At 45.6% G+C, this 72,089-nt stretch overlaps 4 protein-coding genes across 4 annotated transcripts; 3 read left to right on the top strand and 1 right to left on the bottom strand.

The window, feature by feature from the left end:
• Nucleotides 1–645: 645 nt before the first annotated feature.
• SLC1A5 (solute carrier family 1 member 5) lies at nucleotides 646–15,049 on the top strand. The gene is made up of 8 exons (XM_075608839.1): nucleotides 646–1,813; nucleotides 8,613–8,655; nucleotides 10,536–10,640; nucleotides 10,836–11,002; nucleotides 11,211–11,444; nucleotides 11,925–12,119; nucleotides 12,329–12,463; nucleotides 12,569–15,049. Exons 1-8 carry the CDS (start codon nucleotides 1,281–1,283, stop codon nucleotides 12,774–12,776), a joined length of 1,620 nt encoding a protein of 539 aa, XP_075464954.1. The 5' UTR covers nucleotides 646–1,280; the 3' UTR covers nucleotides 12,777–15,049.
• A 1,757-nt stretch (nucleotides 15,050–16,806) lies between these two features.
• Nucleotides 16,807–28,731, bottom strand: FKRP (fukutin related protein). The gene is made up of 2 exons (XM_075608840.1): nucleotides 28,666–28,731; nucleotides 16,807–20,748 (listed from the first exon to the last, which is right to left on the bottom strand). Exon 2 carries the CDS (start codon nucleotides 20,712–20,714, stop codon nucleotides 19,245–19,247), a length of 1,470 nt encoding a protein of 489 aa, XP_075464955.1. The 5' UTR covers nucleotides 20,715–20,748; nucleotides 28,666–28,731; the 3' UTR covers nucleotides 16,807–19,244.
• A 2,512-nt stretch (nucleotides 28,732–31,243) lies between these two features.
• DACT3 (dishevelled binding antagonist of beta catenin 3) lies at nucleotides 31,244–44,066 on the top strand. The gene is made up of 4 exons (XM_075608836.1): nucleotides 31,244–31,687; nucleotides 40,155–40,233; nucleotides 40,727–40,840; nucleotides 40,971–44,066. The coding sequence occupies exons 1-4, from the start codon at nucleotides 31,538–31,540 to the stop codon at nucleotides 41,720–41,722; spliced, it is 1,095 nt and encodes a 364-aa protein (XP_075464951.1). The 5' UTR covers nucleotides 31,244–31,537; the 3' UTR covers nucleotides 41,723–44,066.
• Nucleotides 44,067–57,884: 13,818 nt separating this feature from the next.
• GNG8 (G protein subunit gamma 8) lies at nucleotides 57,885–71,321 on the top strand. The gene is made up of 4 exons (XM_075608837.1): nucleotides 57,885–58,053; nucleotides 59,106–59,190; nucleotides 61,408–64,614; nucleotides 68,891–71,321. Exons 2-3 carry the CDS (start codon nucleotides 59,107–59,109, stop codon nucleotides 61,534–61,536), a joined length of 213 nt encoding a protein of 70 aa, XP_075464952.1. The 5' UTR covers nucleotides 57,885–58,053; nucleotide 59,106; the 3' UTR covers nucleotides 61,537–64,614; nucleotides 68,891–71,321.
• Nucleotides 71,322–72,089: the final 768 nt, after the last annotated feature.

The following is a 72,089-nucleotide window of genomic DNA, read 5'->3' as shown; positions in this document are numbered from 1 at the left end:
CACTCTCGTGTGTAAGTGTGGAGTCATTGCACAGAGAGGAGCACCACAGAGGAGTTCCTCACCAGGACCATCCACAAGCTCAAGCTGGGATCCTGATGAGGTGGAGGCGCTGCACTGGATATAGGTAGGACTCAGCACACTACCTCAGCTGCCTGTCTGGGTTGGCAATCCCCACACAACATCATGCGGGAGACTCAAGAGTCCAGTTGCCAACAGGTGCACCACCAGACACTACACTGTAATGGGGGCTGGTTAGACCACAGGGGCCAATGTGAGATTGGGTGGGTCAGGCCAGGCAACCCGTTACATATGTATATGGTCCTCAAGATAATAGGTGTATATGGGCAGAGGGCACCCCGCAGGCGCGACCCTGCGATTGAAGTTACAGGTAGTCCTCACTATCCAACGTTTCACTTTACAATGTCCCCAGGACATACTTGAAAACGAGAGGTAACTCTCAATGTATTACTTCCTGGTAAAATATTTTATAAATAAATAAATAAACAATGAATGGCATATCCAACGCTTTACAATGGAGCCGTAAGGGCCATTTTTCGACGCCGGAATGCGTTGTCCGACGCTCACCGCCACTGATTAACATGGGACTCGCTTTCCAGACCGGATTCCGTTGGATAACAGAGGACCGCCTGTACCTGTGTAGGGACATCTCTTCAGCAGCTCAGGGTCTGTGTGTCTGCTCTTCAAAGCTGTTCTATCTCCTGTCTCTGTCCCATTAACCACTTCCCTGCATGACACAAGCCGACCACCCCGCACTGTTGCGGCCCCTTGATGACCAGCGCTATGTAACATCACAGTGTGATAATGATTAGGTCACCCAACCACAACATGACTTGTCAGACCCCAGCAGAGCGCCCCGTCCTGTGTGTGACGCACATGCGTTGAGCCTATACAAGTGCAGTTAGAATTTTCCCACCAATCAGCGCCCGACAATGGATCCCCACCCTCTCCCAAGGAACCTCCCTGTCGCTCTGGTCTAGTGCTCCCAGCTCGCGCAGTACAGCATTGTGAGCAGTCTCGAGACTATACGGAGAGCCCGCCACCAAGTGACAGGGAAGCACGTGTCAACCAGTCCTGAGAGACAGCAAGCGAGACTGTGTGCAACCTATCTCACACAGCCCGCCTTACAGAGGCGCTTCAAGGGATCCCATTTTTGCAGGGAACCCCTCTACGCGACCTCATCATCACGCGACCCCCCCACGTGTGATTTCAGTCATCACCGCGCACCCCCCGCAAGGAGCCCCCCACGTGTGTTTATCACTATGAGCGCCGGTCCGGTCATGAAGAGTGCGGAATCCAACGGCTTCATCACCGCCGTGGACCCCCCGGTCCCTCCTGGGCTTCGCCTCCCCAAGACCCCCACCCCTTCCCCAGGCTGCTGTGCCCGGACAAGCCGCTGCCTCCGCGGGAACATGCTGGTGCTGCTCACCGTGCTCGGGGTGGTGCTTGGGGCCGTGCTCGGGATGGCAGTGCGACCGCTGTCACTCGGGAAGGCTCAGATCGCCTCGTTCTCGTTCCCCGGAGAGCTGCTGATCCGCCTGCTCAAGATGATCATCCTGCCGCTGGTGGTCTGCAGCTTGGTGTCTGGAGCCGCCTCCTTGCAGCCTTCTGCTCTCGGGAAGCTGGGCGGGTGGGCGATGCTCTTCTTCCTGGTGACCACCTTGATGGCCTCCGGCCTCGGAGTCTGTATGGCGCTGATGATCCAGCCGGGAGTCGGGGCTCAGGGAAGCACTGGCGATGGTGCAGGGATCCCGGAGGCTAAAGAGGTGGTAGACTCCTTCCTGGACCTGATCCGGTGAGTGTGTGTGTGTGTGTGTGTGTGTGTGTGTGTGTGTGTATGTATGTATATATATATATATATATGTATGTGTGTATATATATATATATATATATATATATATATATATATATATATATATATATATATGTATATGTGTGTGTGTGTATATATGTATATTCGCTTAGATTGATTTAAGCACTTTCAGTATATTGTAAGCTCTGTGGGGCATGAACTCCTTAAAATGTACTTGTAGGTTCGAATTGCTTGTTCACATTATGTATTACACATCATGTTATTTTGTTGTCTATTCCTGCTGCATGGGTCTCTAAATACCAGCACTTCATAGTGGAGGTGACGATGTTCCTAGAGGCTGATGCAATGCCGGGTACAGGTTGGGTTTGCTCTCTGTGTGTGTGTATGACACGTGGAGACAGAGGGACTGTCTCCTCCCACCTTTGTGTGCGACATAAGCTGTCATAGTGACACAAGCAACCATCCCCACCAAGCGCTTTGTGTAACAAGCGCTCTCACGGTGACGCTGCATACACCGAGTCTTGAACGACTCATAACCATATGGTGGGCTTTCTCTCAACTCCCCTTGTTACTCTCCAGTCTGGATTCCGTCCAAACCATTCCACTTAACAAGAGACAATAATAACCTACCGTACTTAAGGCCACATCTCAAGAGCAGTTCTCCCTACTTCTTCAAGACCTTTCTGCTGCCTTTGATACCATTCATCACACGCTGCATGTATGACCTGTGTGACACTGCCCTCTCCTTGTTTACATCTTGTCTAACTGCACTTGGTACATACTCCTCTTCACTGCCACATGGGGGTGTACCACAGGGCTCTGTTCCAGACTCTGTACTCTTCATTTACACCTTTTGCCCTTGGTAAAATAAGTCATTTGGTTTTCACTCACTTTTATGCTGAGGATACCCAAATCTACCTCTTCTCCCAATCCTGTTTTACTAACTTCCTGTTTCACTAACTCTCTGCTATCTCTTCATGGATGTCCAATCCCTATCTTAAATTTAACATGTCAAAAACTGAATTTATAATTTTCCCTCCTTTATAACTCTGCACCTATACCAGATGTCATGCTTGCAGTAAATGATTCATCCATAATCCCCGATACCCCAAGCTTGATTGTCATTCCTGACTCCCCCCCCCCCCCCCCCTCATTTATCCCGCCCATTCAGTACCTCCCCAAATTCATGTCGTTTCCGCCTTTGCAATATTGGCCAAATATGTCCTTTCCTCACACAACAATCCACCAAATTCTTACTACACCAACTTGCTTCTAGTTGATCTCCCCTCTGCTGTTTTGCCTCCAGGCCTCTCTAAATGCTGCTGCCAGGCTCATTTACCTCACTAACTGCTCTTCTGCTGCCCCATTATGCAAGACTGACTGACTAGTCATCCCCTACAGAGACAAATTCAAGGCACATGCTCACATAGAAAGCTGTGCATAACACTGCTCCTCTGTACATCTCTGCCCTAAGTATGCTTCCACACTGTTGATCTGTGTCTCTCCACCTCCCCATATTACTTCCTCTCACTCCTGCCTTTATTAATAAAGGGTAAATAAACCGCTCATCCGTGTGTGTTATATTTGTGCTTATATGCGATATGTAACAGGTGCTCTAAGGGAAAAAGGAATGTATTTCAGAGTAGATCCCAAAAGGATCAAAAAAAGGCTCCCTCATATATCGAGCACTCAAAGTTAGGGTACAATAGTAAGACTTACAATAGTCTATCGGTATCAATACCTTTTTAGTGGGACAAAATATGGCCCTTCTCAACCGGATAAGCTCAGAAACTGTTACACATATGCTAACACCTGATAACAAAGTTATACAGACTACACCTCTGATACCCCTCCCTCCATCATATAAGTTTGAAGGATAATACTTACCTGCTTGTCCACTAACAGTTATATTCGCTAATTAGACGTCTGTGGTGAGCAACTACACTAATATACCAAATTGATTTATCGCCAGCTCACCTAACCACTTCAGTATGGGGTTTTTTAATGTTTGAATGCTTTATATGTGTTTTTAATCCTGATCAATTGTAATTACCTCTAAAAAATTTATTATTTTTTCTGAGCTTATCCGGTTGAGAAGGGCCATATTTTGTCCCACTAAAAGGTATTGATACCGATAGACTATTGTAAGTCTTACTATTGTACCCTAACTTTGAGTGCTCGATATATGAGGGAGCCTTTTTTTGATCCTTTTGGGATCTACTCTCACTCCTGCCTCCAGGACTTTCCCCGTGCTGCACCCCAACTCTGCAATTCTCTGCCATGCACAGTCTCCCCTACCATACATTCATTTTAAAAGTTCCTTAAAAACAAATTTTCATTTCCATACGCTTATCACTCATCTTAACTGTTACCAGATGCTGTAGCTTGGGAGACAGCCCCTGCTCCTACAGATCAGGAAGAAGGTTTGGCATATTATACGTACAGAGAAATTGACCTACCCAAATTTAATAGAACATGGGACCTCTGGATGAACAAGATGTTATCAGGGAAATTGGATAGACCCTTGCTGATTATCTACAAGTAGGCTCATGTTCAACCCCACCTCCCAGGCCCTCACATGGGACTGTGTTCACCCCACTGCTTCAAGCCAGCATGACAGATTCTAGCTCAAATAACAACCCAATTTCATGCCGCGGCACAGGGGTAGATAGGTAGGACCTTGTTTTACTACGTGAAATGTTTGATTAGTTGGCCTGTAAATTGACTGACCGCATGGTTGGTCAGTACGCACAACTTTGATCTGACAACCTACAATGGCTACATTTTTGGTTTGCACCATAACCCCTTTTTGCTTCTGTACGCTGTGACTTTTTTCTCTGTACCATTATGCCAACAGCTGCTATACCAATAATACACATGGTGTCGAAACCCCCTTCCCTTCTCTGCATCCCTTTTCCCATCATGCTGTAAAAAAACACCTAAATAAACACCCCATTCCTTGTGTCTCCGCTCCTTGGGGCAGGGACCTCCTTCCTATTGTCTGTTTGTCTTAACGTTGTATGAGAAGAGTACGTATATGTTATTGTCCTCCCTCCCACATTGTACTGCGCTGCGGAATACAAACACGCTCACTGCAGTGTCACTGTGATGACAACTCATGCCACACACAGCTGGAAGGGGACGGTTACTTGTGTCACTATGACACAGCTTATGTCGCACACAAAAGTGGGAGGGGACAGTCCCTTTGGCTCCACGTGTCACAGACACGGCAAACCCAACCTGCATATGCATTGCATCAGCCTCTAAGGGACATCGTCACCTCAACTATGAAGTGCTGTCATTTACAGACACATGTACATATGCACATGTATGTATACAGTACGTGCCTGTGCATATAATACATCGCCTCCCCCTGGAAGTACATATTTCCTTCCTTTTTATTTGTGTAGCCCAATCTATGTACATAGCGTTTCACAGCAGTAATAGTAACATGCCGTGTAATATCTAATGTGAATAAGTGCTTCAAACCTGCAAATAAACAAAGCAGCAATCCCGGCGATATATTATATTTTTTAATAGGTGGGAAGTAGGGGTCTCCGTAGCTGAACAGTTGATTTCATCTCTGGGGACTCACTGCTTCCTGAGATACTTATGTCTGTTGGTGCTGCCAGTAGGAGCCCCGGCTGGTGGTCTACTTAAGTTTTGCGACGGGTTTTGATAGTGCCACACAAGGTTAGTGTACAAAATAAAGCAAATTGAACCCGGTAAAAATATTTACATCTGGATTGAAAACTGTTTGAAAGATGGACAACATAAATGGAACATTTTCAGGTTGGGCTAAAGTAGTAAGTGAAGTACCTCAAGGATCTGTACTGGGACCCCTGCTTTTTAACTTGCTTATTAATGGCCTTGAGGTTGACAGAACAACGTCTCCATCTTTGCTGAAGACACTAAATTATGTAAAGTAGTAGAATCAGAGCAGGATGCAATTTCTCTCCAGAACGACATGGAAAGACTGGAAAATTGGGCAGGCAAATGGCAGATGAGGTTTGATGAAGATAAATGTAAGGTTATGCATTTGGGAAATAAGAATGCTACTTACAAATGAAATGGGGCACAATTAGGTCAATCCTTGATGGAGGATTTAGGATTGCAGATTTAGCGATAGTGCCCAATGTCAGGCAGTAGCTGCAAAGGCAAATAAGATTTTATCTTGCATTAAATGGGTGTGTATGAAAGGGAAGTAAGCAAAATTATGCCACTGTATAAAGCATTGGTAAGATCACACATTTGATTATGGAGTACAGTTTTGGACATCACTCCATACAAAAGACATTATGGAATTAGGAAGTGCAGAGAAGAGCCACCAGATTAATTAAGGGGATGGAAGGTCTGATTTATGAGGAAAGGCTAGCTAAATTACATTTGTTTACATTATAAAAGAGGTCTCTAAGGCTGGGGCCATGGTACCACAGAGCGTGCTGAAGTGCCCGTACGCTGAGCGATTGCCTTAAGGCAGTGATCGCGTCCATCCGACGTGCGCGCAGAAGCAGGAGGGGGCCTGCGTTGAGCAAGAAGTCAGTTGAAACAGATTTCTTGGCGCGATAGGCTGGTCACGTGAGCGGTTCGCCCAATAAGGGGGAATCAGCTCTGTGACGCCCCTAGGCCCGTCCACCATGGCCAGGGAAAGCACCTGCTTCACGCGGGTCACTTCCCAGTCTACGCGCGGGCGAAAGCACCATGGCCCCAGCCTAAGAGGCGATATGATAACTATGTACAAATATATTCGGGGTCAATACAAGGAGCTTTCAAACTAACATCACCCCGAGGGCCGTACAAATGATACAAGGTCATCCCTTAAGGTTAGAGGACAGGAGATTTCACCAGCAGCAAAGGCAAAGGTCCTTTACAGTAAGGGCAGTTAAAACATTTATTTATAAATAAAATATTTATTTTATCAGGAAGTAATACATTTAGTTACCTCTCGTTTTAAAGTATGTACTGGGCACAAAGTTATGATGGCAGATACATGGCCACAACTACATAGTTACATTAAGTGAGTAAGATTTAAAATGTGAGACAGCTTTAGTTTTGAAAGAATTTCGACTAGTGGCGGCTGTGAGTCTCCGGTAGATTGATCCAGTTTTGGGGTGCATGGTAAGAGGAGGGGCGGCCGGATACTTTGCTGAACCTTGGGAATATGAACAGGCTTTTGGAGTCAGATCTCAGATAAGTGCTGCATGTGGTAGGGGTGAGGAGCTTGTTCAGATAGCTGGGTAGCTTGCCCAGAAAGTATTTGAAGGCAAGACAGGAGAGATGGACTTTGTACCTATACTCAAGTGATGACCAATCTAGTTCTTTGAGCATTTTGCAGTGATGTGTGTTGCATTGGAGAACAAAACGGCATATTGAATAGTAGAGGGTATCAAATTTGCTACGGTGGGTTTGGGGTGCCGTACCATACAGTATACTATGTCCCATGGATACTGTGATGGCAGATAAAATATTTTTTAAAAACAGATTGTATGCATTTCCTTTCTATAAAGATGTTCAGTGATATTCCAAATAAGTAAACATGTGAAGGATGTCCAGGGAGAAATCTGATTATTATTTGGAGTCGGGAAGGAATTTCTTTTTTTCCTTATGTGACTGCATTGGATAATGTTTCACTGGGGTGTTTTTTGCCTTTCTCTGGATCAATATACTGTAAATACAAATCTAGAATCTGCCGTCTAAATTTAGCATAGGTTGAACTTGATGGCCATGTGTTTTTTTTTCAACCTTCTCTACTAAAGCGTCGCCAGGTGTCCTGGTTTCAGGAGTCCATGCCCCGCAGAGTTTAGTGTGTTTATTCATTTCTATATCTATATACTGTATCTCACTCCCCCTCTCTCACTTATACTAAGCAGCAATTGAAACCACTTCAAATCTATATATTAAAAAATCATAAATATAGGCACTGAAATTTCAGGAAAAATGTTTACTTATTTATGAAACAAAAATGTCGCGCTCGCTCGCGCCTGGTGGCGTATGCACAGCATAAAACCGCGGTCTGTAGGGAGCAAATGGAGGCGCGGCCATGACATCAGGCACAACACAAAGCGCAGCTCAAAAAGCACTGCGCCAAATGTGAATGTAGCAGCCATGTGCTCATAGTTTCCTGGCTGTTTGAAATCTTGAGTGGTTTTGTATCTGAATTTTCTTTTGCTTTATGTAGTACTCCTGACCTGGGTGAACAGCTCCAGCGTATGATGGGCCACCCGCATCCAGGACATAGGCTAGGTCACTCACACATACAACCGTCCTCACTCAGCCAATCACTTCAGTCTGTGGCTGAGCTGCAGGAGATTACGACGGGGGGCGTGGCCATGACGTCACATGGCTGGTTCGCCCTCATTGGCTGAACCGCCGGGGGCGTGGCCAGCGCTCCGTCGCCAGTTCTGAAGACGATTTTCTTGTCTACAGAAAATCTGGTTGTGCATCACGGCCGCAAATTGTGCGCCAAGGCAGCTGGTGGGCCTGGCCCAATTGAGGGGCGGTTCTTGTTCCTGCAGTGCACGCCATAGCGCGTGCTGCAGCATGTACTGGGGACCTAGCCTAATGCCCTCTCCTATTGCTCTGGGTCACCTTCACACATCAGAAAGAACTAAAAATACTTCTGGGAAGGTGACCCCGGTAGAGGGAGAGGAAGTGAAGGTGACTTGGAGGAAGCGGCACACATCCCGGGTGGATGTGAGCGTGTGTCTGGGTGCTGTCTGAGTACTATACCTATCGGTCTCCGGATCTGTTTCTCTCACTAATGTTTCTCCTCTCTTCACAGAAACATTTTCCCATCCAACCTGGTGTCTGCGGCTTTTCAATCGGTGAGACATGGATATTATACATATGTGTATTATTCTATATATACTCTTACACAGTGTGTGTGTGTATATATCTATCTCACACACACACACACACACACACACACACACACACACACACACACACACACACACACATGCACAGGGGTACAGGCACTCCACTATAAAATAAGTTTGTTTATTGATCCAATGTTTCTGTTCCCCAAACAACCTCTCAAAAATGTAAAAACACATACCAACCTAAATACACCCAACCGGCGCAAAGTACTCGGTATATGTCATTTTGTAATTGTGGGCGTGTATAGTGGGCTCCTGGCAACTGTTTTTTTGGTGCCATTTATTACACTGCTCCTCAATTTCTGAGGGTTTTCTGGGTATTCTTGGTGGGTATTTAAACAAAGAGAAAGGGGTACCCCCCTTGTGATGCTTGCCAGGAGAAGACTATGCCTTGGTATACATCATCATTATCTTCATTTCAATAGACAGTTTATAAGACACAGGATTCGAAATGTCCAATTGTAATAATCCTTAAACACAACCCATGCACACACCACTAGCCTATAATAGGTATATCTTGTGTGGTGATCTGGGTGGTAAGTGGTGGACTGATCACATAAATGAAGTAACAAATTGTAAGTTACTCACTGCTGACCTTGTGGGATTTCCTGGTCCTGTCGGCGTGCTCCTACCCAGGAGTATCTGCAAACAAACTAGAAAGGACGGCGGTGCATCTGCTGCTGAAGAAAAACTTTAGACCAAGTACTGCCGAGAACTAGGTGCAAAAATGTATTGTAGGCACATTAAAAACAGGAAAAAGGTCACTCTGACACGTTTCACGTGGCAACCCACGCTTTATCAAAAAGAAAGTACAAACAACCGATCGCGCATTTAAATACCCATGATTCCCTCCCTTCACCTGTGACGCTACATTGCAGTAACCAATAGGAAGCGTCACACCCCTTCACTGGGGTAGAGCATATAAGCTCAAGATATCTCCAGCTGAGCTGCACCGTGTACATGTATAGGAGGTAAGGTAACCTCCCAGCTATGACGTAACGGCCCGTCTGACCAATCAGATACTATCTCGGACGGGTTATCGTAAAAAAGTAAATAAAACAGCTTTGTAGGGTATATTATATAATCGGAGGGGAAAGAGCATGGGTATATTACTCAGACAAATAGCGTACTGGGTCAATGCTACATATTCATAGTTAATTGATATAAACCATTATAATTCAAGAGACATTGACCCACATAATAAGTTTTAGAAAGTTAAAACACTATCAACACTAGTGAAGGCAAATAAAAAACACACACAATTGCTGTAAAAAATACCCTCACAATACAAAAAGAACTACAAGATATACATCTAAAGTACCTAAGGTATAAACCACACTAATATTTACAAGATCATAATAACAGGTATAACAGGATCATAATCACGTGAAACGCGTCAGAGTGACCTTTTGCTGTGTTTAATGTGCCTACAATAAATTTTTGCACCTAGTTCTCCTTTCTACTTTGGTGGGTATTTAAAAATCTCACAGCTTTGTGCATCTTAGACGTGTTGGTCCTATCTTTTAATTAAATATTTATATTCATGAAGATAGTTCTGCATTTGTTCCTCCATCAGTATATAACCTGGTAATTTTCCAGGCCCTGTTAGAACCCATGGCAGCATAGGCTTTTTTTTGGGGGGGGGGGGGGAGAGAGAGAATGGGGAGTTTGTGTGTGTTAGTGCTCTGTCCTTTCCTTTTATAGTGTGTGTGTGTGTGTGTGTGTGTGTGTGTGTGTGTGTGTAAACACACACACACACACACGCACGCCTGGTCATTATATAGCAGTGTATATAATTTATATATGTACATACCATGTCTCTGCAGTATTCCACCAGTTACAGACTGGAAACCACAGAATACAATGTGACTAACGAGCTGGAAGAAGTTAATCAGACACTGCTGGCAGAAGTTAACAAGACATTGGAGAAGGTAAGAGCAGTTGCACCCCTCTGAATGAGTTGCGTCTCCCCTCACCTCTCGGGGCATCTTTCATGATGTCTGTCTCATGACGTCTCCTGTTTCTCGAGTCTCCTACGGACAGGAGGTCAGAGGGGATGAACATTTTGGTCGCTCCTCTTGTGATGCTTCACTGTTTGTCTCTAACCCATGATGTCTTTGCCACAGGTCCCCTACGGGCAAGAGGTTGAAGGGATGAACATTTTAGGACTGGTCGTCTTTGCCATTGTTTTTGGGATCGCTCTCAGGAAGCTGGGAGCTGAAGGAGAGATTCTGATCCGATTCTTTAACTCCTTCAACGAGGCCACAATGGTTCTGGTGTCCTGGATCATGTGGTGAGTCCCACACATGACCCTGACAAGGGGACGTACCCCGTATTCGCCCTGCTCGGTATCGTGTTCCTGTATTAATGTCCCACTGGGTATCATGTTCCAGTGATAACCCCCTCTTGACCCACTAGCTATCATGTTCCTGCATTAATTCCCCCACCTCTCTGGCCCAGCTGGGTATTAATGTCCCCCTCTCTTCCCCTTCTTACCCCAGGTACGCCCCGCTGGGTATCATGTTTTTGGTGGCTGGGAAGATTGTGGAGATGGAGAATGTGGCTCTGCTGTTCAGCAGCCTGGGAAAGTACATCTGTTGTTGCATTGTGGGTCACCTCATCCACGGGCTGATCGTCCTGCCACTCATCTACCTCGTGTTCACCCGCAAGAACCCATACCGCTTCCTGTGGGGTATTGTCAGTGCGCTAGCCACCGCATTCGGGACATCCTCTAGGTGTGTGTGTACGTAGAGATGGCTATCTATCTTCTTGTGTGTTCCACATTTGGGGATTGAGGCCTTACTTGCTATGCCAGCCTTATTTGCATTTTGGCAAGTACCTTTTACCACTTTAGCCGGGTATATTGTTCAATCTTTCATCGAACTGCTTACTGTTCAGCCTACCATTACAAGTGCCACTATACATCTTCTTCTTTAACACCTGTTGCCACCTTACTGCCAATTTGAGGGAAGCCCTGCTTTCGACAAGGTATCCTCACTTTGCTGGCCACCGCATTCAGGACATACTCTAGTTTTTTTGTTTATAAAAATAGTATAAATCAAGTATCTTGCCCACTCTCTTGCTGATTAATGCAGTGTGTGTATATACCTCCTGTAGCTCGGCCACTCTCTTGCTGATAATGCAGTGTGTGTATATACCTTCTGTAGCTCGGCCACTCTCTTGCTGATAATGCAGTGTGTATATACCTCCTGTAGCTCGGCCACGCTCCCGCTGATGATGAAGTGTGTGGAGGAGAAGAACGGGGTTTCTAAACAGATCAGCCGCTTCATCCTCCCGATCGGAGCCACGGTGAACATGGACGGAGCGGCTCTATTCCAGTGCGTGGCTGCAGTGTTCATCGCTCAACTCAACAACATGCCACTCAACTTCATCCAGATCATCACCATCCTGTGAGTCTGGCCTATGATCCCCAGATCATTAGTATCCAGTGAGACTGACCTGTGACACTAGACCATTGTCAGACCGGAGTTTGAGACCCCAGTCTGCCATCAGGAAGCCACCTGTGACCTTAGAAAACTGCACTTCATGTGAATGACTGTGACCTCTAACAACCCCTACAGTGTGAGCGCTGCTGAATCTCTCTCTCCATCTCTATCAGTGTTACAGCCACAGCCTCCAGTGTTGGAGCCGCTGGAATCCCGGCTGGGGGTGTTCTGACTCTCGCTATTATCCTGGAAGCGGTGGGGCTGCCAACGAACGACATCTCGCTCATCTTGGCTGTGGACTGGCTGGTGTAAGTAACCGCGCTCGCTCACTTGCTCCCTCTCTGATGCAACACCCCCCTTCTCGCTCCCGCTCTGACACCCCCCCCCCCCCCTCTCTTTCTCCTCCCATGTAGTGATCGCACCTGCACTGTGCTGAATGTGGAGGGTGATGCCTTTGGTGCAGGATTACTGCAGGTGTACAGTGACCGCACAGCGAAGAGCATGGAAGGGGCAGACTTGACAGAGGTGCGAGCAGAGCATCCTGAGGGGGCCCCCCTCATGAAGGATATGCAGGTGATGCTGGACGGGACGAGCGCCAAAGAGAAAGAGTCCGTTATGTGAGGGATGGACTTGGATTTACAAACACCATCACATGGGGGGGGGGGGGGGGAGGGGCGGCGGTGGAGCCTGTGGGAGGGGAGGGGGCTTTCTCCCAGGTCAAAGGGCTTTTATTTTTTTATGTTAATAATTTTTTTTTACTTGGACTATAACATATTGGCTGTCAAATCAGGTCAATAAGGTACTTGCTCTATTGCCCCCCCCGCCCCCCTCCCCCATATAGTTGGTATTTTTACAACTCAGTCTTATACCTACCCAAACAATACAACTAGTTCTAACTGCACATGGGTGCCCACAATGCTTCTGTTTGCACAAATTCTCTGGGATTATGTATCTGGTTGTATACATGGACATAGAGCTGGCGGAGGGGAAAGAAGAAGAAGAGGAGGAGAACACACGTACTGTGGATGGAGGTTGTGTTACTTAGTCGGGGGCGCCCGGCAGGCTGTGTCTATGTAATTTAATAATGTGATTGTTCCCCCTCGTGCTTGATAAGTGAGAGTTGTGTGGCTGTTTTGAGTAGAGGTACAATTAGCGGACCAAATGGGAGCACCAGGGAAGGGCCAGGGCACAGGTGTCAGTGTGTACCTAAACGGTTACACATTACTGAGCTGTGTACATAAACACTACTATACAACATAACTGACCTGTGTCTGCATCAATACATTCTGCTATGTTACACGAAGGAGAGGCATATATTATCTATATATCCTTTATATACACCGGCAAGTGCAATGTTACAGAGCTCTGCGTGTATACATACATATATGGGCAGTGTTAAAGTCTTCTGCAATCAGGACTTGACCGGCAAAGCGTGGGGGCCGCCCCTCGCTGTATGCCTGTCGTCAGACAGGATCCTCTGGTACTGCAGAACATTTTACCTCCAGACATGCAGCAGACTGGGGGTTGCATTGCGTCTTTGAGAAGATGATATAATGAACTCCTGAGCCTCTATATGCATATTGTTTGTAGAGTATCATCCCTTGCGTGTGTGTGCGCGCGCAGAGAAGTCAAAGATACCTCTGTGTTTACATTGGGGAGGTAAGAACAGACTGCTACTTCCACCTGTGAAGGGACAGATTTACAGGCTGGACAGTATCCCAGGTCCCCTATCACTGTAGGGGGAGGGACAGACTTGCAGGTCCCATATGGCTGTGTCACTCTGCAGTGGGGAGGGATGGACTTCAGGTCCCCTCTGGCTGCTGGTGGCAGAGTTGCAGTGTCCCATTATCTTGCAGTGATGCTTACAAATGGTCTCCTTGTAATATCTCGGAATGTGCCACACTAGTTCACCAAGACCAAAATTCATCAAACTCACTGGTTTGGGGTCTATCATACCAGAGGGGAGAGCTGGAGCCAGGTTCCTATTATGTCAACAAGAGACATTCAATTTCTGAATTGGACACTCCTGAAGGTCTCGATGAGAAAATAGATTGATTGAAAGCAGTACATCTCTGGTGTCCTCCATTTTGTACGAATTGTTTTAATCATCTGAGACCTTCCTTTCCACTCCACACAGTTTTTTCTTTTCAGATACAACTGTGTCTAAACATAGGTACTTAGCTGATGTATTAATTATTGTTTATTACATGTAATCATGATGGTTTACTTTGATTATACAGTTTTAGATATAGATCTATATCTCTTCAGTTGTTTTTTTTTTTTTAGATTATAATGTAACTTTTGTTAAATATTTTATTTATGCATTTATTTACATATAATCAAGTTTTATATGGTTTTATGGCCTTTGTTCATTTAGGATATAAAAAAAAAATATTTATTTGAAGGGGGGAAAAAAAACAACTTTTTTATTGGGTGGCCATAATTTAGTATTGTTTTTTAAATTAGTCCATTTAATAACACATAATATCATAAATTGTTTTGCCAGCAGACACAATTCATTGCGGTTACTACAAATGTTTCAATCATTGGTGGTCCATAATTGAGGTTTGTGATTTAGCAGACAGCTCTTCAAATAATGATAATTTGCACCTGCAAGTGTGCCGAGAGCTGTGAAACGCATTGGGTGTGCTCTTGGTGGATGTTCTTCCTCTGTCTTGAGAAAACACCATGCATTACGACAGAACGGTGGCTAGTGGAACCACAACACTTGTTTTTCACTGGACTTGTGTATTAATCTCGCCCCAGTCTGAACAGTGTTGCATTTGATGCCTGTTTTCTTATCCCCCTCAACCTTGCCTGCTATTTTTAAGAGATACTTTTAAGGAAATAAAGCATTGAAGAATGTTTAAACGCATACAAGTGCACCAGTGCCTTTTCTTTCTCTATGTGAAGTTGTTCAACATCCTGCACTGGAATGATACACCTATACAGAAGATTTATATGCCACAATTAAAATGTGAAAGGATCAGAATTGCTGGTTTGGCAAACACATGAATTTCTCCTCCAATAGGATATGTCTCTAAAAAGCAGTAGTAATTGGACAGTGAGTGCAGAGCTACAGCATCATTGGTAAAATTTGACATCTTTCAGTTACGACAGCATCCACGTCTCACGTGGCGAGATGAAGTCTGCTCGCAACATCGCTTTCTGTTTAGGCATTTCTACACTGTTTATTTCCCTTCTGGTTTTGTATTTTTACTGAATCAAGGCCATTCACATGAATCATTAACGTGAGTAACCCATGACTGCCATAGGGGCCTAAAAAAGCAATAAGAACACAGAGCGTTTGAACACAACAATATAACAAAGTGCAGAGCATTATAACAGAGAAACAGGTTATAATACATAGTAATATAATAACATTTAGAGCAATGTAATATGCAGTGTGCTATACCATCATCTAATAACATGGAGAGCAATGTGATTATACAGAGCCATAACACCCAGAGTGATGGAACATGGAGAGCAGTGTAATAACACTGATGTTGATAGCCATCCCTGGCTAAGAAACGCACACACGTTTGTCCTTGTGTCCCCCTCCTTCAAGATTGTAAGCTCTTTAAGGCAGGGACTGCCTTGTCGCAGTTTGTCTTAACATATGTACTCTTGTAATACAATGTCCTAGTCCAGAGGTGCTCAACTCCAGTCCTCAAGCCCCCAACAGGTCAGGTTTTGAGGATATCCCAGCTTCAGCACAGGTGGCCACCTGTGCTGAAGCAGGGATATTTTGATCTGTTGGGGTGTGGGGGCTTGAGGACTGGAGGTGAGCACCCCTGTTCTAGTCCTGCATTGTGCAGCGCTGCGGGATATGTTGGCACCACACCAATAATCGGTTATAATAATTTTAACAAGTAGAGCAATTAAATAATAGACTGATGAAATGCAGGCCCCTGGGACGAGAGTCAGAAATACGCAGACTGCACTCAGTATATAAGCCGTGAACATAGACTGCCACCTAATGGTGAAAATGTAGAAATGCAGCTCGTGTCAGAGGATATGGGGCAGTGAAACACATTTTATATAGCACTTTTCTTCCAATGGGATTCAAATCATTTCACAGTTATTAAAAGAAAACATTTAGCTATTATCATTTATTTGTAAAGTGCTAACAGTCTGCAGCGCGGTACAGGTGTGTGTGTGTGTGTGTGTGTGTGTGTGTGTATATATATATATGTAACAAACAGGATGACATTCTAAATAAGAACAAACCAGCGCAAACAGATACAAAAGGTAATGTGGGCCCTGCACGTGAGCGCTTACAACTTAGAACAGGGGTGGCCAACTCCAGTCCTCAAGGGCCACCAACAGGGCAGGTCTTCTGGTGATCCCTGCTTTAGGACATGTGGCTCAGTCATAACGACTGAGCTAAATGTGCTGCAGCAGCGATATCCTGAATATCTGCCCTGTTGGTGGCACTTGAGGAGTGGAGTCGGCCACCCCTGATGAAGGACTGCTAGACATACACATATGTAAATGTTTATTCAAATAGCACAAACACTACGAAAGAATCCAGAGAACACAATTGCTACAGACATATCAGACAATGGGAAAGGATGCTCCTACCACAGAGCTTGCAATCTATTTGGTATGTTAGTTTGACATGAAAAAATGAAGTCAAACACACCAAAAATAAGAAGTCAAAAGATAACAAAAGTCATTTAATGACGGTCATGGTAGGATCCAACGTTCCCTTTGAGAAAGTTACCCGAGAGTGACGAAACGCGTAAGGGAGCGTCATTACGTCAGACGCATTGACACTGACGTCATCACCGAGCGCTGGAACGGACTGATCCATGCGCAACTGCTGCAGAAGCCCTACTACACGGAGCCATCTTCCAGGACTCTAATACAATTGTATTGAATACCATCTGCCCTGGACATCTGTTGGGACTACGATCCTGACCTGCAAGACTGGGACTGCCCCAAGACGCTGCAGATACTTACCAGATGGTGGTGATTATATCACGCAATGCTAGATTTTATTGTACCCTTGTGAGTCCATTTTTTACCCCCCTTTCCCCCTCCCCTCATTAAAATACAATTTTACGCTATGGGCGTGCGCTCTCTCTTCCTTTTTTCCCATATGTAAATGTTTATTCAAATAGCACAAACACTACGAAAGAATCCAGAGAACACATAATTGCTACAGACATATCAGACAATGGGAAAGGATGCTCCTACCACAGAGCTTGCAATCTATTTGGTATGTTAGTTTGACATGAAAAAATGAAGTCAAACACACCAAAAATAAGAAGTCAAAAGATAACAAAAGTCATTTAATGACGGTCATGGTAGGATCCAACGTTTCCGTGCAAACAAGCACCTTCAACAGGGTTGCCAGACCTTTTGGTTTGTCCTTATTTGTGGTGTGCATGACTTCATTTTTTCATGATCTCTACATCTGAGCCAATTTATTTTTTATTTTTGTCTTGGCACCCATTCTTTACGTAAGGCAGGGAGACCTGGTGGTAGAAGGTTACAATAACCCACACAGGGGAAGATAAGGGCATGCATTAACGTTTAAGCAGTAGGGTAACGGTTGGCAATGTTGCGGAGGAAGAAGCGACAAGTTGTAGCCAGAGCATGAATGTGAAAAGATGAGGGGTCAAATGTCACACCTAGGCAATGTGCTTTGGTGACAGGATAGAGGATTCCGTACGAGGGAAAAGTGTATAGTGGGTCAGGTTTAAGAGAAAATACGTTTTAGAAATATTAAGTTTAGACGATAGCGCACAAGGATATGGCCAAGAGGCAATCAGACTCGGGAGTGGATTGTAGGTGGGAAGTTAGCGGTGGATAGATATATCTGCGCAAAAGTCCTACTTAAAGGCAAAGGAGCTGATGAGGTCCTACATGATGGTGAATAGAGAGAAAAGGTGGGGTTCCAGTACAGATCCCCAAAATACACAGACAGATTAACGGGATGAAGGCATGTTCAGAAGAGACACAGAAAGGGCGGTGGGAGAGATAACAACCAGGATAATGGTTTCAGATACCAAAAGCGTAGGATCTGAAGGGGATAAGCGTGGTCAACAGACTTAAAAGCAGCAGACAGACGGAGTCGGGACAAATAATCTTTGGATTTAGCTCCATGGAGATCACGGGCTACTTTAGTGAGGACAGTCTCAGTTAAGTAAATTGAATGTAAGCCAGATCGCAGAGGGTCCCGGAGGGCACGGGAATTAAAATCATGCAGGAGAAGACAAGACGTTCTGGCAGTTAGGAGGGAGGGAAGACATGTAGGCTCAAGTGTGTTGTTTGAGAATAGGTGTGACAACTGCATGCTTAAAGGATGAGGGAAAAGTGCCAGATAATCGGGAGGAGTTAAAGCTATTGGTGAGGATAGAGTAGGAGAGGAGTTAGAGATGTTATAATGTGTGAGGGAATAGGACAGAGGGCATGTGGTATAGAGAGAAGAAGAGAACTGCAGAGACAATTCTAATTCTGTAACAGGAAAGAAAGTCAGGGATGGAAATAGGAGGTTTGGGTTGAAGCAGTGTCCGAGAGCAAGGGGCATAATAATCCCCACTGTGGATAGCATCCACCTCGCCTTTAAGGCAAAGGCTGGAGAAGAAGTGAAGGAAGGGAAGTAGGAGGTGGTCGGAAGAGGGAGTCACACACACAGAAAAGACAGATTGGAGTGTTGCTTAGTGAGAATTAGTGTTGTTTTGACATTAGAGAGTAGAATAAATCAGGAGAGAAAATATTTGTAGTGTAGAAAATCCTCAGTGATTATATATATAATATGCAATTTTTAAAAGTCTTTTATATATAATTATAGCGCTAAATATCGTTATTGCTATAAAATGCTTAAAATCATTGTGGAAATGTTTGTTATCTCCAACCTCTACACACACGTATGTGTCTGTGTGTGTGTATGCATACACACACACACACAAACACAGCACTTTGTATTTCCGACATGCATTTGCTCTCAACCACAGTCATTTTTGGGGGAGCCACCTCCCCACTCCCCCCAGTCGTCTTATCTCTTCCCTGGAGGGGAAGGGGGTGGGGGGTATCACAGTCTCTACTTGTGTATTAAAGTCCCTCCCCCCCAGGGGTATCTCACCTCCCCCTCATCCGGAGCAGGGCCGGATTGGGATATTCCGGCTCCTCGATCGCCCTCTTTCCAAACTTCATCTGCAGCAATTTGAGGTGCCGGTTTGGGGCCTGAGCGACACCCCCAGCAAAGGGCAGAGTCTGCATGGGGCGCAGAAAGCTCTCCGGGAACTCCACGTCCTGGGGGTGTCCTGTCCATGAGTCGCGTGTCATCATCCCATCTCGGGGGTAGAAAGGCCACAGGTCCACATGCAGACGGTTGCTTTGGCTGTAATGCACCCTGAAGAAGTCTCCCTCCACTGCCCGCTCCCACACAAAGCCACCTGCATCCACCAGTGATCCGCCCTGTGCCCCTCGCAGTTCTGCGCACAGCGCCACATCCTCGAGATAGATGCCGAAGTCCACGTCGTAGTCCCACGGGATGATGTCTCCATGCCGTGCCGCTCCCAGAAGGCTGCCACCCTCCAGCCAGTAGCGCACGCTGCTCGCCTCCAGAACGGAGATGACATGAAGCGCAGTGGCCCTTAGCGCGCGCAAGCAGCAGGGAGGCGTCCAGTGTCCTTCATACAGGTACTCGGGGGTCTCTCCTACCACTGTCCCGAAGCAGCGGGGTGTCTCTTTGGAGCAGCCAAACCAACGCTCTGCCCCTCCTGGTCCCCGCACCAGCCGCACACCGAGCGTTCGCATGGTGACCGCCTCCTCCTCTCTTTCTGCCTGCTCCGCCTTCCAGCGCCCGTGGTCCGTGGCAGGGAGAGGCGTGCGCGAGAAGGAGGCGTCAGCCAGCACCTGCACCTCCCAACCGCGCAGCGCGGCCTGGATAAAGATGGCTGCCTGCAGGGGCCGGGCCAAAGGAAACGGCAGCTCAAAGAGGTCATGGGAGCGCAGGAGCAGAACAGCAGCTCCGCTTACTGCCCCGCAGCTACTGCCTGCCCCTGCCTCACCGTACTCCACTGTCCACTCCCTCAGGGACACATTTAGATGCAGGCAGTGTAGGGCTGGACCTGCGGCGGCAGCTATAATTTTAACACTTGGCGGAGCATTGCGCAGCTCCCGCAGCATCCTGTCTAGCAGGTCGGGAGGCTCCAGGAAAGTCCCGTCCGGAACCAGCGCCACGAAGCGCGTGTGAACATGAGACTCAAGGTGGGAGGCCGAACCGGGCTGCTCGGGGGAGGGGTGCAGGCGCAGGAGTTTGAGCCCCGGGGATAGGGGGAGGGATGGGGGTGGGTAGGGGAGGGTGTCAGAAACGATGAGCAAGGGGAGAGTTGGGCGGGCACGCAGGAAGGAATGGCTAAGCTCCACCAGGCCATGCTCGAAGGTGCGGAACTCGCGCACGATGACTGTGACACCTGGGGACAGCACCGGGGTCGGAGCCTGGCGGCCCATGGGGCGGAGCTGCAGACGCCATGTGTAGTAGAGCAGCAGAGCGTTGCATAGTAGGGTCAGTGAGATCAACACGTGGCAAAGGGGGGGGCGCATCCTGAGCCCATTACACAGGGGTAGAGGAGGGAATCTGCAGAGAGAGAAGAGTGTCACACACAGTCAACCTGCAAAGCGCAATCCCGCAGAACCTCACCCACAGAGAGCCAGCCCACAGAACCTCACTCGCAGAGCGCCAGCCCGCAGAACCTCACCCACAGAGAGCCAGGCCCACAGAACCTCACTCGCAGAGCGCCAGCCCGCAGAACCTCACCCACAGAGAGCCAGCCCACAGAACCTCACTCGCAGAGCGCCAGCCCGCAGAACCTCCCCCACAGAGAGCCAGCCCACAGAACCTCACTCGCAGAGCGCCAGCCCGCAGAGCCTCGCCCACAGAGCGCCAGCTCACAGAACCTCACTAGCAGAGCGCCAGCCCGCAGAACCTCACTAGCAGAGCGCCAGCTCACAGAACCTCACTAGCAGAGCGCCAGCCCGCAGAGCCTCGCCCACCGAGCGTCAGCTCACAGAACCTCACTAGCAGAGCGCCAGCCCGCAGAGCCTCGCCCACCGAGCGTCAGCTCACAGAACCTCACTAGCAGAGCGCCAGCCCGCAGGGCACCAGCCAAGAGCGCTATCCCACAGAGCGCCAGCCTAGAGAACCTCACCCCCAGAGCACCAGCCTCCAGAGCCTCACCCACAGAGCGCCAGCCCACAGAGACTCGCACACAGAGCGGCAGCCCATGGAGCCTCGCACACAGAGCGCCAGCCCACAGAGACTCGCACAGAGCGCCAGCCCACAGAGACTCGCACACAGAGACTCGCACACAGAGCGCCAGCCCATGGAGCCTCGCACACAGAGCGCCAGCCCATGGAGCCTCGCACACAGAGCGCCAGCCCATGGAGCCTCGCACACAGAGACTCGCACACAGAGACTCGCACACAGAGCGCCAGCCCATGGAGCCTCGCACACAGAGCGCCAGCCCATGGAGCCTCGCACACAGAGCGCCAGCCCACAGAGACTCGCACACAGAGACTCGCACACAGAGACTCGCACACAGAGCGCCAGCCCACAGAGACTCACACACAGAGACTCGCACACAGAGCGCCAGCCCATGGAGACTCGCACACAGAGCGCCAGCCCACAGAGACTCGCACTCTGAGAGTTGCACCACAGAGACTCGCACACAGACACTCGCACACAGAGCGCCAGCCCATGGAGCCTCGCACACAGAGCATTTCCCCGCTGATCCGCTTACTATTTACAAATGTATTTATGGTCAATTCCAGGAACTTTCAAGAGAACTTTTGTTCCCAAGGACTGTACAAATGACACAGGGTCATTCCTTGGGGTTCACCTGCACTAAAAGGAAAGTTATCAGAGCAGTAACAATGTGGGACTAAGTGCCCATGGAGACTGGGAGGCCAGATTCAAGAGATATAGATTATGGTCTACGGCAGTGGTTCTCAGCCATGTCGGCAGTGTTTCTCAGCCATGTCGGCTGTGCAGCTGGTGCGTCCCACGCTGTCTGCAGACATAAAGGCTGCGATCCGCCTTTCCTCTCTCCTCTCTGTTCCAGGCTCAGAAAGGACAAAAAAAGTTCAAAAAGTGGAGGATATAAAAACCTTAGCCCTTTTATCACTCAATATAACAACGAATCGCACAAGATTAGCAAGATCATTGGAAAAAACTGGCCAATTTTTAAACAAGACCTAATCCTTAAGAGGATTTCTACCTGATAAACCGCAAATTATTTTTACCAAAGCACCAAACTTGAAGGACAAATTGGCCTCAAGTGCCTTAAGAAGAAAACAAGTAACCAAGAACTCAAGTGACCAAGTATAAAGGGGTACATGGCTAGAGAGTAATCCTAAAGGATTCCATACATGTGTAGAATGTATGGCTTGTAAATTTGGCATCAACAAATGTAAAAAAAAAAAACATTACCTCCAAAAAGACAGGGGAGGTTTTTACAATTTCAAGTTTAATTAACTGCAGCACTGATTTTGTAGTGTACCTTTTAGGGTGTCCAAGCGGCCTCCAATATGTGGGCCGCACAACAAGATAATTGAAAGTTAGGATTTTGGAACATGTGAGAAATATGAAAAAAGGGTTTAGAGTCACATAATGTTTCATTACATTTCAAGATCTGTCACAAATCAGACCCAGGAGGTCTAAAGCTTATTGGAATAGATCACATTCCAAGGAACTGGCGGGGAGGGAATAGAATACAATCTATTTCCCAAAAAGAGAGCCTTTGGATCCACAAACTGAAAACTCTTGAGACCCCCGGGACTGAATGTTGACTTCGATATTAATGCCTTTCTCACATGATATTTCAATGATCTTAACAGCAACCTCTGACACTTTTCAAACTTTTTATATCGAATATACATTTTTTAGATTCCATATATCGAAGTTTGGCATTACTGTATTAGATAGCCCTAAATTATCTCTATTCTAATTCCTTTCAAAATATTTTTTAAGTAGTCTAAATCTAATTAGAGATTTTGATATAATTTTTAATTATTTATATCTATTTATAGTTTTAATTCAATGTAATGGTTCTAATACATATATATTTCAAATTAGTCCCTTGTCCTTTTATAGTTCTATATTTTGTCTATACGTAAAAGGTTCAAATATCATCATTGAATTATCCAGTCATCTTTTGGATTTAAGAATATTCCTATACTGAACTGTCTTCTCTTTTGCTTTTAGCTAATATAATTGTGTGTACAAGCGATTGTCCAAGTAGGGACTCGTATAGTAGTTTTATTGTGTCAGTATGAATAAAATTTGTTTTTAAACATGGAGTAGGTGCAATAAGCAATTGAATTATAACATATTTTTTTATTGTCAATGTATAAAAAACTCTGATAGTACAAATGTCCTAGTGCTATCTATAGGACTGCAGCCGTGCTGAGGCGTGTCGGGGGGCGGGCCAGTGACGTCACGGAGCTGGTTCGCCCTCATTGGGCGAACCGCTCACGTGACCGGCCCTGCGCTCCCTTGAGCGCTTGATTTTAAAATTTTGGTAAGACTTACGCTTCCGCACGCTTGCCGAAGCGTAAGCGAGCCCCTGCTAAAGCCGCTCTCATTGCGGCTGCAGGGGCTCAGTGCCGAGCGTGAGCGCGCCTCAGCACGGGTCAGCGCTTATGGACGCAGCCTTATGCAGGATTGCTTACTGCTAGCTTTTTAATAGCTTAGAATAGTGGCATGGAGCAACAAGCACAAGAATAATATCATCAACTGATTGCTAGAATTAGCAGCTGAATTGAGTGAGACTGTGACGATGTAGGGTATAAATATAGAATGTGAAGGGAAGCATGATAGAACCCCAGAAGCCGACACACGGGCGAAACGCGTTGGGCTTTTTGGACTTCTGAGGCCACCGTAGTTTACTACCACTCTACCAGGAACTCGACCAGTTGATGCTAGGCGACCCGAGAACGCTGCGAGTGAGAGACGCAGACCAGGGAACCCATGCATAACAAGGAGCGGACGAGTCCTGAGTAGGGTTGGAGTGCGCCCGAAGTCACTCTCTGCTTTTTTACCAGTGGGGAAATTGTGAGTTGTCCTTTTCCCCTCTGTGTTGTTTGTCTGCTGAGAGTAAAATGTTAATGCCCCATATCACATGCATTTGTGCTTTCTTCTTTATATGAGGTTTCCAAGGAGCATTCACTTCTGAGGATCCTGTTCCACGGAGCTGCAGTTTACACGTGACACTAGTGTTTTATCTATATTCACTGGGTTATAGCACTTTATTCACTGCATTGTATCCTTTTCAGTTTGCGCCGTTAACACTTTGTTGCTTAGTTCAGAAAGGACAGGCAGATCGCAGCCTCTGTCCGAAGATAGCAAAGAATGCCTGTGCCGAGCAGCTGGCAGTGTTTCCCTCAGCACTGCAGCACTGCAGCACTGTTGGGAGAGAAAAAGACACCATCTCTCTCCCATGTACACCTGGTTCATGATGACTCCATCATACCCCAACATCTGTATGACCACGTGCACCTCAACCAGCAAGGCTTGCGCTACTTTGCAATGAACTTGAAAGATGTCACCTTGGAGAGAACTGCTAAATACCCCCTGCAGGACAGGACACTGCACCCAGACTACACAGATCTCATGAGACACAGAAATACCCACATAGACAGCAGCATTGGGACGACCACACAGCATCACAGAAAAGCATCACACCAACAACCTCCAGGACCAGACTAACTGCTAGCAACGAACTAAAGGAAATCCAGGAACTGCTCACTACCATCTGCACCACACTGATGTAAGTATGCATAATTCTGCCAACATCATTACCACAAACAAGCATACACCACTCACTATATGCAGAGAAAGAGAAGTACATAAATGCTAAGAATGAATGTACCCACATTTATAGTATCAACAAAGACTAGTAACAAACAAAAAAAAACACTTGCTAATTAGCTCACTGGAAGGCATAAGATATATAATTTATACTGTATCCAAGATGGGATCTTTTAAAATTAGCAGCTGGAACATTGAGGGCCTGAATGCGTCAGCATTTGGTTCTAAACCACAAGATCCGGACTTCATAAACAATTTAACGAACGTAGACATTTTTATCCTCCACGAAACATGGATCCAATCGGAGGAGATGTCTCTCATACCTATGGGTTACAGGCAGCTCCTAGTCCCAGCCCAAAAACACAAAAGGTGTGAAACGAGGCCGCCATTCAGGAGGAATCATAATATGGTACAAAGAGCTTAAGAGTCAAATAAACCCAATAAACCCAATAAAAAGAGATACCCACATGTGGCTACAAATAAAAGGAACCATGTTCACCTATCAATATGACACATACCTATGTGCAGCATACACCCCCCCCCCCCCCTCCGACTCCCCATACTGCAAACCAGACATCTTCAAGATCCTCCAGACAGAGGCAATCCACTTTCAGACCCTGGGTAAAGTTCTGATGTGTGGAGACCTCAACGCCAGAACAGGCAAAGAACAGGACTACATATCTACAGAGGGAAATAACTACATCTTTGGAAATGACACTTGCGGTCATAGCAATGTGACACGCCAAAGAACCAGCTACGACAGCGCAATAAACAAGAATGGTAAAGAGCTCCTAAACCTGTGTCATGGTCTGGGACTGTACGTTATCAATGGACGGACAAGGGGAGACTCTTTGGGTAGATACACATACAGCTCTGTGCTGGGCAGCAGCGTAGTGGATTACGCAATCACTGATATAGACCCACAAGCCATCCATGCTTTCATAGTCACACCAGCATCACCCTTATCAGACCACAATCAAACCCTGCTCTTTATTAAGACACCAGACACACCCAAGCACAACACAAAAAACCCTCTCCAACCTTCATAGCCTGAAAGTCACCTACAAATGGACAAAACAGAGCCTTGCGACATACACAGAAACAAACATCTCAGAAGTCGGAACCCTACTTCAAAGCTTCCAGAACACAAATTATGTGCAGAACAAACGCGGAGTAAACTGGCAGTAAGAAATCTCAACAAAATATTCCATCTAATAGCAAGAAAATCAAATCTGAAAAAAACTAGCCCTAATAGACCAACAGCAAACGCCAAAATCAAAAAACCATGGTTTGATACGGAATACAACACCCTTAGAAAAAGCCTGCAAACAATATCAAACCAAAAACACAGAGACCCAAACAATACAGAACTACGAATAAGGTACCACCAACACCTGAAGCACTACAGGCACACCCTGGACAGATTTGTTCCATCAAGGCCGTGGAGTTAGACAGGGCTGCAGCCTGAGTCCCACACTTTTTAACATATAAATCAATGAGCTGCAGCAGCCCTAGAATCCTCCTCAGCGCCTGGGCTCAACTTGGCTGGAACAGAGATTAAGTCTCTACGATACGCAGATGATCTGCTCCTGCTGTCTCCAACAGAACAGAGCCTCCAACAGAAACTGGCAATACTAGAAAAATTCAGCCAGAACTGGGCACTCTCTGTGAACCTAGAAAAAAAACAGAATAATGGTATTCCAGAAAAAAATCTAAAAAACATCCAACCATATCGCAATTCACACGGAATGACAATGCACTGGAACAGACAGCGAGCTACACATACCTTGGTCTAACAATCAGCTCATCAGGGAAATTCAACCTGGCCATAAATACACTGAAGGAGAAAGCCCGCAGAGCATTCTATACAATAAGGAAACAGATGTACCACCTCAAACCACCAATAAGAATCAGGATGAAAATATTCAACAGCATCATCACACCCATCCTTCTGTATGGCAGCGAGGTGTGGGATCATGTGACATACCCAGACTCCACAAAATGGGATACCAGCCCAACTGCAATACTGCATCTGGAATTCTGCAAACACCTTCTCCAAGTACACAGGAGTACATCAAACAATGCATGCCGGGCTGAGCTGGGCCGCTTTCCTCTACTGCTCACTGTACAGAAGAGAGCACTGACTTTCTGGGTCCACCGAAACAACAGCCATCCACAGTCTTACTGCTACGGAGCAATGAAAAACCAGGACCTCCTCACTAAACGCTGTGCCATCAAATAACTTGTCCTCTCACTCCAAGAACAAAACCGCACACAGATCAACAACATGCCGGGAAAAAAAATCAACTCAGTCGCCAGTGAAATGAAGAAGCAGTATGTGACTATGTGGGAAAATGATATCCAGCGCTCAAAGAAGCTGGAGACCTACCACAGCCTACAGAGAGAATAGATTCTGGTACCCTACCTACTGAAGTTAAAAGACCCAAAGCAGAGACAGACCTTGGGCCAGTACAGAATGAGCGCCCACAGCCTGGAAATAGAAACAGGTAGACACAGACAGAACTGGAAGCCCCGGGAGATGAGACTGTGCCAGCGATGTGAGCTAGGAGAGGTGTGTGAGAGAAACAGGCAGACACAGACAGAACTGGAAGCCCGGGAGATGAGACTGTGCCAGCGATGTGAGCTAGGACAGGTGTGTGTGAGAAACAGGCAGACACAGACAGAACTGGAAGCCCCGGGAGATGAGACTGTGCCAGCGATGTGAGCTAGGACAGGTAGAAGATGAAACACACTTCCTGCTGCGTTGCACACAATACTCTGAAGTGAGGAGTACCCATCTGGAGAAACTCTCAGCTCTTATCCAGAACTCTAATAATATAGAAGAGAACCAAAAAATAGCGATCCTCCAGGGAGAAGATGAAACCACAGCAGAACTGGCTGCACACTATATCAGCACCTGCCACAGGCTGAGAGACGCCCACTAACCCCACATCCCTGTATGTAACTGTTACCCATGTACCATGCAATCATTATACCATACCCACAATAATTCATGTACCGTGCAATCATTATACCATACCCACAATAATTAATGTACCGTGCAATCATTATACCCTACTCCCTATTATTCATGTACCGTGCAACCATTATACCCTACCCCCTATAATTCATGTACCGTGCAACCATTATACCCTACCCCCTATAATTCATGTACCGTGCAACCATTATACCCTACTCCCTATTATTCATGTACCGTGCAACCATTATACCCTACCCCCTATAATTCATGTACCGTGCAACCATTATACCCTACCCCCTATTATTCATGTACCGTGCAACCATTATACCCTACTCCCTATTATTCATGTACTCAACTGTGTAATCATTGTACCCCACCCCCAATTATTCATGCATGGCAATACTGAAATGTTCTTTTGTCCTGCCAATAGAGCTTATTTGATTTGATTGAAAGAGATATCCCACTCTATATACACCTATTCAAGAAACTGTCTGTATACATCTCTCCACTCATCTCTGCATATATAACACACACACACACACACACACAATATTTATGTCCTGATATATGTATACACTGCTCCTACTCTGTCACTATACACACACATACTATAGCTACAATATATACTTATACACACATTATCAACAATATTTACTTATACACATGTCTATGTATTTAGAATAGGGATATATACAGTATATATATACCCCTCTGCTCTGTATCTGCTCCAACGTGCCTTCCTGCTGCTTCAAGCACTGCACCAAGCCCTGCCCCCTTTTGTCTTATTTTTCAAATAACTTTATTGCTCTCAGAGCCGCAGACAGTGGGACATATACATACATACAGTATACACTGTACTCAGAAAACACAGGACCCCTTTTATTTTTCGGCATATCTTGCAGAAAAATCACTCTAATTTTATGACAAGTTGAGCAATTATAGGTCCATCTCAGAGATTATTACATGTAAGAATTAATGATAATTTAATAGCATGATGACCTCATTATGTGCATAGTTACAAAATGGTGTTTAGTGAAGACGATAAGCATGTTATGCTGAGACAGAACAAGAATTATGGTCCAAAACGTTTAACTTAAAATGTGCCTGATAAAGGATGGTCGCTAGGAGGACTGAAAAAAACGAATCGTTCAGGAGTGGGAGCAGCTGGATCAACATGTTATCGATTATATAATCAGACAGCGGCGTTCTCGTCTTTGGGGCGTTTCCGCTGACGGAGGACATTTTGAACACACCCGTTAAACCATACTTTTAACTCAAATTTTATAGTAATCTCAGTGTTTAAAATTAGATTACAGCAGTTCAACACATTAACGAGCAACGAAGGAAAATCTCCCATTTCTCGTTTAATAAACATGAACCTCCCACAGTGTATCTGGTACTTGATTGTCTACACTGTGGCTCTTATATAGCGTTGAAGCAGCAAAACACCTTGCACTAAACACATTTTTTAAATTCTAGGCTGGAAGCAGGGCATCTCCGGAACCAAAATGTGTTAATTTCAGCTCCGAGGACCCCTTGCATCCCGAGATACTCCATAGGGGATCCCATATATATGTATATCTTTATTTATATATGTAGTCATGTATCCTCTTGGCTACTAATCTGCCCTGCCTAACTTAGCCCTGGTACCAGTGCAGGCAGTGTTAGGGTTAATCTGGGTTCCACTGCAGTAAACAACTCCCTTGAGTGGCAGGGGGGATGGGCCTGAGGCCTGTGTGCTGCCCTATCTGGCTCAGACTTAGGACCCTCCCCCTGGGTACAAAAGGGGCTGCAGGGCCTAAATTTCATTGTTGGAAGTGTGGAGCCAGGGCTCTGGCCACCTTGATACTACCCCTTACTCCACCAGTGAGTAGGGGAGCAAAGGATAGACCTTTGGGGCTTCAAGCCCTGGGGGTTGAGCCTAGGAAGTGTGTACCTGTTGTATGCTATAATGCAGCAGTGCAAAACTGGGGGCTGCGACCCCCAGGGGGGCACGAGATTACCGGCGGGGGGCGCAGGGTTTACAGAGACCCCGCGCGCTTCCCGAAGGCACTTAAATTAAGTGCTGGGGGAGCTGCAGGGCCTCTGTAAACAATACTTACCTTGATTCAGCCGGCATCTGGAGACGCGTTGACAGGTGTCAAATGATGCCGCGGGTTCATGTGATGTCACGTTGCTATGGCAACATGAAGTCATGACGCCCAGACGCCAGGAATCAAGGTAGGGAGCGGGGCGCGCGGAGGAGAGGACATCCGGCAGGGAGGCGCAGGGAAAAAAGTTTGCGGCCCCCTGCTATAATGTACTGTTGTACTATGAAGAATAAAGACCAGTTGCTGCTTTTATGCTCCTGCCTGTGACGGCAGTTTATCAGGGGCAGTGCAAGATGGGTTTTCCCGGCAGGGACTGCACCCAGCACTGATGGGGCCTGCGGGGAATGGAGGCGTTGCATCAATGTACGAAATAAGAGCTCTATTTCCTGAAAGCCTGTCCTGTCTTTCCCACTAACATCTGCAGACACTCAGTAATCCTGTAAGCCTCACAGGTACAGCAGAATTTGAGTACAGGTAACAGTGAAATCTCCCAAACGGTGGGGGAACCTGCTTTTTTATATATATATATATGTGTGTGTGTCCACAGCTATACTCAGCGCTTTACAAGAGACAATACAGTACAGAGAGTTCTAGTACAATAAGTGCAACAAATAGGATCAGGTGGTAGCAAACGAAATCCCTGCCCCAAAGAGCTTACAATCTAAGTGTAGTACTACACCTTTAGCCCCTTCCCATGGAGAGCATTGGACCTCTAGCCCCTGTGCAGAGCTTTGAACCGTCTCGCGCCTCCACCTGGAGGCCATTGGTCCTGCCTCCTGCAAAGTACTGCACCATTAACCCCTTCACCTGCAGGGCATTGCACCTCTAGCCCCTCTCCTTGCTGAGTATAGCTCCTGCCCCTGCAGAGCATTGAAGCTCTAGCCCCTCCTTCTGAAGAGTATTACACCTCTAGCCCCTCCTCTTAAAGAGAAATCCCCCTCCCCCTTCCAGCTGCTAAATGCAGATGTGGCACAGACTGGGGGGCGCGGCTAGGATGGATGGGCGTGACTAGGCACCATGCAGCAGGACGAGCAGGTGTTGATTGGCACCTTGGGTAAGGTGGGAGGAGCCTAAGTCATTCTCAGCCATTTACTTTGTCGATGGGCGGAGCACGGAGTTCCCATTGGGTGGATCAACTAGCATTAAAGGGTGGGGCTATGCTAATAGAGAGGGCGGTGCTTATCTGCAGACCAGTCAGCAATCAACTAAACTGTAGGCGCGGCTATAACGACTGTACTCACTCCGATTGGCGGAACTACTGCTGAATGCAGATGAGTCCTCACTGTAAATGGCCGAGGCGCACAGTCATGCAAATGAGCTGTGCTGTTAATAACCACTAGGCGGAGATACGCGCTAATGCCGCGCTCTGATTGGCCGTGGGGCGAGGTGTCCCGGCTCAGTCAGCCTTTGATTGGCGCTTCGCTGCTCCAGGACCCGCCGCTAGGCTCCAGGCGATTTTAGTCTGCTGTCTGGGCAGCTCCGGGGTGACATGCTCGGTTCGGGGACTCTAGGAGGCTCCGGAGAGCGGGGGCGGCTCCGGCTGCTGCTGCGGGGGAGCGTGGCCGGACTGTGCGAGCTCAAGCTGCTCCGGGAGAGGCAGGAGGTCCGGGTCCGGAGGGCAGTGCAGGGAGGAGGAGAGGTAACCGCAGCACTGTGTGTGTATATGTATATATACTGTTGTATCTAAATCACCCACACTATTCTATATACATAGCTTTGCAGGAAGGAGAGGCAACACGATCACTGTATACATATGCACAGAGCACTGCAGAAGGTGAGGTGTATGTGTGTATATATATATATATATATATATATATATATATATATATATATATATATGTGTGTGTGTGTGTATATATATATATATATATATATATATATATATATATATATATATATATATTTTTTTATCATACTGGATGAAATACATAAATTCATCTATATATAGTATAGGTGACATGCTGGTAATTATACAGTATATATTGTGCACTGAGATTATGTACAGTGCGCTGATAGTTATACGTTAACTACACATGCAGTATATACTTGATGCTGATACAGTATATAATGTATTTACCATTCATAATGTATGTACTGCACCTTTATATATTATATACAGTATACTGCCTGCTGCCACATACAGTAGATTGTATATACTGCATGCACACATACTGTCTAAAATGTAACTGCATACTGGTACATTATATATATATATATATATATATATATATATATATATATATATATATATATATACTGCACGCTAATGCATTTTATACATGTACAGTATATACTGCACACTGATTATATACAATAATAATGATAAAATGTACAGCATATACTGTGTGCTTATGTATTGTGTACATCAGCGTGCTGTAAATAATAAATACAAATAATGTATCTGCATGCAATAGCGTATTTACTGCATGCTGATGCATTATACAGTGTGTATATATACTGTACTTTGTTACATTATAAATAATATAGATGTACAGTATATATACTGCGCAGTGATAAATAATATACAGTAAAAACTGCATTGTGATACAGTATAAATTATATTACAACTATACACTGAATAGTGTACGCTGATACATTTTATACACTATACATACCACATGCTGCACGTTGCATACTGTATATACTGCATGCTGATACATTATACACAATATATACAGCACTTTAATACATTTGACATAATATACGCATACAGTATCATAACGATTAGGGTTGTCAACCAGACTTCCAGGGATAGTGTATTTAGCTGGAAACAACAGTAAGACACACAGTACAGGTGCAAGCAATACTTCACCACACCTGGGATACGGGGAAAACTGGAGGCCGCTGCCGTAGCGACCTTGGGCTGCGCTTATAGTGACGGCGGCGCTGACGTCACACTGCGGTCACTGTAAAAATCAAATTGAAGTGACTTGCAGCGATCGCGGCCAAGCCGTCGCATCGTCTCGCCTACTATAAGCGCACGCGACGGCGTCAATACATTTGTTTTGACTCGGCGTCGCTGTCGCCGGCACTATAAGCGTAGCCTTACTCTCTGTCTTCTGGGATGCGAACTGGAGAAGAAGTATACGTGTCTGCGCGAGTCTCAACATCCGAGACTAACTCGCTGTATAGGCTCTAACCACCGACACCTGCCCTGACCGCAACTCTCGCAACAAGTCGCAAAACCAACAACTGTCTAACTATGGGAGGGGCAGTGCTTATAGTATTCTGACTCTGAGCCGCCGCAAAGTCTGGGGCAAACCAGACGCGATAGGGGAAACATGGTCTCTCATTGTCCTGAGTCCTGCGCACGGCCCAGGTACATTAATGTCAGTACCGGGACACCCTGGATCCGGAAACATAGGGTGACATGCCCAAATACGGTCATGCCTATACCCAGTATAGGACACAGGATACAGGCTCGGGCAGCGTGAGAAACAAAGGCCAGAACTGTCAAGTCCCGGTGTAAATAAACCTATAGTGTATATACTGCACGCTGATACATCATACATAATTTATACAGTATATACTGCATGCTACTACATTACTGTAGTCATAATGTGTGTGTGTGTGTGTGTGTGTGTGTTGTGTGTTGTGTGTTGTGTGTGTGTGTGTGTGTGTGTGTGTGTTATACGGCATGCTGATACATTACACATCAATTATATACAGTATACATAATATACAATATATACTGCATGCTGATACATTATATAAGATATATACCCACATGCTAATATATTCTATACAGTATATACTGTGCGCTGATACATTATACATAGTATACACACGTAGTATATATTGCACGCGGATACATTTTAAAACATTATATTCAGTATATACTGCATATAAATACATTATAAATGATATACACATTATATATAGTACAGATATATTGCATGCTGATGCATTATATACAGTATATACTGTACGCTAATATGTATTATACAGTGTAAGTACTGCACAGTGATGCATTATATACAGTATGTACTGTGCAGTGATGCATTTTATACAGTATGTACTGTGCAGTGATGCATTATATACAGTATGTACTGTGCAGTGATGCATTTTATACAGTATGTACTGTGCAGTGATGCATTATATACAGTATGTACTGTGCAGTGATGCATTTTATACAGTATGTACTGTGCAGTGATGCATTATATACAGTATGTACTGTGCAGTGATGCATTATATACAGTATGTACTGTGCAGTGATGCATTATATACAGTATGTACTGTGCAGTGATGCATTATATACAGTATGTACTGTGCAGTGATGCATTCAATATTGAGCACTGATACTTTTTATACGCCTATACAGTGTTTACTGCACACTGATGCATGTTATTTACAGTATAACCTTCATGGTGATGCATTATATATTTACAGTATGTACACTGATACATTATATATTTTTTAGTCTAATGCATGCTGATTGTACGCTTTTTGCAGTATAAGTTGTAGATTGTTTACAGTGTATATGGAGTGGAAGAGCGTCCCATAAGTAGAGCGTAATTAGTGAAAAAGATTTGACTGGAGAGGTAAAAGCTGCAAAGATGAGGCACCCTTGGATTGAGCGTATGCCGAGTAGGGGTGTAACAAGAGATTACAAATTGAGATCTATGGAGGTGCAGAGGAATAAGGTATATACTGCATGCCGATACATTAAATGCACATATATTGTATGCAGATATATTGTATACAGCAGTGTTTTTAAACCAGGGTTTCCCGGCTATCCCGAAAGAGTTCCCTGCAATTTTCAGGTAATTTGAAAATTGTACCAAATACAGAAGAATTTACAATGCATCTGATCTCAGACGCGCTATTAGAGAGGGTTGGGGTTCCTTACAATGCATCTGATCCAAGATGCGCTATTAGGGAGGGTTGGGGTTCCTTACAATGCATCTGATCTCAGACGCGCTATTAGGGAGGGTTGGGGTTCCTTACAATGTATCTGATCTCAGACACGCTATTAGAGAGGGTTGGGGTTCCTTACAATGCATCTGATCTCAGACACGGTATTAGAAAGGTTTGGGATGGCTCAGAATTTCACAATATAGGGTTTCTTAACCAAAAAAAGTTGGAAACATGTGTGTTTGTGTGTGACGCGCGCGCACTCATACAGTATGTATATTGCTACACCTTCATACATAATAATTAACGCGGTGGATGCCACACTCAGAAGAATACAGTACATTATATGCTGATATATTATACACATACCGTATATACTGCGCGCTGATACATTTATATACACATATATTCTATGCGAGAAACAGAGATACATATACTCATGCATGACTACAAAAACTGTGTGTGTAACAGCGTGTGTACTCTGCTCACAAGCCTCACACTTAGTTGGTTTCCATGGTAACAGACCCAAAAAACCTGGAACGTGGGCGAATGGAAGAGTGGTGTATAATTGTGTAACTATATGTGTGTGTGTATATGTATGTCACTGTATATATTATATGTGTGTATATATACATACATACATACATACATACATACATACATACATACATACATACATACATACATACACACACTGTGTGTGTGTCGCTGTGCAGGGCTGAAATACATTCCAGCATGGAAAGCCCCTCGCCGAGTCCTGTGCAGGAACGAGTGCAGCTGCTGCAGAACGTCTTTGGAAGCAGAGCTGTCAATCACCGGATTGTATGGGTCACAACTTTGGGAAGCAGTGGTGATTTGACAGCTCTACTGACTAAGAAGTTCTACAGCAGCCACGCTCCGTCACCTCCACAATTTCCCTCTCCACTCAATTTTCCCCTTGTCCTGGGCGAGTAATTTCTTTTTTTTTTTCAGCCCTGTCAATGTATATATGAATTTACTTTCCACTATCCTTCCTGTCTCCCCATACACTAGTAACGTGCATGCACTGCTCTCTCTGCACCCTGAGCTCTAACCTCTCCTCCTTCTGCTCCCTCAGACTGTGACAACCTCTATCTTCTCCACCTCACTTAGGCCTCGTCCATAGCGACCGCGCGCACGACGCGAACCAGAAAGGGCTCCTCTATGAGGCCGTCCATAGTACGTGCTCAATGAAGCGCGGCGGCCGCGTCATGTGGGCGGTTCAGCCAATGAGGGTGAATCTGCCTCATGATGCCACGCATCCCCGTCGCTCGCAGCATAGTAATGCCACAGGCCACGGATCGCAGCAGGCACTATGGACTTGGCCTTACCCTTATTCTCTGGCACACTCGCCGCTCTAACCCTCAACCCTGGCTTAACACATGTACATGCTTTCTGCACTCGCTCCTCTTAGGGCTTCTGGAGGAATTCTCGCACTCTCACTGACTTCGTCTGCTACAGATGTCTCCTTTCCTGCTTCAACTCGGTCCTCTCTATCTTAACACTACACATGTACACTTATTATTCTCCCAAATCTAACCCACTTCCATTTTTCTCCAACTCCCACCTGTGACCTCTTTCTACCTGTTTGGCTCGCTCATGTACACTTTATTATATTTTTGTCCACCCCTGTCTTAAACCCATTCTAATCTGGCTTCTGAACCATTCATTCCATGGATGCTACCCTCCCCAAAATAGCTAATGATCTTTAAATGGCCAAATCTCAAAGGCTCTGTTCGCTTCCAATTTTGCAGGACGTCTGTGCTGCTTTTGACACTGTCAACCACCCTCTACACCTGCAAATCCTTCACTCTATTGGTATCCACAGCACAGCCTGATTCTTCTTCTTCTTCTCCTCCTCCTAACTGCTCCTTCAGTGCCTCTATTGCGAGCATTTCCTTTTGTCCTATCTACCTGTCTGTTGGCATCTCCCAATGGGACCCTAAATACTTCACAATTACAGTATAGTGAGCGGTAAGCAGTACATAGAATGTTTTACAGACCGTCCTGGCCCAGATGAGTTTACAATACACTGTATGTTTTTGGTAGCTGAGGCACAGGGAGATAAAGTGACTTGCCTACGGTCACAAGGAGCTGACGCTGGGAATTGAACCAGGTTCCCCTGCTTCAAACTCTGTGTCGTTGTTTACAGAGTCAGTGCATTTACTCACTGAGCAGCTCCTTTGGTTTCAATATCACCTCTACACAGATGACAAAATGTATATTTCAACCCCAAGCTTACTCCTGACTTCCAGGCGAAGTCACCGATTGACTCTTTGCTATTTCAGGCTACATGGCCCTCTATTCCCTGAAATGTAACATGTCATTCTAATCCCAGCTAAACCAGCCCCAAAAGCTACATTTTCTGTCAGTAACACTACAAATGAATATAGAAATGTTGGATTAGCCTCCACAGCAATGCTTCTAAGGAAATAATCTGCTTATACCTTGGATATATTAAATCATTAATGGTGACTGTATAGAAAATGGAAGACTGTGGCCCACTTGGTGTCCATTTACAAAAGGAACTATGTCCAGCGAGGTGAGTACCTGTAGATAGCGGCTTGGGTTGAGACCGCGGTAGTGATGTGTTCAAAACTCCGTGACTGAGCTGTCCGTGAGGGCGACCGCAATATACTGGAATACAAAGACAGTCACTTTTGTCTGGTCCCAGATGGAGGTAAAACCTTTTCCGATTATAGATCACAGTAATGGCGAAGCCCGCGGCTCACCGCTCCACACCACGCCTTAGAAATGAGCATAATCATGATGCCATAGAAAAGGTTACTCACGCCGATCCCAGTCACCAATGGGTAGTGAGCGTGCTCCAGCCAAAACATCACACGAAAGAAGCAGGTAATGGCGGTGCATCTGCTTCTTTCGTGGAACAGTACAAATTATCCAGTCTCCCAAGCACTTTGCCTAGTTGGTATATTTAACCCCTCACTTTCTTTGTCCTCTCAGATTCATGCAAAAAAAAAAAATCCCTTCCACAAGATTGCTAAAAGCCACCCTTTGCTCCAGCGCTAGAACTGATGCTTGCCCTCGTTATTGCCCGACCTGACTATTGAAACCTTCTCTCTGGCTTCCTGTTTCCCAACTATCCAAACTGCCACTGAGCGTTCTGAATCTCCTCTGTCTCTGCCGGCTCCTGATGAAATCCCTTCCACGGCTGCCCATTAACCTCAGCATTAACTACAAGATTGTCGGTCTCGTATTTCGTCCAACAAGCAAACATTTAGCCCTTTATCTCTAAATGTTTGGTGGTTGGACTAAATAAATTCTCAATTTTTTCCACTCCGTGCTGGTATTTTGGATCACTAACGAGCCTTACCTTACTGACTTAGTTACCTCCTCTGTGTGTGTGTGTGTGTGTGTGTGTGTGTGTGTGTGTATATTTGTATATGCATATATATATGCGCACGTGTGTGAGAGAGAAACATCAGATCCTTTGTTGTCTTTCATATTTAGGATCCCTTATATCTATCCTGGGCACTGTTGAATTCCCTTACTATATTAGTCTCTCACCCCGGCTGGGAGGCTATTTCATGAATCTGCCATACTTTCTGTGAAGAAATACAGATAGCCACAGCTCCGGGTAAAGTAAAAGCCTGGGACAGTAACGTGGGAGGGGGGACATTCTTCTCTATTCCATTTCTACCCCCCCCCCCAGCACTGTTTTCCGTTGCAGGGGAATGCCGTGGTCACATTCCCGCATTGTTCCTTGGCAGCGAAAAAAGTTAGTCTGGTTACATCTGTACTTCCTCCCATTTCCCCTGAGCCTGCCACCCTCCAGCTTCAGAGCGTGGCTTCTGCTCTCCCCAAAGCCGTACATGCTGTGGGCCTGCTTGTAGTTTGTATGTGTGTGTCTGTGTAGTTGTACGATTCCCTTGTGCATAGAAAGTCTCTATTGTTTTCACACCTTTCTGAGATGTGAATATGCCCACTAGTGACATTTTTATTTGCTGTACTGTGGAGGGGTTATGCCACTTTTTTACCCTGCACAACTTATGTAATGTGTGGTTGAATCCACTACCAGCTTCACTTTGCAAAGCCAGTATAAGCAGCCTCACACTAAAGAGACCCAAAAGGTCGAAACAGCTGTCTGTGAGTAGGTTTGCCGACCATGCACTTTAACCCAGGCTGTGCTGAATCTGTGTAATACGGCAGGCATGTGCTTGTAGGGGTCCATGTTGAAATGGTCAAGAAGAAAAAGGTGGCACACTGTGTGCTCATTTGCATGTTATTACCCAGAATCCCTGGCTGCAGTGGAAGCACTGTATGCTAAGGCTACGGCCCCAGTCACTGCGTGCGCGTGTCGGAGCGCCCGGCGGCGCGTACACCAGTTTAAGTCGCGATCTGCGGTTATGGGGTAGCGATGGGACGCGCATCTTGAGTAACGCACGGGAGGCGTGGCGGGACATGGCCATGACGTCATGTGGCTGGTTTGCCCTCATTGGCTGAACCGTCGTCGTGACGTGGCCAACGCTCGGCCGCCGCACCAAAAGACAAACATCTTGTCTTTTGACAAAGGCGGTCGCGCTTTCACGCCGACTGGGGCCTGCCCCATAGAGGGCTGTACCTTGTGTGCGGCGCGCAGACACCGGGATGAAGCCTAAGAGATAATGGGGAATGACAGGTTTGCGGACCTGTCTGAGACGTGAATGTGCTCACACGTAGCATTTTTATTTGCAGTATTGAGAGAAAAATCAGACACTCGTATCTCTATTTCTGTGATCACTTCTTTCTTTAGATGTAGTTGACGTCACATAGTAAAACATGGGAAAATTGTCTGGGGACCTGGCCTATATACTTCATAAGAATATTTAGTACTGCAAAGAAAAAGAAAAAAGAAATAGACATGCAAAAGTAACAGGGGTTGTGTCGGTTGGAGCAATTTGTCTGGTTAATTCTGATAACATACGAGACGCCTTCATGCAAACAAGTTACGTGCATTCCAGCGTGTTTGTTACTTTTGTATGTCCATTTTTGTTTGCAATGTTTTTGTGAATAAGCCAGGTCTCCTACCCAAATTTTCCAAGGCATCTAAGGAAAGATGTGATCATGGAAATGGAGATACGAACGGCTGTTTTATTCGATTTTTCTCTCAATATAGTTGTTTATAGAGATTAAAAAAAAAAAAGTGATTTCACCTAAATCAAGCGCATCGGGGATTCTATATGTGAATTTCTATACTAGTTGTGTGATGCACACATTTTGTGTTCTTTCCTTAGGATCTCGACCGACAACTTTGGGAGCTGGAGCGACAGCTGGGGGAGCTTCGCCTGAAAGCGGAGAACGACAGCCAGAGCGGTGAGACACACATACACTTCATCACACAGACATGCACTGAGGAGCAGAGTGGTGGGACACAGATCCACAACATCACACAGGACACAGTGTAACTAGAGCGGTGAGACACACAACCTCACACACACACACACACACACACAACCTCACACACACAACCTCACACACACAACCTCACACACACACACACACAACCTCACACACACACACAACCTCACACACACACAACCTCACACACACACACACACACAACCTCACACACACACAACCTCACACACACACACACACACACACACACACAACCTCACACACACACAACCACACACACACACACACACACACACAACCTCACACACACACACACAACCTCACATACACACATACTTGACAACCAGGGATGCATGTGGGGACCCGAACGGATCATCACACAATATAATATTAGATTGCCACGTCTTGCACTCATCTTGCTCTTTTTTCTGTCCCCTCCCACTCACAGTTGGGTACGAGCGGGCATCGCCGGAGCCATGTGATGTGTTTGTGGAGCTGCCCTCACGAGTGGGGCAGACTGAGGCCCGAATGCATTATGCTAATGAACGACCCAAGAGTGCAGGTGAGGTGGGGGGGAACAACAACCAAAGGGGCAGAGTCTGACTGCCTGGGTGTGGTCTGGCACAGTGGGCTGAGTCTGGTCTGTCGCAGGGAGTGTAGGCTCATATCTCTCGCTCTCTCTCTTTCCCTAGGTGACCTGGTTTTGGGATCCCGTCCCCCCCGCGCCGCCTCTCGCTTCCTGGTCCCCCGCTCTCTTTCTGCCCCGTACCCCTCCCCCCCAACCCCAACACCCCCCTCCCGGCGTGCTGAGGGTTACATCATGTCCCTCCTCCGCCGTCAGCTCCGTCCGCCATACTTGCGCTCGACCTCTGCTGACCGGCCTCCTCCTCCACCTCCCCCGGCGTGTCGCATGGTAAGCGCCTCCTACATCCCCCCCAACCGTGGTCCCCGCAGGAAGCACCCCCCACTCTTGAAGGGCCACAGCGTGGAGGGGTCCCCCCCACGGGCCCCCAGGAAGTGTCTGTCTGCAGAGGAGCCCCCCCGCAAGAGAGGGGGGAGGAGGACCCCCCGATCACTGTCTGAGACAAGCCTGAGAGACCCATCCCACCCTAAGGCCCATGGAGAGGAATGGGGGGACCCCAGGGGCCACACGCAAGAGGGTGGGCGCTGCTACACACTGGGGAGGGAGGGGAGGGAACCCGAGGTGAGGACTGGGCCCCCCTGCAGGAGGTGGAGGTCCACAGCGGAGATCAGCGGAGAAGGGCAGGAAGTGGAGTCTGGGGCAGATTCGGAGGGGGAGGGAGGGCTGGTGTGGCCCCTGCAGCTGCCACCGCGGGACGTGGATGGACACCCCCAATTGTTCAAGGTCAAAGCCTCGCAGGCACTAAAGAAAAAGATCATGAGGTTCCACACGGGGTCGCTCAAGGTCATGACAACCGTTTGACTGTGTGTGCGTCAAAGTGCTTTACAGAACTATTTAGACATTACAGGGAGATAATCTACAAAGTTTTACAAGTGTTAAACAGGAAATTAAACAATGGGAATTAGTGCCTGTCCTACAAAGGTTGCAATTGCAATGTCATAATGGGAGACTTGCAGAGTGCAATATAAGTACATGAAGTATGGAACATATTTGAGGAGTGAGTAAGTGCATCAGGACTGCGAGAAGTAGCCACAGACCCGACGTAACCAAATGCTTCACTGAGGAGGTGATATTTGAAGATAGGGTAGGATGTAAGATACCTGTATATGGGAAGGTCTCTTGCTTGGCATATACAGATACATTTTATGTATATGTGGAGCTCACTGTGTATACAGGAACTTGGTGTATATGTACATCATACTGGCCAACTTTAACAAAAGCACTTACAGGGATACAGGTGGAGGGGGAAGTATTAGGCTGAGATTATACAGCATGTGATGGCAGACTCGCGCATCAACCTCAAATTGTCCAATGCCTATGAGGCTGCTGCTGCGTGCGCGATGGCGCGACCGTGATTTGGGGAGAGAGAAAAAATATTTTCGACAACGGCCGCGTGATGTCTGCATCACATGAGCGGTTCAGCCAATGAGGGTGAACCAGCTTTGCGACGCCTCCAGATTGGGGAGGCAATCTCCTCCAGCCAAATTGATTGATCGCTGGGGCTGCAGGAGTGCGCGAGGCTATGCGCACGGGCGTGCAGGTAGTATAAGCTTAGCCTTAGGCTACGTTTATAGTGACGACGGCAGGATACAGTCGCTGGAAAAATCAAATTGAGATGACTTTCATCGATCGCAACCAAGCTGTCACGCTTACTATATGCGCACGTGACGGCGGCAATACATTTGTTGTGACATCGCGTCGCTAGTATTATAAGCGCAGCCTTAGGCAGAGGTCATGGCGGCGTCGCTACGTGCGCGAGCTTGCATCCGCGCGCACTTACGGGACTCTTACCTGATTGCTTATGGTAGTTCCTCAAGTGCCCGCAGTGCTGCGCGCGTCGACTCTGCTACATTTTGCCGAGACAAGTCAAATTGAGATTTCGGGTTGCAGTCCCGTGTCGTCAGTGTTACGTGAGCTGGTTCAGCCAATGAGGGCAAACCAGCTCCGTGACGTGTTAGCCAGGCCCCCCGCCACGCCCCCCAATCTCCTGCAGCTAGTGCACACATCCCTGGAGCTACAGGAGTGCGTGCGCGCACCACAACCATGAGCTCGGCCGTAGCGCCACGCTGTCCCTACTGGAGAGACTTGGCACTGCATGTAGCAGACAGGATTTAGCTCCATGCATTAAAACCAAGAAACTAGATATTTTAAGAGTTGAAGCTCAACAAATTCACACACTTTAAGAATCTGCCGTTCTTAAATTATTAGGAACAGTGTTCCCTTGCACTCACCCAATGCACTTTTTGGGGGACTTCCCTTCCCCGATGCACTCTTCAGGGTTCCCTCATCCTCCTTTCACTCTCCAGGCCCCACTTTCACCTGCACACGTCTCCAGATTCTGAGACATATGGGGGTGGGGGCACCATTTTGCCTATTGCAGCGGTGACTGGTGGCTTGGTCAGCGCAGCCCTGTGGATGGGAACAGTTCTGCCCTGACAGTTCAGCCAGTGTCTGGATCTAATAATTACAGCAAAAGTATAAAACGCTGAGGGATGATTTACGCGGGAGATGGCAAAGTGTGTCTGTGAGGTCGCCCAACAACGTGGGATTGTCCCTGAGAGTTGGCAAGTATAAGGTGCATGCAGGAGGGCTGTGTATACACAGGAGCTCACAAGGAAGGCACTACTAGATGTGTATATAGGGGAACTGTGAATCTAAACCGACAGTATTGGGTATGTATATAGGGGAGCTGTGTATATAGGCAGGCACTACTAGAGGTGTGTGTGTGTGTGTGTGTGTGTATATATAGACAAGCAGTATTGGGAGTATATAGGCGAGCAGTGTATATAGGCAGGCACTACTAGAGGGGTGTGTGTGTGTGTGTGTGTATACATACACACAAGCAGTATTGGGAGTATATAGGTGAGCTGCGTGTTTAGGCAGTCAGTACTGGATGTATATAGCAAAGCTGTGTATATAGATAGGCAGTACTGGGTGTACAGTATAGAGGATTGCTGTGTGAATAGGCAAATGGTACTCGGTGCATATAGGGGAGCTGTGTATATAAACAGGCAGTACTAGGTGTATATAGGGAAGTTGTGTATACGGACAGGTAGTGTTTGGCTGTATATAGGACTGATTTATATATAAATGAATGTGCTGATTTTGTATAATGAATTCTGTAAATAAAATGTCACTATTGTCAGTCTGATATCTGGAGAGATACTCCTTTTGGGGGAGGGGCTATGGGAAAGATGTTCTTTGGGGAAGGGCCACGGGAAAGATGCACTCTATGTGAGAGAGGCCAGGGGGGTGCTCTGACAGGGCAAGAAATGCTTAACGGTGATGGGGCAGAGGGAGCAGTACTGCATGAGAGGCCAAGGAAGGGACGTTCTGCAGGGGGCGCTCTGCTCTATGGTGGAGGCACTGAAGGAGTGATGTTCTGCAGGAGAAGGGCGGGGGGCACTCTGCTCTATGGTGGAGACACTGAAGGAGTGATGTTCTGCAGGAGAAGGGCAGGGGGCACTCTGCTCTATGGTGGAGGCACTGAAGGAGTGATGTTCTGCAGGAGAAGGGCAGGGGGCACTCTGCTCTATGGTGGAAGCACTGAAGGAGTGATGTTCTGCAGGAGAAGGGCAGGGGGCACTCTGCTCTATGGTGGAGGCACTGAAGGAGTGATGTTCTGCAGGAGAAGGGCAGGGGGCACTCTGCTCTATGGTGGAGGCACTGAAGGAGTGATGTTCTGCAGGAGAAGGGCAGGGGGCACTCTGCTCTATGGTGGAGGCACTGAAGGAGTGATGTTCTGCAGGAGAAGGGCGGGGGGCACTCTGCTCTATGGTGGAGGCACTGAAGGAGTGATGTTCTGCAGGAGAAGGGCGGGGGGCACTCTGCTCTATGGTGGAAGCACTGAAGGAGTGATGTTCTGCAGGAGAAGGGCAGGGGGCACTCTGCTCTATGGTGGAAGCACTGAAGGAGTGATGTTCTGCAGGAGAAGGGCAGGGGGCACTCTGCTCTATGGTGGAAGCACTGAAGGAGTGATGTTCTGCAGGAGAAGGGCGGGGGGCACTCTGCTCTATGGTGGAGGCACTGAAGGAGTGATGTTCTGCAGGAGAAGGGCGGGGGGCACTCTGCTCTATGGTGGAGGCACTGAAGGAGTGATGTTCTGCAGGAGAAGGGCGGGGGGCACTCTGCTCTATGGTGGAGGCACTGAAGGAGTGATGTTCTGCAGGAGAAGGGCGGGGGGCACTCTGCTCTATGGTGGAGGCACTGAAGGAGTGATGTTCTGCAGGAGAAGGGCAGGGGGCGCTCTGCTCTATGGTGGAGGCACTGAAGGAGTGATGTTCTGCAGGAGAAGGGCGGGGGGCACTCTGCTCTATGGTGGAGGCACTGAAGGAGTGATGTTCTGCAGGAGAAGGGCAGGGGGCACTCTGCTCTATGGTGGAGGCACTGAAGGAGTGATGTTCTGCAGGAGAAGGGCAGGGGGCACTCTGCTCTATGGTGGAGGCACTGAAGGAGTGATGTTCTGCAGGAGAAGGGCGGGGGGCACTCTGCTCTATGGTGGAGGCACTGAAGGAGTGATGTTCTGCAGGAGAAGGGCAGGGGGCGCTCTGCTCTATGGTGGAGGCACTGAAGGAGTGATGTTCTGCAGGAGAAGGGCGGGGGGCACTCTGCTCTATGGTGGAGGCACTGAAGGAGTGATGTTCTGCAGGAGAAGGGCGGGGGGCGCTCTGCTCTATGGTGGAGGCACTGAAGGAGTGATGTTCTGCAGGAGAAGGGCGGGGGGCACTCTGCTCTATGGTGGAGGCACTGAAGGAGTGATGTTCTGCAGGAGAAGGGCAGGGGGCGCTCTGCTCTATGGTGGAGGCACTGAAGGAGTGATGTTCTGCAGGAGAAGGGCGGGGGGCGCTCTGCTCTATGGTGGAGGCACTGAAGGAGTGATGTTCTGGGACACCTCCCAGATAAGGTCTAACTTTTTTTATTTTATTTTTTCATACCTCTGTTTCCCTCAATCAATTTCTACCCCCTTATCCCCCTCTTTAATGTCCTGTCTCCCCTCCCCCTTCACATCTCTTCCCCCCCCCCCCCCCTCTCCCTTTATCCCGCCTCTCTCCCCCTTCTGCACTGCCTCTCTCTGTTTATCTCTCAACCTCTAATGAAAGCCAGATGGGGAAAATATTCCAAACAAAATGTTCTTTATTCTTTCAGACGTTCCCGCCCCCCACCTCCGTATGTACCAGCACCGGCTGTATACATACACACATACACACATACACACATACACACACCGGGTGTGTGAAATCAAAGGCTAACTGAACCTTACATAACCAACACCCGAAACATTTGCAACCACAAAACGATTCAAGTGCTCATCTTTACTGTGGAGTTGAAATGTACTTTTCAGTTATATTATTTTAGTTTGCCAATTGTTTGTGCATTATTGAAGCATCTTTTCATGCTTTTTAATACAGTAATTTTGCATTTTCCTGCTTATTTTTAGTATTTTCCATAGTTTGGCAAAAAAAAATTCAGAGCCAAGTGCGGTTTGCACCCAGGCAATCATTTCTTTACAGTGGGGTGCTGCTGTTCTATATATCTATAATTACACACACTCCTCTCTTTTTAAAATCTTTTATTCCTCTTCTCGTTGTCATAGAAACTGAGTAAAAACCTTACCTCCAAATATAACACAGAACGTGATTCATGCACACGAAGGAAGCGTTTGAATATTTGTGTGTGTGTATATATACAGCAGGTCAGTATATTCTATATATAGCGGGGTATATTCCCTCCAGTCACTGTGCATATATAGCAGGGTACATTAACCCACCTTATAATAATAGCAATCCCCTTAAAAATGATCAGGACACATTTTATGGAAGGCCACAGAATTTACTAAACATATGAAAACTGTAATAAATACTATAAATAACATCGTTTACGCCCCACGGCCTTACCAGTTTAAAAAAAATTGTTTTTCCGACCATCAGAAAACATATCCAGTATAAACCTACCATAGGTAGGCAGCATCAGAGCCCAGCTCCTGTAGTACCACCCAAAATCCCAAACAAATCCCCCCCAAAAACGGTACATTTAATGTACCTCTAGCAAAGCCCCCCACGACCGTTTAAGGAATTTAACTGATCAAATTGACTGACTGCCTCTTGTAAAATATTTCTTTCTCCAAACCCTCCTGTAAACCGATATTAAAGCAGCCAAACGTGAAATCTTCTGTAAAAATAAATCAGTTCTGTAGTATTAGATAATACTTACTGCATTTTTCTTTATTATTCACCTCTTATTGCCGTTTTAAAGCATACTTTGATTTCTATAGCAACCCCAAGCAGTGCAATATCTTTGCAACACTACTGTTTGTGATAATTTGTTGCCAAATTTCCCTGCAGTTTGTGCTGTAAACTGTAACAATTGATTGTTACCATAGATACGTTGTACTTGCTGAGATTACAGTACACTGACTGAAAGTGAAAGGCGGCCATTATGTTAGGCACACAATCACGATTTTTGCAGATTTATAACCGGAGCAGCGAACGATTGGCAGCTTAGGTAAAAATGTAGAATTATACTTTGTCACATGCTTTACATATACAAATAAGAAGAAAAAAAAAGGGGGGGGGGGAATGTAGTATTGCGGCTTTAAATATATATAAACCTATGACGAATGAACCCCATCACTCCTAAAAAGGCCTTTTCCACCATCCTCAAAATCCAAGTGCTTGATAAGTATGCCTCCAATACTGTGACCGAAGTCCATTGCCTTCCTAAATATTCTGTGGCAACGCTCCAAATGCTTACAGGACCAGATGCCAGCCCATATAAGCCTGGGAACAACATCAGACCATACTGAACTTGATCTTGGAGAACCCACAGAAAGCGGAACAAAATCAATTTTCACCGTAGGTATCGGCAGAATTGTTTTCATCCCACTCAGGTCGTTACCTGCAGCATCAATTATGATTATTCGTGATTACCCATAAAGAGTTCTAAACTTAACTAGCGCAGACAAGGTTTCCTCCAATCTGAAATCCCCTATGCTCAAACCACCAAATCTTTAAACGTGTGGGGAAAAACCATCCATATGGCCAGATTGCTGCCGTTCCGGATTTCCATTGAATGAGAGAATGTCCCATAATCCAGAAGGAAGCAGCAGGATTGGTGGGAAATGAAAGTAGAAGCTAAAACTGGAACAATTAAATTGGGTCTAATGTACGATTTCAAGCAGTTTGATTCACACCTACCAATCATCTAAACGACTTCCTCAGGTAAGTACTAATCCAGCCTCTTCAGTGGCAGGCTCTATTCTGGTAGCAAAAAGAGAAGCATCTCAACCTAAACGTGTGAGGTCTGGACGAAAAACAGCAATGAACTGATATTGTTGAAAGGGGTGAGCCATCCATATGAAGGAAAAGGGGTCTGTCTTGGAAGAGAGATAAGGTAGCAGCATTCTTGCAGAACTAAAGAGGATATGGGAATATGTATATAAAACTACCAAAGCCCCCATTTCCCTTACTAAACAGTATTAGATCACCTGATTAAATGGGGCATTTCCCCTAAAGCAATGTTGGTGTCCTCAACCCACAAACCCCCTGTCTACCTACTGGAACAAAGTCACTAATTCTAAAGACACCAAAGAAGGCTAGTGAAAAAAGTGCGTTAAACAATGGCACCTCCACTTTAATAACAAATAACTGACAAAACGTGAAACAATGCATTTAACAATTGAGTAACCAGGTGACGATTGTCCAGCCTAAAAAAAAATATGTTTAAAAAAAACAAAAACCTTGACTAATTATAAACTTCTTATAAACAGCTGACTTCTTGTAAAGATTGGAAAAGAACGAAATACCCACCAACTGTCGATCATGAGCACTTCCTGATAACCCTAACTGACTGACGAACAATAAATTAAATGATTCCCCATTAAACCAGATGCCTATCGCCAGAAATATCAAATGGGCTTCTGGGTGAGGACCATTCCGGCCAGGCTCTCGGATTGGCTGACCATGTGGAAGGGGCTAGGGAATTCTTAAGCATCTCTACTACACTTCGCTTGTGAGATTTCAAAGGAAAGGAGGACATACATACTGTACACCCTGTCACTGTGCCTCAGGCACCAAGCTCCAACAACAATTGAACTGTGAACAAGGTCAACTGCCTGCAATTAATTTTTTAACGCCAGGAACTTGTTTAGCCTAAAACCATATATTGTGATCAGGACAGGAAGAGGGAGTGGCTCAGTGAGTAACAACACTGACTGGCACTGAGAGTTTGAAGCAGGGGAACCTGGTTCAATTCCCGGTGTCAGCTCCTTGTGACCTTGGGCAAGTCACTTTATCTCCCTGTGCCTCAGGCACAAAAACATAGATTGTAAGCTTCACATTGCAGGGACCTGTGCCTGCACAATGTCTCTGTAAAGCGCTGCGTACAACTAGCCGTGCTATACAAGAACATGCTATTATTTTTATTATTAGGACAGGAAGTGGTGCAGTTAATTTCTGGATGGGAAATCTGCTGAGAGCCTGTTCGTATCTGGAACAAAACTCTTGTTATCAGACCAAGAGACTACTTAGCCAATGAAGTAAAAACTGCCAAATTAAACCGGCAACACTATGGGGAAAAAGCTCCAGCAGAGTTAGGTGAAGGGTTAACCTAGACAGAAATAACGAAACGGGTCACTACTCCACACACCCCTTTCCTTTCAAGTAAGCAACGAAAACACAACTTCCAGCTCAATCAGTAAATACTTCTGAGTATTGGACTGAGCTTCCCTACACCAGGCTGATCTCCCACTGTGCCTAGAAAAAAAAGTACTGCCATAATATAAGGTCATCTTTCACATAATGGGTAACCCTAAAGTGGTGATGCGGGTGGGATGTCCCATGCCCCCCCAAAAATCAGGTCCATGTAGCAGCAGGTCCACCTACAAGGGGGGACAGTTGGGACTACTGTCCTGGGCCTGGTGAGTCAGGGGCCTGGGCACCCTGCCGGTGACCCCAACTAGTGCCAGATCGTCAAAGATGCCTCTCAGAGGAGGCCTGCTGGAGGCTCATGGAACTGACAGGCACCTCTGCAAGCCCCCTCTAACAGGTCCCTCTGCTGTGTGGGCCCCCTCCAGCAGGTCTCTAGCAGCCCCCCCCCCCCATCCACCAAAGCTGCAGGTACGCACACTCTGCTCACCCCCTCTACCCCATACCTCCTCCTACCCCCCCCCTCCAAGGGCATATAACTACCTCCCCACCCCCACCAGGGCACATAATTACCCCCCAAGCACATAAGTATACCTACCCCCTCCCCAACCCAATACAATGAGAATTTACAATCCGTATCATATTCTCTTTTTTAATGTAAAATAAATCTGTAATTATAAATGCAAATTTTGTATTAATACTAATGCACAATATACATTTTCTAAATTTAATTGTGAGAGGGGGGGGGGGGGCGCAAAGCTGAAGATACATCTAGGGTGCCTAATACCCTGGCACGATCCCTGGATAGGGCTCTCGGGATCTGAGTCCCACCAAGCCAGGCACAAGTCTGGACAGTTGTAGTGGATCCCATGCCTTCAGCGCAGGATCCAGAATTTGATGAGGAAGAGCTAGCCCCTGAGCCTGAAAGTTTAGGGAGAGCATATTTGTGGACGCCTCCTAATAATTAGAATTGCTGGCCCTGAAAGATACAGACAGATAAGATGTATATTTTATAACTACAATTCCTGATGGGTTCACCCTTGCAGCACCATCACAGGGTACCAACACACACATAACAAGCCTTGCTGTACGTTAGATTATAACAAGTATATGGGTGGTGTGGACAATACAGGCGAGCAGGGCCGGCGTGATGGCGTTTCCAATGGTGCACTGCGCACCAAGCCCCGCGGTTACGGAGGCCCCGCACTCTTCCCCACAGCAATGAAGCTGATTGCTGGGGGAGTGCGCGGTACCTCTGTAACTCTCTGACCTTCTCCGGAGGCATCTCCTCCTGCCAGGGCTGCCACCACTCCAGATTTGACCCGGAGACTCGGCCACGTATCTCCGGGGCTACAGGTTTACCTGTGAAATCTCTGGGGCCTCGACTCTTACCTTCTCCAGCGGCGGCATCTCCCCCTGCAAGGTCCCATCAACATGGCTCCGCGACGTCAAAGGGCGCCATGCTGCCATGACAATGGGACGTCACATGACACCGAATCACTTTGAGGCATCATGACAACGCAACACAGCAGGGCGTCCTGTTGTCATGGCAACTTGATGCCGCATGGTGCCGCAGCGTCACGTTATGTCCCATTGTCATGGCAGCATGGCGCCATTTGACGTCGCAGAGCCATGTTGACGAGACCCTGCAGGCGGAGATGGAAAGAGTACTATATAAATAAATACATTTTTTTTTAAATGTAACTTAATTGCAAAAAGTCTCCCGGTTAGCCTTCAATGGAAGGTGGCAACCCTGCCTCCTGCAGGGTCCCGTCGTCATGGCGACAGATAGGGTCGCATTGCCATGACAACGGGACGCCGCTTGTCATGGCAACGCGACCCCATTTCATGTGTCGCGCCATGATGACGGGACACTGAGGAGGAGATGCCGAAGGAGAAGATAAGAGGTCCCTCGCCATATGACCCTGCGCCGAGCCCCACGATAATCCCAGCCGGCCCTGCCTGCAGACAAGATGTTACAGCCTGACGAGGCCATTAGAAAAGATTTGGCATGATATAAAAAAAAAAGTTGGCATTTATATGGTACAGATGGCATTATACAATTCCTACATTGTATATAGAATGGAAGTACCAGATGTAAAATGTTCATTCTTGGAATACCAGCTAGAACTCATTTCTGACCTCCTTTTTGAAAGTAGTGAAATAAGATAATTTAGCAGTGAGAATATAGTTAGGCTATGAGACATTTCCTAAGACAAATACCCAGGGCCGCTAACAGAAATCATTGGGCTCAGGACAAATATACGAAGCAGGGCCCCTCTTGGTGTAATGAGAGGGAGGAGAAGGTATGGGCCTGAGGGGGAGTAAAAAGCAGATATGGGCATGGGGGAGAGGCAGGAGTGGGTATACAGAGGTATGCGGGAGAGGGTATAGGGTTGTTAGTGGGTGGTGGTGGTAGGGAGGAGTATAAGGAGGTAATGAACCTGGAGAGGAGTATAAGGAGGTAATGGGCTTTGGGGGAGTAATGCGCCTAAGAAAGTGGTATAAGGGCGTAATGGGCTTGGGGAGGGGGTTTAATGGGTTAATGGGCCTGGGCAGAGTATAAGGGGATAATGGACTTACCTGGGGCCCTCCGATAGGCCTGCTGGAGGCCTGTGAAAGATGCGCCCAGGTTGGAGGAATGATGTCCGGTAAACAGGAAGGCCCTACAAGCCTGCTAAGGGGGGGGGGGTAAAGGGGGGCGGTGGCGGCCAGCTAATCGGAGGGCCCTACAGGTCCATGTTTAGGCTTGCTGGAGGCCAGCGGAAGAAGGGCCCGGGCCTAAAGGGCTGGCCAATACATAGTTGCATAGTAGATGAGTTTGAAATAAGACATACGTCCATCAAGTTCAACCTATGCTAAATTTAGACGGCATACACTTTATCCTATATTTGCACTTACAGTATATTGTTCCAGAGGAAGGCAAACAAAAAACCCCAGTGAAATATCATCTAATGATATCTCATAAGGGAAAAAATAAATTCCTTCATGACTCCAAATATTGGCAATCAGATTTCTCCCTGGATCAACATCCTTCCCACGTTTACTTATGTGGTATATCCCTGTATACCTTCCCTTTCTAAAAAGATGTCCAATCTGTTCTTGAAGATATCTATTGTATCTGCCATCACTGTCTCCATGGGTAATGAATTCCACATTTTAACTGCCCTTACTGTAAAGAAGACTTTCCTTTGTTGCTGGTGAAATCTCCTTTCCTTCAACCTTAATGGATGACCCTGTGTCCTTTGTACTGCCCCTGGGATGAATAGTTCTTTTGAAAGTTCCTTGTACTGTCCCCAAATATATTTGTACATAGTTAGCATCAGAGCTCGACAAATTATAAAAAATGCTACTCGCCAGACAAAAAAGGGACTCACCCCAACCTCCTTTTGAATAGCATTGTACACCCCCTTGCTTCCATTTCCTTTCTTGTATAGGCCTCAGTTTGTATTTTGCGCGATAATATTTTCATCAAACCTGGCTCAGAATCCCTGCATTAGTAAGTAAATCAGCGGTGGTGCTGTAATAAGCTAGCAGTGGTACTGAAGATATAAAATGCTGTTGTAAATAAGTAGGGGGTTGTCACGGGATACCAGGTTTATTGTAGACCTTTACCATGATCATGCATTGAGCAAAACAAGATAATGAAATAAATTGTAGTTTATTCACAGAAATAGGCATACACACAGTGGAACACAAAATACAGACGAAAAGCACACTTGCTGGGGTTCGAAAATTAGACTGTTCTAGGTGTAGGGAACTCTAAATAGAGTTTTCCCCTGACCGGGATTCTCCCCAAATCCTCTGGTTCTCAAATCAGCTTGCAATCCCAGCCGCGACCGTTACGTTCGATTATTAGAACTTGGCCGCAAAAAGTGGGACTTAGAATATTTTCCGGGCAGACTTGTCTGAAGCCGGTGCTCTGCTATTCACGCAAGAGCACGTTTGAAAAGCCCGCCCGTCCTGGCGCTGAGAATCTCCAAACTGATTGGCTTAGGGGTTTCTTATTGTATTTTGGAGTTCATTCACAAAATACTACAGCCAATCAGCATGTGGGAACATTCTCAGTAGCCAATCAGAGCGAATCTGAATCTGCCAAGGGACATGCACAAGTGTGCCACCTCTATCCCTTACCATTCAGATGCCACCCGCTGGGTCAGGCTCCACCAGGTCTGGTAGGACAAATGGCAGCCCAGACGACTGCCATTGATCCCAGGACGTGGGTACTTGAGACCTTCCCTGCAACCCAAATGGCTTTCACAACTCTGGCTACTTTGAACTCCAATGTCCACTAGACTTACTGGCACCAACTTGGTAGCCCTGACAGTCTAAGTGAGCATCGGTTCCGAAAGTCCCAGCTCATATACAGTGCACAACGGTCCATTACAATATTATACACAATGTTACTAAAATATACTTTTAATACATCCTAAGTCTCTGGGGATGGGGAATAGAATAGAAAGCTACACTTTATTTTTCTACTAGCCTTTATTCCCCACACAGTATCTAAGAGACTTATACTGGACTCAAGAGTCCCCTCACAACCTTATATTTATGGCCCCCAATACAGGTTCTGGCCTACCTGGGCATTAACTGGGAAATAGGCATCCCCCTTAACCTAGGGACCCCTCATAGTTACAGGGACACTTTGCACCCCATTGCCCCATTTATGTTTCTGGGCTATGCTGAAGCAGGGAACCCAAGCGGTGAGTCGCGCAAGCGTTTTCAAGGGACAATTGCCGGACAATGTGCCTACATGTATCCAGGAAACAGACATGATGCCTGGGTACATTTTTAGGGGAACCAACAACTCAGGACACCAACTACCTAGGCACATTCTGACAACAATTCCTCTGCAACCCCCCCTCCCCCCGCTTGAAACTCATGCCCTAGCAATCCCTGCTTGCTGGCATCCATGGAAAGGCAAAAACACATCAAATCTTTATTAAAGTTATGCAGATACAGTTTCTGAGCTCAAGAGCCGGCACTCTTGAACCCTTATATACAGATCAGGGGTAACCATTCATGGGCTTGACCTTTTTTGAGAGCCTGGTTACCCCCCTACCATCACAGGAGTACCGTAGCAGTTAGTACTATAGTAAGCAGAGCAGGAATGATACGCTAATATAGTAATAATGCTGTGTGTCTTGATCCTGCCTGCAGTAGTGATACTCTGGGATATAGTAACAGTGTTGTGTCTCAGGGTCTTGCCTCCACATGGACTCTGTGAGGTTTCCTTTCCTCGGGTCTCTTACCCAGGTCTGGACACTGGTCTTGAACTTGTCATTCTTAAACGCGGTGACATTGCTGTGTTTCTGGGGCCAGGAGCGGCTCACGTTTGTCCTCTGCGAACTCATAATGCACGGAGACCCTGTGTGACCCACACCGAGATCGGTAACCACCCCGTCCTCCTCTCACACCCAATGGCCAGCCGCTCAACCTGTCCCGCCTGCTATTGGTCCGCACCCATGTCTGCAATGCACAGGCCCAGCATCCTTTACTTCCCATTCAGTTTAAAGGTCCCTCTAGTATGCGGAGAGCCATCATAAAGCAATGTGATTGGCCATAAAGTGATGTCATGCAGTACGCTGCCATGTGATTGGTCCAAGGCAAAAAGAGGGATCAACACACCCCTTCCCTGCTCTCACTCACCGCGGTTCATGATAGGCTGCGAGTGGCGACATTGCTTCACTCTCCCTCCTCAGTCCTCTTCTGCTGCGCCGTTCACCTCCTCTGATGCTCCGTTCCCGTACGCCAGCTGATAATTTAAACTCACCATGGACACGTGGATTTGTCAAGCCCTGGTTATCATATCCCCTCTTAGACGCCTCTTTTCTAATGTAAACAAATCTAATTTAGCTAGCCTCGCCTCATAAATCAGATTATCCCTCCCCTTTATTAATTTGGTGGCTCTGCTCTGCACCCTCTCTAGTTCCATAATGTCTTTTCTAAGGAGTGGTGCCCAAAATTATACTCCATATTCAAGGTGTGGTCTTACTAATGCTTTGTAAAGGGGCATAATTATGTTTACTTCCCTTCCATCCATTCCATGTTTAATGCAAGATAAGATCTTGTTTGCCTTTGCAGCTACTGCATGACTTTGGCACTATTGCTAAGCCTGCTGTCTACAAGCACTCCTAAATCCTTCTCCATCAAGGACTCTCCTAATTTATCCCCATTAAATTTATAAGTGGCCTGTTTATTCTTGTTTCCCAAATTCATAACCTTACATTTATCTATATTAAACCTCATCTGCCATTTATCTGCCCAAGTTTCCAGTCTATCCAAGTCCTTCTGGAGAGACATTACATCCTGTTCAGATTTTACTACCTTACACAATTTAGTGTCATCAGCAAAGATGGAGACTTTGCTCTCTATGCCAACCTCAAGGTCATTAATAAACAAGTTAACAAGGAGGGATCCCAGTACCGATCCCTGAGGTACTTCCACTCACAACTTTAGCCCAACCTGAAAAAGTTTCCATTTATGACAACTCTCTGTTTTCTGTCCTTTAACCAGTTTTCAATCCATATGCAAATATTTTTACAAAGTCCAATTCGCTTTATTTTGTAAACTAACCTCATGTGGAACCGTATGTATGTATGTATTTATATAGCGCCAAATGTGTACTCAGCACTTCACAATGACAGTACAGTACATGGAATTATAATAATAGAATAAGTGCAGCAAAATCAGACAATAGGAAAGGAAATTCCTGCCCCTAAGAGCTTACAATCTACGTGGTATGGACTCACCCCAACCACTGTTGGGAGACTTACAGAGACAGCAGGCGAGGTAATAAGTTCTGTAGATTGGAGTGTTTGGCCACGATGGTTGTTAGGCGTGAATGTGGATGTGGGACAATAGCCATGAGTGCAGGCTATTGGGATGCTTGATTTGTGAGGCTAGTTTTAAAGGTTAGTCAGTATTAAAGCAGATAGGGTAACACCACTAGCAGGGGAAAAGGTGGCAGGGAGGCGTGGGTGAGAGCAGGTGTGCATATGGCTAGCTACATGATTAGGAGAGATATCCCCAGCAGCAGGAAGGAGTTAGAGTGTGAAAAGAGGATTTGTGGGGATGCTTTTTATGGAGAGGTAAAGAAGTTTTTGGGAAAGAGGTGCTTTGGAGGGGAGTGGGGAAGTTGGAGAAAACAGAAACGTTTACAAAGGAGTGAGTAAACGGTAAGTAGAAAAAGCAAGAGGGCGTGCATAGTGAGATGCAGGAGGAGAGACTTCCCAGGTATTGAGGATAGTAAGAGTACAAATTATCAGAGCATCAAGTTCTCACAGGTGTAGAGTTGTGAGTAGTAGTGCAGAGTGTAGATGTTTTTCTTGTATTCTACGCCTCCACTTCTAACTCCAGTATTAACTCCACAGACACTTTATTTGTGACCCGCGATGGGGAGCGCCTTTTTGCATTCGATTCACAAAAATTCAGGTGTGAAAAATCCTGCTAATCTGGGGGTCGGTACTGGCCAAAAAAAGTACGTAAACCTATACATATCTGGGGTCAGAGTACACAGGGCAATAAAATGTAGTATTCCTTTTAATTAAATGATTGACCTTTCAAAAAAGTACCTGAGACAATAGATTTTGTGTGTATATAGCAGGCAGGGCCGGCCCGTCCATTAGGTGAACCTAGGCAGTCGACTAGGGCGCCACGGTCCTAGGGACGCATTAATAATAATCGCACCCCCGGCAGCCCCCGATAGCTACGCCCAGCGGCAGATTTACAAATCCACCGCCCTTGCTTGTGCCTGCCGCCCTGCTTCTCCTTCAGAATCCAGCGTCATATGACGCCGCAGACGTTACCATAGTAACGTGATGTCATTACATTTGATGTCGCACCGTCACAGTTGTCCATGGCAACAAGACGTCGGTTGTGACGTCCGTGGCGTCATTTGACGCTCGACTTTGAAGGAGAAGCAGGGGGGGCAGAACGGAGGCGGCCAGCACGGGTAAGACAGAATACAACTGGGGTGCAAATTTGAAGTTTCGCCTAGGGCGCATAAAACCCTTGCGCCGGCCCTGATAGCAGGGTATATTCCCTTCAGTCACTGTATGCATATAGCAGGGTATAGTCTCTTCGTCCTGTAGAATGACACATTTACACAGACAAAAGGAACTTGTGCGTCTGTCCCTCCCACCGCAGGGTGACACTAACTCAGACAAAGGGGACCTGGGAGTCTGTTCCTCCCCCTGTAGGGTGACACAGTGACACAGACATAGGGAACCTGGGAGTTTGACCCTCTCCCCGCAGAGTGGCAGCCACACCTATACTGTGTGTATTTGTAAATCTCAGGTTTGCGGTCTGTCTTGGTGACGCTTCCTTGCCTTTGTGACACACCTGCCTCTCTCCCTCCTCCCTCTCTCTGGGGAGTTCTCCGAGCTGGGAGATGTCACCGTGTTAGTTGTCACCTGTCACATGCACTCGGATCTCAGAGAGAGGAAGAGCTGTCTCTCCCCAGATTGTCTCACTCACACCGTCCCGGTGAGTAAACGTTGTAATGGAGCAACACTCTGCAGATGTCTGGCAGAGGAGGGGTTAAACAGATGATACTCTGCAGGTCTTTGGCAGGGGAGAGATTAAGGGAGCAATGCTCTTCAGGTCTCTGGCAGGGGAGGGGTTAATAGAGACGATCCGCAGGTCTCTGGCAGTGGAGGGGTTAAAGGGAACAATGCTCTGCACGTCTCTGGCAGGGGAGGGGTTAAAAGAGATGCTCTGCAGATTTCTGGCAGGGGAGAGGTTGAGGGACCGACACTGCAGGTCTTTGGCAGAGGAGAATAACACAGGGAGCAATGCTCTGCAGTAGTCCAAGCAGGGAAGGGGATAATGGAGTGATACTCTGCAGTTGTCTAGCAGGAAAGGGGATAATGGAGTGATACTCTGTAGTTGTCTGGCAGGGGAGGGGCTAATGGAGCGGCACTGCTGGACCCCAATTGTCAGCCCTTGGGGGTCAATATATTGATGGACAGTGTATGCGTGCATATACAGTGTAACTGGGTATATAGAGAGAGTGTCTGAGTATATACAGTAAGTGTATCATGGTATGTACTGTCAGTATATATTCTTGTATATACAGGCAGTGTCTCTGGCTATAATACAAATGTCAGATTTAATTACATGCGCCAAGGGGGTATACCGGGAGATGTGGCACCAAGGAGATAATTAAATGATACTCAGCCCCAGGGAGCAGCTACACAAACAGCTATATACTGTAAAGTGTGTATGTGTGTGTATGTGTGTGTGTATATATATATATATATGCGACAAGAAAGATTCTTACGTATGTATGTATATGTGACAATATGTGTGTATATATCACACACACACACACGCGCACATGTGTATACATATACACCACAGATACACACACCCTGGGGGAATTTAATTACATGGAATTACATTCCCCCTCCCCCCCCCCCCCCCGTCCCTGTCCCTGTTATTCTGATGTAGCTCCCCCCCCCCCCCTCCCTCTGACTCAGGGCTTGGCTGTGACTGTCACTGTGTTGTGCCGTTGTGATATTGTGACTGTGTTACAGGATGTCGAACAACATGACCAGAATCACAGAGGCTCGACAAACAGTGGAACAACTAAAAATGGAAATTAATGTAGACAGAATAAAGGTGAGAAAAAAAAAGAAAGAAGGGAGGAGGGGAGTTAGAGGGGGGGAGGAGGGGAGTTAGAGGGGGGGAGGAGGGGAGTTAGAGGGGGGGGGGAGAGAGCAGTTATCGAGAAGGAGGAAGAGAGGAGAGAAAAGATGTGAGGGAGAGGAAAAGAGAGGGGAGGCAGTGAGAGGTTTGAGAAAGAGAGACGGGGAGGGCGAGAGGGGGTAGGAAACATATAAACATAGAATTTGACAGCAGATAAGAATCACTTGCCGCACCTTGGATGCCCATTTTCAATCTGCTGTAACACTCTATTAGGGGAGAAGGAGTGGCTCAGTGAGTAAAGACACCGAGAGTTTGAAGCAGGGGAGCCTGGTTCAATTCCCGGTGTCGGCTCTGTGTCACTTTATCTCCCTGTGCATCAGGCGCCAAAAATAGATTGTAAGCTCCACGGGGCAGGGACCACAGCCTGCAAAATGTCTCTGTAAACATGCTATGATTATTATTAGATCTGTGGCTTTCTTTTATATTCAGGATAGCTTTATGCCCATCCCAAGCATGTTTGGGTTCCCTTACTAGGCTTACTGTATTAGCCCCTATGTCTATTATTTATTTATAAAATGTTTTACCAGGAAGTAATACATTGAGAGTTACCTCTCATTTTCAGGTATGTCCTGGGCATAGATTGATCATGACAAATAATACATGGTTAATGGTCACAAATACATAGTTACATAAGTGAACAGGGTATACATTATACACAAGACATTGCATGCACAGTTAGAGATAATATATATTATAGGCGTATGTAACTGTTACAGACCAGGTTAAAATGTGAGACGGCTTTAGTGTTGAAAGAACTTAGACTGGTGGTGGCTGTGAGAGTCTCCGGTAGATTGTTCCAGTTTTGGGGTGCACGGTAAGGAAAGGAGGAGCGGCTGGATACTTTGCTGAACCTTGGGACCAGGAACAGTCTTTTGGAGTCAGATCTCAGATAAGTGCTGCATGTGGTAGGGGTGAGGAGCTTGTTCAGATAGCTGGGTAGCTTGCCAGAAAGTATTTGAAGGCAAGACAGGAAAGGTGAACTTTGCGCCTAGACTCTAGTGATGACCAATCTAGTTCTTTGAGCATTTCGCAGTGATGTGTGTTGTAGTTGCATTGGAGAACAAAACAGCATATTGAATTGTAGAGGATATCACGTTTGCTAAGGTGAGTTTGGGGTGCCGAGTCGTATACTATGTCCCCATAGTCGATAATTGGCATTAGCATCTGCTGTGCGACACGCTTTCTGACCAGCAGACTTAGGCCTCGGTCATGGTCAGCGCTTATTCGCCGACCCGTTCTGACCCGTGCTGCTGCTCGGCACTGAGCCCCTGCAGCCGCAATGAGAGCGGCTTTAGCAGGGGCTCGAGCACGCGTCCGCACGCTTGGGGAAGCGTGTGTCTCACGGAGGTTTCAGATTTTCCTGCTTGCCGGAGCGCAGGGCCGGTCACGTGAGCGGTTCGCCCAATGAGGGCGAACCAGCTCCGTGACGTCACTGGCCCGCCCCCAGACCTGCCCCCGACACGCCCACGGACGGCACGCTGGGTAAGGCCAGGGAAAGCACCGCTTTCCCTGAACCTCAGTGCGCTACCGCCCGCATAAAATCACTATGTCCCAGGCCTTAGGGAGGATTTGTTCCTATAAAGTGCACCTAGAATCTATTCCACAAATCTACCAAACTTTCTGTAAAGAAGTACTTCCCCGTGTGTCCCCTTATCCTTTCCACCCTCCAGGAAGAGAGAGAGGGAGAAAGACAGGGAGTGTGGGGGGGAATATATTGGGAAGAGGGTGAAAGGAATGTTATAATGATTTTTTAAGCGCCCCCATTTTCTCTGTTAATGTTATTATTTCTGTTCTTTATCATTCTCTGTACTAAATAATAGAGAGGGTGGGACCCCTATCCTGTTGACTATCTCGCTGTCTTTCAAGTGTCTCTGGCTGTCCTGTGAGCTCCTATCTGTCTCAGTATCTCTCTGTCTCTAAGATGTCTCTGGCGGTCTTGGGGCTCATGCCGTTCTGTTAGTCTATCTCTCGAAGCTCCTGACTCTCGGGTGTCTCTGGCGGTCTCAGAGCTCCTGTCTCGCTCAGGTTTCTCTGACAAGCTCTCTCGAAGCGCCTCTCTTTCTGACATTCCCTGTGACTCTGTTGTCTGCTCTGAGCTCTGGTCTCTTTAAATCTTTCTGTCTTTCGCAGGTGTCTGTGGCGGTCTCGGAGCTCATTACATTCTGCCAGTCTGTCGCTCTCTTGGATCCACTGATTTCTCCCGTTTCGTTTCCTGAAAATCCGTTCAGAGAAAAGCGCCTTGTCTGCTCCCTTCTTTGACCTATGAGCTCTCACCTCCATTAGACCACTGCATAAGTCCTGATCACCATGTGACTTCCTGTTATCTCCGTTCACCTTCCACATCATCACGTGACATCATCACGACCACTCAGTTCCCTGTGACCTCTCCACAACCTCTCACCTCCCTCTGACCTCTTTAAACCTTCCACCTCTATAACCTCTGATTTCCAAGTGAACTCTGACTTCATTGTGACCTCATTATGTAACCTATGATCTCTCTGTAACCCCTGTGACCTCTCCACGCCCTCTGATCTCCTAATGACCTAAAATGACAGAGTTTGTATCTGCTGATTAATATAAATCCAATTAACTCTGTGTCGAGAGATAGGCAGGTGAGAAGGTGAAACCGGAGAGATGAAGGGAGGGAGACAAAGCGGGAGAGGGGGGGGCGAGAGGAGAAAGAGAAAGGGAGGGAGGGAAAGAGCGCAAGAAGTACAGAGGGAGAGAGAGAAAGGTATAGAAAGGGGGGAGGTAGAGAAAGGAGAGGGAGAGAGGAGTAGAATGGGAGGCTAAAGAGAAGGGAGAGAGATAGCAGAGATTAGACGGAGACGGAGGGGAAGGAAGGAGAGTGGAAGAGAGAAAGAACATAGGATGGATGGTGAAAAGAGAGAGTAGGGGAGAGAGGGAAAAGGAGTGAGAGGGAGACAGCCTATCTCTCTGCACTCCTCTTTTCTGTCACATGGTGGAGCTATTGCTGTGTGTTTCCAGGAGAGTTGATATATAGAATGAGTAAAGTACACAGGGTCAAAATAGTGCTCACATAGATATGGGTCAGTAGCATGTACACTACCTTGTATCAAATGTAAAAAACAACCGTTGTATCCTGCAATCAGCTGGATGTATTTGCACAAATGTGGTACACTTTGATTTGGACTTAAAAGATGCTGTGTGCAAAATGTGGTGCTAATTATTCCAGCTGATCCCAATATAGCCTATGCAAGTTTCAGACGTTCCATGAAAAAGTTCCAATAATACACTTTTAAGACACTTTTTTTTTTGCCACTAATATCTAAAAAAAAATGGCTAGGCAGATTGTTGGATTTTCTATTGGAGGTATTTTGTACTTTAAAAAAAAAATGTAGTTTCTGATAAACACAACTTAAGAAAGGGGAGCCCAATGATACATCCAATTGACAAAACATATATGGTAATAAGTATAAAGTTAAATACTTCAATAATAAAATTTTCTTGGTTATTTAGTTAAACCCTTTGGCCAAAGCGTCATAAGCCTGCGTACCAACGTCAAGGTATAACCAAATTTGCAGGTCCTAACACTACACTATGAACCTTCCCTTTTACCCCTGTATGAGGGGGAACAACCATAGTAGGTCCTGTCCACACAGCAAAATGAGAAAACCTCCCAAGTTAAAAAGGAGGGGAGGGGTGAGCTCTGGTGGGTGTTGTGGTTTGAGCTTGCTGGGAATATGTGTGTCGTTTCTGACAAATATAAGGTTTTTGATCGAATTATACCTATTATTTGTTTCCATAGGTCATTATAAAAAATGATGTTAGAACACAAAGCAGGCAATATAAGTAAATACATCATATTACATATCATTAATAGTTTTTTGATAATAGAACGTGATTGTAATAGCTTTTTTTGTTTTGTTTAAAACAGTTAATTTATTTTGATGTGAGCTATGATCTCCTGAATGTAGATTTTCAATAAAACGTAATAATTGTTGAATTTGCATTTATGAATGCTCCATACTATCCCCACCCCAAATACACACAACCTCCCCCCCCCCCCCAACTATAGCTACCAGTCTGTTAACCAAACATGACAAATAGGTCTGCAGTCCAATGGCCTTATCATTTCCGACAGTAGAGGAGAGAGGACGTGAAGAAGGAGATCAAATATAAAGATTGAATATAATGTAAACTTTTTTTAATGTTCAACTAATTTCCAAATATGGTTATTCTTCAAGCAACCTGAGGATCATTTCAATCAATGTTGAGAAAGGCTTATCAAGGGACCCGACTCTTGATTGATTTCAATGGACCAACAGACCTCTGATTAGGACTCAGCTGAGGCCTTGGGTTACATTTGAGAAGTCATGTTTATGTAGTTGGTTTTTTTTGGCGGAGGGGGGATGGGGTGGAGGAGCCCTGTGCCTATGAAGAGGCCAAGATCTAGATGTGTGTGTGTGTCAGTAATACACGTGGCAATCATATAAATAACAAATAATATAAGTAACACATAATGGGAGGAAGTGCTTCAGACGTAAGTGACACTTAGCAAAAGACATCGCTGCCCCGAAGAGCTCACAATCTAATTGGTAAGTAGGAAGAACGTACAGAGACAGTAGGAGGGCGTTCTCGTAAGAGCATCTGCAAGGGGCCAAGGTCGATGTATGAGGTGTAAAGTATCAGCCACGGCGCTACTCGTATGCTTCGATGAGGTGTGTTTTAAGATGAGTCTTAAAGGTGGATAGAGAGGGTGCTAGCCGGATATTGAGGGGAAGGGCATTCCAGAGGTGTGAGGCAGTCAGTGAGAAAGGTGTTAAGACGGGAGAGGGCTTTAGATAGAAAGGAGGCATAGAGAAGACATCCTTGAGCAGAACGGAAGAGTCGGGATGATGTATAGCGAGAAATTAGGGCTGAGATATAAGGAGGGGCAGAAGAGTGTTGTAAATGTGCATATAAGGGGGGACTCCATTTTGATTGCTGGATAACCATTTTTCTATAACTATTCTGTACTAACGTTTAAGTCTCAGGAACTAATCACATGCCATATGTAATTGTGCTGTGCAGGCAGGTCTGAGAATGTGTCTTGACCTGTCACCTACTTATCTTTAGCTGAACTATGTTTGTTCAGACTTATTCAGACTTATTTTTGCCCTGTAGAAAACAGGAACTTGTCTTCAGCCGTACCGGGCATAAGTTACACAACAATGCATTTCACAATATACTGCCATTTCCTTAGCGGCCTCCTAACTCGGTATTGAGCCCCTTTCTCAGACCATAAATTGTCTAACTGTCATTTTGCTGAGATAGACAGACTGGGAAGTAAAAGGGGAAGTATGTTCTCATATCTGTGCTATTTTCTATGCTCAAGTTTGCTATATAAACCGGCTGTAGACCTTCAATAAATGAGAGAACAGTTTTTGACAAAGCTTGTCTGACTCAATTACTGTCTTCTCCCGAGCTCGTCCGCCATTTTGTTTTCCCAGATCATCAGCGCTATAAGAGTGGGGTAAATCCTCCGGAGGTTGGAAGTCGTCCTGAGTCGGCAGACGGTGTATTTTCACGCTAAGACGTTGGAGAATACAAGGGCACATTTTCATGGTGTCGGAAGTTGGGAAAGAAGCCACATTCGGGGTAAGCATACAAGATATATATTTTATCTGTATATTATCCGTCTGTGTCTTCTTGCCCAAAAGAGCCCATAAGGTTTTAAAGTTTAGAAGTTTTTTAGAGTTACCGCTGCACCGGATGATCCAAGGTTAAGGAAAAACCATAGAGACACTTGAGTAAAGGACTCAAAGTGAAGTCAGGATTACATGAATCCTTGACAGAAGTATATACACAGGGTTATAGTCCCTGTTGAGAGATAGGAACAAGCGATATAGTTGGGTATCTGCTTGAAAAACTCTTAAAGTGTCTGTGGGAAAAGTGTATTTTTTTTTTAAGGGGGGAGGAGGATTGTACGGGATTTTTAAGGGATTTTTTCTTTTTTCTGTATTATTGTGCATGGGCATGTCGTTATATATATAAAATAAGATATATAAGACATATAAAGTGCTAAGTATATATAAGTGCATAAGTATATAAGTGCTGAGTATATCTGTGCGTAAGACATATACGTGATAAGTATATCAGTGCGTAGGATATATAAGTGCTGAGTATATAAGTGCTAAGTATATAAGTGCTAAGTATATAAGTGCATGATATCACGCTGTGTTGCTCATATATTTTTACAGTGCAGTGCTTGCTTGATTTTGGTTATTTTAATCAAGTGTGTATTGTATTGTCTAAATGATGGGAAGGTAGTTTTGCCGCATTTCATATGACAATGATAAAAGGATTATGTTTGGGTGGAGATCCTGAATGGCTATGGTTTCAGCCTGATCCCGAGTGGGACATGCATTATATGGCATTATGTGGCCGCATTTGGGTAAAAGTTGCACCTCACATTGATGAGGCTAAACAAAATAATACCCCAAAATTTGAGGAGCCAATTTGGCCACCCCCGCCTGATAATCTCACTACAATGTATTCCCAAGCCCCTAATGCACCCCCACAGGAGTTTTTTCCTCCAGATATTTTACCCCCAACACCGCCGCCTTCTGTGATGTTACAAATACCCCCGTATAGTCCTATCACACCTGTGCCACTATTTTCCAAGTTTTGATCCTAACATGTTGGCAGCGTTATCACACTATGCTGCAAGTCATCACCCCAAACCTCCTGCATCCGTACGCAGGGAGGAGAGTAATGGCATTTGCCCACAGCCCTCTCTACCCACCTATGTGGAGTTGAGAGACGATGCAGAATCAGAGGTGGCACACCTATCTGAATCTGAGCATCATAAGTCGTCCTGTAAAGAAAGCCCAAACAGAAAGCTTCCCAATACCGTAAGCTCCACAAAAGTTTCATCTCTCGTTTCACCCCCTGTCTCCAGGGAGAGTGAATGGGAAGACGATACTTCAGATTCGTCTCATTCCGATATACCATCACCCCGTAACCAATTGCCTTTAAGGAAACTTAAAGAAACCACTGCTTCAGCAGGTTCTGTGACGTCTGAGTCATCTGCAGGAGCCAGCAATCATAGAGTTAAGGATTTTTGTGCTTCTGTAAGGGAACTAGCTGAGGAATTTAAAGAGGTATTGACTGATTCATGTGCTGTAACATTAACTCCCGCACATAGTAATGCCAAACCTGTCCTAGTTACACCGCAATCATCTGTTTTCATACCTAAAAATACTACTAGGAACGATTTGATTCGCACTGCTAAAAAAACGCGAATATGAATCATTGTTAGCTGACACACAGGATTGTGCTGAAGCAGAGGTTGATTTTAGCATTATTAAAACTGATACGGAATGCGCTGCAGCCTGTGTCAAAATTGTATCTTTTAAGTGCTGTCAACTGAATTTTTTTTATATATATATATAACTCTCAAAATGCATATTTGCCCCCTGCCCCTATGGCATCGGGACAATTACCATTTCCATAGGTAGCCCCAATTTACCCCAGTGTCCCTGTTCTAAAAAAAAAAAAAAAAAAACCCTGATCCCTTAACCTTTCCTAGGTCACAGGCTCTGAGGCAGTCTCCGATAAAGAAGTTCTTATGGCTTCATGGGGAACCCGAAGCAATAGGCTCCCTAGACCAGTCCCTATTGATATGCCTGCCAGGCAGATCGGTACGGATGGGGAAGAGACGGACTCTAGGCAGGAATTAACCCCTGTCAGGGACCGTTCATGGGACAGGGAAAAGTCACAGGATGAATCAGAATCAGATACTGACACTGTGGCACAGTTTTATGCAGGTCTGTCAAACAACGCTAAAAAAAAATAAAAAAATGTGTTATAACTCCAAACTGCTGTATTTATATTTAACATAACGTAAGAAGAAAAAAAAAAAAAAAAGAGCAGAGAAGCTAAGAAAGCAAGGGAAAAGAAAGGACAGGAAGTGCTATGATTGTAAAGAGACAAGATATTTTTCCAGGAATTGCAAACCAGCCCCTAAGAAGGGAACCAGAGAATTTTTTTTAGTAGAATATTTTTGTCTAAATTCAGACGGGTCTTTCCCGCCGGTATTGAGATTCTCAAGTATTGTAAATCTTAGTGGAAAATATGTTTTGTGTGTAAATTCAAGGTAGGAAAATTAGTTTTTCCCCAGAATGTTTTATTAAATTTTATAAATATGGTAAAAAGGTTGATTAAGTAATCCCTGTGTGCTTGTATAATCTGAGTGAATCCTAACTATGTGAAAGTTTTATGTGCATTGAATAATATGAATGTCGGTTTATTGTATATATACAATTATTATCTAGGTACTTGCAAGTGTTTCTGAAATAAGAACATAATTAATTGCTCATGTTAAGTGTAAATTTTAAAGGTAAGAAACACCCGCACTATAACACAAACTAATCAATAATGGGAAAGGGAGAGTTTGACTGGTTATAGAGAAAAGGACAAAAAGATGGGCAAATGTCAGAAAAAAGAAAAAAAAAAATATATAATTCAGCCCAGTCACTGGTATATTTTGAGGATTTATTCGTTCTGGCCAGACGATGATTTCTTAAAAACCAGAAAGACATCCTTTTCCAACTTCTCTATTTCCATGTCGAGAGAGAGAGGGAGAGAGAGAATCAGAATAGCAGCCCAGACAATCTAAAATAATTAGCCCCCCTTCTCCAGTTGAAAAAAATGTGCGGAGATACATTTGAGACACGAAAATTAACCGAAGCTCTGTAGCTACAAATTAGGTTTAACTGTTTTATTAATATAGTTTGCGAGCAGGATCAAACAGTTTTTGCATTGCCTTGTCTTGGTAATTTTTGTTGTATTATTTTTGTTTCTTTTGTGTGTCACATTTTATTCTCTTATCAGGCCGTGTGAGGAGCTGCATTTTTAGATGTCCCAAATTATATTGTAATGTAATTAACAGTTTTTTTTTTCTTATCTATTTTGTTCCAAGGTTTTGGCAGGATGCCCAGAAAGCTATTTCAAGCTTGTTCCAATCCGAAAAAAAAAAAAAAAAAAAAGTTTTTAAATCTGTGTCTATAATTTCTTATATTACAGGATGTTTCTGTCAGAAGACAATAGTTGCTTATATTTATATTCAGTAGTGTTTTCAGTGTTTTTAATGCAAATTTTATACCCAAAGGATTCAAGTTAGTTTAGCTACAGATCAAACAACAATAGTTAGTTATGTTTTGAATGCTGTTATCCTTTCTGTAATATTGTTCATATATAAAATATGTGAACAAAGGAGGGGTATTATTGCTGTTTATCATATAGCTGTCTATGCCCAGAAGTTAGATGGGTTAGTGCCCGGGATGAACGAAATCTGAAATTATTAGATGGGTTAGTGCCCGGGATGAACGAAATCTGAAATTATCATTTATTTATTTTTAAGAATAATGCTGAGTGCCTTTTAAGGTTGGCAGTGTGCTCGGCACTTTTCAAAGAAATTATATTACAAGTAATTAGTTTGAAGTTCTATACAGAATTATTTTAGTCATTTTTTTTCTTTTGGTTTGGCAATAGCTGAGGCACCAATTTGAATGAATTTATATTGTAGCAAAGTCAAGACCACAGTGACTGTGTAGTAAAACAATTAGTAAGTATTGTATGCAACTGATATATTTTTGAGTCTCTCTAGGCACATGTCAAAGTTGAAAGTGCACCTACGAGAGATGGGTTAATGGTCAAGCATTTCCTACGCAAGAACGTTCTTCATCCCAGATGAAAAGGCGCTACTACTACTATTAAAAGTACTACTCATCACCACTACAGCAAATAAAGTGGCAGAGGTCTCTTTTTGGATCCACGTTACGCATATGAAAATTATCCCAGCACCACCCACAGTTGCTTCAATCTACACCGTATCCAAAGTGGAAAAGCCTAGAGACACAGCCAAAATTCCAGGCCTCAACATATGAACTTTGAACTTTTTAATAATCTTTTTTCTTTACAGGTTTTGTTATTTTAATTATAAATGTATAGTCTATTAGGTTTGTGTAAATAGTGTGCACACAAAGACGATAGGGTAGGAACAGGTATATTTTGTTTAGTAATTGTTATTTTGTTTTTATTGATTTGTGTATAGCATATATGCACACCTTTTGTCACACAATGGAATCCTAGTAAACAAAGCCCATATTTTATGTATAATATAACCCAATATACTATCTATATTCAATAGGTTGCACCCCAGGGAAAATAAGTGTTATATTTAACCCCTTGAGAAAAAGACAATATGATATAAGACATTTGTAGAACCATCTATAAGAAATTGGTTATGAAGGGTGTAGAAATAAGAGTTTGCCCTAGGGAAGTTATTGACTCTGTGATAGGAGGACAGATAGAATATTACCCTGCAACTAGAACAGGTCATGTTATTTGGGGAAAATAGTCCAGTGTTTAAAGGTAGAGATGACGGATGGGATTTGTTGGGACTTGGTGGTTGGATTAGTTCTCTGGAAGCGAAGCTATTGGATGCTTTTGTGTGTGTGTCTGTCCTACTCATCACTCTCTATGTATGTGTCATATGCAGTAAACTTTGATCCAGAAGTGCGTTGCACCCCCACCGACGCTATGCCTCTTTTCGGTGATGTCAGCAGTCCCCCAGAAGAAGAGACCGAGAAGAAATCAACTGTGCCGATATAATGGCCGAAAAAGAATGACAAGGCACAATTGGACAATCTCCTGGTCCAGCAGGACTATGCAATGGTTAACTGTTCTTTAAATAGACTGTCTCTAAAGAATAAGAGGGGACTAAGAAGATTGGATATGAGGCTATGAGGAAAGTGGGAGGTCACCCAGAGGCGTGTGTCAGCCACAAGGAAAGGATCATAAGTCAGCCATGTTTTACCATAGCAGCCATTTTGCTGTTTTGCCATTCTGAATAAATGCAGTATGAAAGATGCGTGCAAGATGGATATTTGTGCAATCGCTCCCGGTAGAAATTAGCCCCCACCGATTTTCACAAATTTTAGCCGCCATAATGTGCTAATAGTTACAGAAGAGCAGTGTGAATAGTAATTTAGAAATTGGTAATAGTTTTTGTAGTAATAGTCAACCTGGTAAACAGAAAAGATATCATACCAGCCACACCGATATATATCTCTCTACAAACAAGAACTCCTGTGGCCATATATATTTATATATATTTTTATTTTCTTCGGACCCCCAAAACCTGCACCACTATTTCAGTACGACAAAATATATCAACAATATCAAAAACAATATAGTAGTTGTTAGGTTATGGACCCACGACAAAATAAGGGAAGGAAACTTCTTATGGGACTGATAGTAATCACTAGTATAATCGTAGTATTAGTTATTATTTTTTCATGCTGCAAATTTATGTGCTTATCTTTATGTAAAATGATTATGCCCTTTGGTAAGTCCATTGATCACACATATGCATCACTGGACGTTAATGCCCCCATTCACAGTTTCTCAAATATGATACGTAACTCTGGACCTACTGCCACTAGAGTCCAGATACCTTTGATGGATTATGATAACATTCAAATCCAATACGAGACCCCCATATCCTAGAGGTTAATTGTCATTTTGTGATGACAAAAGGGGGGATTGTAAATGTGCATATAAGGGGGGACTCCATTTTGATTGCTGGATAACCATTTTTCTATAACTATTCTGTACTAACGTTTAAGTCTCAGGAACTAATCACATGCCATATGTAATTGTGCTGTGCAGGCAGGTCTGAGAATGTGTCTTGACCTGTCACCTACTTATCTTTAGCTGAACTATGTTTGTTCAGACTTATTCAGACTTATTTTTGCCCTGTAGAAAACAGGAACTTGTCTTCAGCCGTACCGGGCATAAGTTACACAACAATGCATTTCACAATATACTGCCATTTCCTTAGCGGCCTCCTAACTCGGTATTGAGCCCCTTTCTCAGACCATAAATTGTCTAACTGTCATTTTGCTGAGATAGACAGACTGGGAAGTAAAAGGGGAAGTATGTTCTCATATCTGTGCTATTTTCTATGCTCAAGTTTGCTATATAAACCGGCTGTAGACCTTCAATAAATGAGAGAACAGTTTTTGACAAAGCTTGTCTGACTCAATTACTGTCTTTTCCCGAGCTCGTCCGCCATTTTGTTTTCCCAGATCATCAGCGCTATAAGAGTGGGGTAAATCCTCCGGAGGTTGGAAGTCGTCCTGAGTCGGCAGACGGTGTATTTTCACGCTAAGACGTTGGAGAATACAAGGGCACATTTTCAAGTGTAAAGCTTTAAAAGTGAGGAAGAGAATTCAGAGTGTGATACGGGATCTGATGGGAAGCTAGAGGAGTGATTTCAGCAGGGGAGACGCAGAGACAGATTTAGGAAAGAGTAGAGTGATTCTGGCAGTAGCGTTAAGGATAGATTGTAGGGGAGACAGGTGAGAGGCAGGAAGGCCGGACAGCAGGAGGTGTGTGTATCGTGTGTGTGTGTTGTATGTTTCGTGTGTGTTACAGATACACAGGGACACATTGACACACTGACAGACAGAGCCGCCAACGATTCTAATCGTTTAGATGTAAAGTTCCAACATATTCTGCAGCGTGGTACAGTGGGGTACAGAGATATGATCTTTACATAGACAGAGTTAAGTACAAATAAGGACAAACAGATACAAAGAGGTAAATGAGGGCCCTGCTCGTGAGAGCTTATAACACAGGACATATTACAGCAGAGCGAAGAAACCATTACTGATGTACCATACGTCCTTCCAGAAGATGCATTTGATTCTGTCTACGTCTCGCCATTTTTAATGCACTAGGAAGACGCAGTATTAATATTATACAGAACATTTACGAGAATGCCACATCAACCATTAGAT

This window comes from Ascaphus truei, chromosome 7 (assembly GCF_040206685.1).
Source record: "Ascaphus truei isolate aAscTru1 chromosome 7, aAscTru1.hap1, whole genome shotgun sequence".
Taxonomy (NCBI): Eukaryota; Metazoa; Chordata; class Amphibia; order Anura; family Ascaphidae; genus Ascaphus; species Ascaphus truei.
Note: the sequence above shows the minus strand (reverse complement) of the source record. Positions and strands in the feature narration are given on the sequence as shown.

Coding starts and splice junctions, on each gene's coding strand:
- GNG8 (XM_075608837.1), top strand. CDS start 59,107: ATGTCGAACAACATGACCAGAATCACAGAGGCTCGACAAACAGTGGAA. Junction 59,191..61,407: donor TTAATGTAGACAGAATAAAG/GTGAGAAAAAAA, acceptor TGTCTTTCGCAG/GTGTCTGTGGCGGTCTCGGA.
- SLC1A5 (XM_075608839.1), top strand. CDS start 1,281: ATGAGCGCCGGTCCGGTCATGAAGAGTGCGGAATCCAACGGCTTCATC. Junction 10,641..10,835: donor TTAACAAGACATTGGAGAAG/GTAAGAGCAGTT, acceptor TCTTTGCCACAG/GTCCCCTACGGGCAAGAGGT. Junction 11,003..11,210: donor CTGGTGTCCTGGATCATGTG/GTGAGTCCCACA, acceptor TTCTTACCCCAG/GTACGCCCCGCTGGGTATCA.
- DACT3 (XM_075608836.1), top strand. CDS start 31,538: ATGCTCGGTTCGGGGACTCTAGGAGGCTCCGGAGAGCGGGGGCGGCTC. Junction 31,688..40,154: donor CAGTGCAGGGAGGAGGAGAG/GTAACCGCAGCA, acceptor TTCTTTCCTTAG/GATCTCGACCGACAACTTTG. Junction 40,234..40,726: donor GGAGAACGACAGCCAGAGCG/GTGAGACACACA, acceptor TCCCACTCACAG/TTGGGTACGAGCGGGCATCG.
- FKRP (XM_075608840.1), bottom strand. CDS start 20,714: ATGCGCCCCCCCCTTTGCCACGTGTTGATCTCACTGACCCTACTATGC.